Below are 59,291 nucleotides of genomic sequence, written 5' to 3'. Positions count from 1 at the left end.
TAAATAACATTTTGATTTCATATTCATCAGGAACTAATTCAGCAAAATGGAATGTCTCTTTGGACTGTCTATCTGTCTCAGTCTGATTCGTCTTGATGGTCCATAAAGATACAAAGCACTTAAGAGGAAATGCAACAAATCTTATGAAAGTATTCAGTCTTTCTAATCCTTTGCCAAGCTTAGCCAAGACAGTTTGCTAATATCAGAGCAGTGGGTGACCCTCCTCTAGTCTTATTACTTGTACTACTTTTTTTTTCTTGGATCATTGTGGTGTTGTGAGAATTTACAAAAGCTGGCTTTTGTTTACTTAAAAAAACAACAACAACCCACCATTTTTACTTGTTAATAAAAGGTAGACTCTGTAGAGTTAAGGGCCCAATCCAAGGTTACTGAGTCAATGCATTTCATCAAACAGCTATACTCATCCATGTAAGATGGGAGTACATGTCCGTTAGCTTCATTGTAAATCCAGTGTGCGGCATCTCAGCCCTTAAGTGGCACCACAGTCAACACAGCCACATTGGACACTTGCTCAGTATGTATATATTTGGATTTTAAAAAAAGAAATTCTATTATGGCTGGATCCCATTTTTCTTTTTAATTTATCCCCATTCCCAAAGCCAGAAATACAACTCTACCTGAAGACTTAAAATACCAACTTATTCTGTTTTGTGAAAATTAAAGTATATGTTTGCCTTGGAGTGATTTGTCACATTTATTTTGTATGTGCATGTGAGGTTCTTTGCTAAGGACATATGAATCTGAAATTCATCAAGTATTAGATTTAACTTGATGTACTAAATTTGAACAATATATGTATGAGATTTTGGGCCTGACGTGGCTATTAATCACTATTTTTCTAGAAGCTTGGCCTCATATTCAAGAATTTGCTAACAAAAGTTTAGACACTGCTAGATATACTGTTTTATTGCAATCAAAGAATCCATATATGTGCGGAGAATTCACTTGCTGCAAACCCAACTTTTGACTTGTTTCCAATTGTTTCCTATTAGTTGATTATTAATTGTTTTTCCCTCAACCATGAGATTATAATGGAACTGACCAATGTTATACAAAGGCTTTCTCTGCTCTGAATCCTCATCTTGCCATCTTCAGCCCTTACAAATCCCATTAGTCAAAAATATGCATTCAACTTTCTCTGCAGGTAATAAAATCGTATGAAAAGTTCCATAATTTCTTCTAGTTTTTGAGTTATGGTGGGTCTATTGTAGTTTTAAAGAGAGATGAGAAAAGGTATATATCTGGATCGACAGAAATGTTTTGCTTTCCAAAGGATACAGTATTATAGCATCCCGATATAGTCAGTTGATTCCATCACTGACTATTGGGGGTGAGTCTTTGGCCCCCACAGAAAGGGCTCGCAATCTGGGAGTCGTCCTGGATATGCAGCTGTCCTTGGAGGAACATCTGACAGCTGTAACCAGGGGGACCTTTTGTCAGGTTCGCCTAATTCGCCAGTTGTGGCCCTTTCTTGATCGGGATTCCCTGTGCACAGTCACTCATGCCCTCTTCACCTCTCGCCTTGACTACTGCAACGCTCTCTACATGGGGCTCTCCTTGAAGAGCACCCGGAGGCTCCAACTGGTCCAGAATGCAACAGCGCGGGTAGTGATGGGAGCAACATGGCGCTCCCATGTAACACCGCTCCTGTGCAAGCTGCACTGGCTCCCAGTGGTCTTCCGGGTGCGCTTCAAGGTGTTGGTTATCACCTTTAAAGCGCTCCATGGCATCGGGCCTAGTTATCTTCGAGACCGCCTGCTGCTACCGACGACCTCCCATCGTCCCGTGCGCTCCCACAGAGAGGGCCTCCTCAGGGTGCCATCAGCCAATCAATGTAGGCTGGTGACCCCCAGGGGGAGGGCCTTCTCTGTGGGGGCACCTACCCTCTGGAATCAGTTGCCCCCAGAGATAAGGAGAGTCCAAGACCTTAGTGCCTTCCGCCGTGCCCTTAAAACCCACTTTTTCCAGCAAGCCGGGCTGGCTTAAGAAGAAATTTTAAATGTTTTAATTGGTTTGTATTTTTAATTTTGGGCCAAATTTATATATATTTTAATTGTTTTTTTAATATTTGTATTCCATGTTTTTTAATTCTGTCTGTACACCGCCCTGAGTCCTCAGGGAGAAGGGCGGTATATAAATTTAAAAATAAATAAATAAATAAATAAATAAATAAATAAATAAATAAATAACATGCCTATTTTTTCTAGGTAAATAGATGTTGCAAATACAAAGCCCTAATTCTGTTTACCATAGAAAAAAGTTAGATATGTCTATGTAACACAAGTAATAATTCTTTATTGTAAACCCAATTGCATTTCTTAATTCCTTTTCCTTGGAACTACAAAATGTCAGGAAGAAGATTACTTTGTGCTTTGTATTATTCATAGAAAATATTAGGATTTTTAAACATGAGTTCATGCTGCAAAATACTACCAATTAGAGTGGCCACTTACTCTTATCCACAAAGAAAAAGAAATGTAATGTGTTAATTAAGAAGGCCCAGCTTTTTCTAAATTTTCATATACTAATGCAAGATTGTGGCACCAACAGCTCCAGAGTGGCTTGTTATTTCATAATCTTGCTTTCTGCACTCACAGTATCATGCTTAATCAGTTCTTGAAAAGAAGGTGACCAACTTTTTTACAATGAGAAGGAGGACACAAATAAATTGAAGAAAAAATATTCACTGAGAAAGAAGTGAGTCTAATGCATGCGTGTGTGCCGTGTAGTGTTTCGGTAAGAAGTAAACAAAGCCACTTGCGCATGGCGCACTCTCTCAAAACAATTCTGTGTGGAGTGCATGCGTCTCATAATTGCATCTCGCTGCACTGTACTGAGCCTTGATGAATCATCATGTCAAATACAAATACGTCACATCACACGCAACGGATTGGATCGGCATCGATCCAATACAGAGATTTACAGATTAGTCTTCAAATATCAAAAAGGAGGACATATAGGAGGACACTTTTTGAGAGACGACAGAACTTACAAAAGAAGGACTGTCCTCCCTAAAGGAGGATGATTGGTCACCTTATTTAAAATTGGGGGTGGGGAACTTGGTCTAAAATCTTAGGTTATTACAAAGGGAAATATATTATGTTTAAGGTCCTTCTCTTCCCTGGTGCTATGAAGCAAACTACCTGGTCATTCTATCAGCCATGCTTTGCCAGTCCTATTAGATCGCTCTTTCTTACCCACTGACTAACTGGAGCCATCTAAAAGTAATTCTCTGGCTACAGCTGGAAATCCAGTTTTATTTACATATCAACTTCTTAACCCACCTATCTCCCTCATAGAGGGAAAGTTCATGCTGCAAAAAACCAGCACTCATAACATTATGTGAAGTTTCTGCACATAGTTCCATAGGTTTTTTCAAAAATAGCTTTTTATTAAGTTCCTCTCATTTGTAAACAACTTTTAACTATGCACTCCCCTTATTAGGGGAATAGCTCTGCTTTTGCTGAGGCCTAGCAAAGAACTTGGCAGAAGCTGAGCAGTTGCAATCCAGTTTCTAACTGTAGATCAGTAGGGAAAACACCTGATAAATATCTATGCCAGCCACACTTGCCAAGAAACCTTAAGATCATGATAGCCATTTACATCCTGCTTGCATTTTCCAAACAATTGCATTATTGCACAATATAAATCCAGCTGTTATTCCATCAAGGACAGAAACTGGAGAGATAAAGTTTTAGACAGATTTTACAAAAGTAAGAGCTTCTGTTATGGGGAAATTACATCTTTTAATTATTTACTGTACATTGCAATAATTTGTGGGGATAGTTTGATATTTTCCAGCCCCAAAGTTTCCTCTTGAAATCTGGGGTGATTTGTAAAATAATGCTGCCAAAGCAGTATTTTTCAGGGACCTGTTTTATATCTAATGCGTAATTTAAAAGTTATAATTCCCTTTGGCACAGATTTGTATCTCCAACGGAGCATGCATCACATATTAAAATTACACCCAGTAGTAAGATTTCAATCATGTATTTCTTAGAAACTTAAATATGTGGGGACAAAGAAATCCAATTGCAAACAAATATTACAACTGAATAAAATAATTTGTCTCTATTTAGGTAGCTTTATCCAAATCAAAACATTATCTAAAATAACTAGACATCCGTGTCAGTCTTCCTTCTCCTCCACTAGGACTATACACTGTGAAACAACCTAAAGGTTGTTTCACAGAAACAATGTTGTTGAATCCAATGAAATTGGATACTTTAGATGTAAAATGCATAATTTAGTATTGCTATATTTGTTGTTATTGGGAGTTCAGTGGTGATATTCTTACACTGCCTCCTATATAAAACTAGGAATAGCACATATAGTACCACTCTGCTATGATTAGTAAAAAAATCTGTATTTTACAAATGAATTAAAAGAACTCCTCTAGGAATATGGTTTTTGTCCTCTTATATCTTGGGAGGGGAAAAATCAGATGGAGAACTTGTACCTTCCCCTATTTTTCTTGATTTTGTAAAAGTTCACTTGTCCCAAAAAAAATGTTCTATTTTTTTCCCCCTCAACCAGTATGAATACTATGATTTTTATAAGAAAAAATATTCATTTATTTCACATAGTCTAAAGCTGTAAAATCTCCAAAGGAATATATTTGGTTATTAGGAAATGCATTCATATATGGAAATGTGCTAATTATGCAACATATCAGTTCAGCCACACAGAATTTTGGTGAAGCTCTTTATGCACAAATTATAGTCTGGAAATTATGCCAGGAAACAGATGGGTGAAAAATGTTGCTTATTTGAATATTCACTTAATTTTCAATTGCTCAATAAAAATATGGTGGTTCTTACAACATTATTGTTCAGTATTACAGGTTAACTTTTTAAAATAAAAACATTTCAAAAGTTATTTACAAATTGCAATGATAGAATTTTAATATTTCATTCTCAAATGCTTCTTTGAGTGAGGGTGTCTTTCCCGCCGCCTTGAAAGAGGCGGTGGTGAGGCCCCTCCTTAAGAAGCCCTCCCTGGACCCGGCTGTGTTAGCAAATTATCGTCCTGTCTCCAACCTTCGCTTTGTTGCGAAGGTTGCTGAGAGTGTGGTTGCACGACAGCTGCCTCAGTACCTGGATGAATTGACTTATCTAGATCCGTTCCAGTTGGGCTTCAGGCCCGGGTACAGCACAGAGACGGCATTGGTCGGATTGGTTGATGATCTCTGGAGGGCTCGGGACAGGGGTTGTTCCTCTGTCCTGGTCCTATTAGACCTCTCAGCGGCTTTTGATACCATCGACCATGGTATCATGCTGCACCGGTTGGAAGGGTTGGGGGTGGGGCACTGTTTTGCAGTGGTTCTCCTCCTTTCTCTCCGACCGGTCGCAGTCTGTGTTGACAGGGGGGCAGAGGTCGACCCCGAGGCCCCTTGTATGTGGGGTGCCGCAAGGATCGGTCCTCTCGCCCCTTCTGTTCAACATTTATGTGAAGCCGCTGGGTGAGATCATCCGTGGTTTTGGGGTGAAGTACCATCAGTACGCTGATGACACCCAGCTGTACATCTCCACCCCAGACCACCCCAATGATGCCCTCGAGGTGATGTCCCGGTGCCTGGAGGCCATACGGATCTGGATGGGGAGGAACAGACTCAGGTCAACCCATCTAAGACCGAGTGGCTGTGGTTTCCGATGTCCCGATATAGTCAGTTGGCGCCATCTCTGACTATTGGGGGCGAGTCATTGGCCCCCACAGATGGGGTTCGCAACTTGGGCATACTCCTGGACTCGCGGCTGTCTTTAGAAGAGCATATGGCGGCCGTGGCCAGGAGGACTTTTTATCAGGTTCGCCTGATTCGCCAGTTGCGTCCCTTTCTGGATCGGGACTTGTTACGCACGGTCACTCACGCCCTTGTCACCTCACGCCTGGATTATTGCAATGCTCTCTACATGGGGCTCCCCTTGAGGAGCACCCGCAGGCTCCAATTGGTCCAGAATGCGGCCGCGCGGGTGGTAACGGGAGCGATGTGGCGCTCCCATGTGATCCCCCTCCTGCACGAACTGCACTGGCTCCCAGTGGTCTTCCGGGTGCACTTCAAGGTTTTGGTTACCACCTTTAGAGCGCTCCATGGCTCAGGACCAGGGTACTTACGAGACCGCCTTCTGCCACCAGTAGCCTCTCACCGACCAGTTCGCTCCCATAGAGAGGGGCTCCTCAGGGTGCCGTCGGCCAAACAATGTCAACTGGCGGCCCCCAGGGGGAGAGCCTTCTCTGTGGGGGCACCTGCCATCTGGAACGAGCTCCCCCCGGAGATACAGAGGATCCAAGACTTACGCATCTTCCGCCGCGCCCTAAAAACATTTTTATTCCAACAGGCTGGTCTGGCCTAACTTTCCCTTTTAAATTGGCTTTTAAATTGGGTTTTAAATGTTTTTTAGATAAATTGGATGTTTTAATTTGTTTTTGAGCCTAAATTATTTAATCTGTTTTTAATAGTTTTTTAACTTTTGTATGTCGTTGTATTTTATTTTGGCTGTTCACTGCCCTGAGTCCTTCGGGAGTAGGGCAGTATACAAATATGATAAAATAAATAAATAAATAAATAAATAAATAAATAAATAAATAAATAAATAAATAAATAAATTCTAGATTCAAAGAGGAAGCAGAATATATATCCTCTACATGAAATGAAAGATAATAGCCAGGTATACTTGGTAAGAAGCTGTGCTGATAAGATTAAATATTTTTCCAAGTTTGTGGCTAACAGAACTATACTTGGCCTTAATTACAAATTAATGCAATCCTTTTCTTGATTCCTACAATTCTTCATTATCAATTTTACAAAACTAACATACAGCAGTAATTTTTATTGACCTAGAACACCTAATGATAATCTTACTTTATTAGGCAAATGTTGTCCTGAGGCTTAATTCAAGCAGTTCATCACAGCATATATTAGTTTGCAATTCCACTGAATATTAAATTATGACAACAAAGACAGCTGATACAGTGCTAATTATAAACAAGTTTAAGAAACATGATGGTTATTATTTCCTGGATCAAGCTACTCACAGGAATGTTTTAATAAAATTGAAGGAGGGAGGGAGAACAGTGGAGGAAGGATGAAGATGGAGATGATGATTTTGTATTAATCTAGTCATAGTATTAGATGAGAAGTGGTGACTAAACATTTGGGGAACATCATTCCACCGCAATTTGAATAAGTCAAACTTCTCTTAGTCCAGTATTCTAATTCAACTTTTGCCAATCCTTTGTTCTTGAAATTTCAGAATGTGTGTTAAAAACATATGTCTTAGCCAAAAATCTGGTTAAAAAAAACCCTAGATCAACTGCTAGAGTAACGTTCAAATGGAAAGACGAATAAAAATATACTGTTCTCCTAGATGACTGAGAAATTGGAATAGAACATGTTTTCATCTCCAAGTCAATGTTCTCAATTTTAGGAATAAAACCTTTGTATCTATTTTCAAGGGACAAAGAGGAATGTAAGTAGTAGCATAGTGTGAACTCTCAAGTACTGAAGATGGGATTTAGGACATCAGTCAATGGTAATATCTCAAGTTGCTTAGACTTGGAACTTCCTCTACCTTTTTCCCCTCTATATTCCCTCCCCACAATTAATCTCAAAAAAATCCTTAAATCCTACAGAAAAAAACAACGGGGGTGGGGGGGTGGGAGGTCACTGATTGTTCTAGTGTTGGATTAACATAGATACAAATATATCTTTCCAATGCTCATTGCAATTCAATACACTATTTTTTCCAAGAAGTATTGCAAGAATGGAAGATAAGGTAACACCTGGCCCATAGAATTGCCAAGAGTCAGGCACAATTGAATGGATAACATCAATATTAATAACACACTATTTTTCATTGGGGGAGGACAATCAGATGTCAGGGGTTAAACCTGGTAGTCAAGCAACTTGACAAATGGGAGAACAAAGGAACGGTTGCTTAATACAATTCCAATCCCCACCTACATAATAATAATGCCTCATATGGGGAGCCGAAAAGAGCCTACAACTTTTGTGGCTGGTTGGTGCCCTGAAAGCACGTTTTAAATTATTTTTAACAGGGTTTAATTATTGTTGCCTCCCTCTAAAAAAATAATTTCAAATTTTTAACTTGAACATTTTAATTTTATATACTGTTTTTATATTTTGACATCTTGTTGTGCAGTGCCCAGAGATCTTCTTTGAGGGAGCTGGGCAGTTCAGAAATGTAACAAACAAATATATAACATCTGCTTTGCTCCATCCAAGGGAGAATGCATTCTTTGATGCTAATCAGCATTCAAGAATGCCCAAGAACTCCAGTGCTTCATTGTCCACACCCTAACTTTGCATGAGATTAGGAAGACAAAGGGCTGTGTGGAATTCAGGTGGAGGAATATTACTTTCAGCATGCAACTGGAGAATTTAATTCTACTGTTTGGTTTTGCAAAATCCAAGCTTGATGTTTCTAAGATTTTTCAGCCATTAAAATAAATGAATCTTCAGTCTGCATAGCCCTACCTTCAGAAAACTAATTTGATGTGTAATATTTGACTTCACATGATTGGCAATATGCAGAGGTATTCAATATTTGGCTATTTATTATTGTTGGAATGTAATGGTTCTGATTAGAAAGCATTTTCTCATATGTAATACCAACCTGCATATGGCACAAATGTAAAAAGTGGTCCTGTATTTGTCAGTTTACCAGACTTTATATCCAACAAAGCAGTTGAGAAATGCACTCAAAATTAAAATTTTGAAGAGGAAATGTCAAGAGCATTTAAAATTAAATTTGTGAATATGTTCACATTCAAATGCAGATTTGAATTCTGAATCCCCCAAATATCTATTAAAAGAATGTTATACTTTGTGAGGAGATAATCTTTTCAGAATATAATCTCTACAAACTATAATCCTCCCATATTTTGCCAAGAAAACTACATGGATGTGTTCATTAATTCACCAAGAGTTAGGTCGATTCGAAGGAGATTTTACCTTTTATGGTAAAATAGAAATTTGTTAAATTGGTGTGGTTCCTTTTTTTTTAAAAAAAAATGTTTAGTGTAATAGTACACAGACAATCTTTTTTTTTTCACAATGACTTATTTATTAAAAACATTTTTGCTGGAAGCAATTTTAATATACAAGGTTCATTTAGAATCACTAGAAGGTATTTTATTATGCAAAGGATACGAGAAAGAAAGAGAGAGTAAAAGAAAAAGAACAAGCAAATTCCCATTTAAAAATACAATTTTAGGGTTAGTTCATAAATATTTTTCCTCCCAAATGGTCCCATCTCTCTTCCTGAAAAATCGAGACAAATATAAAACTTCTTTTTCTCTCCAGTTAGGAATAAGGCAGGGATAAAATATTTGCAAGAATAATAAATAATCAGTGGAAATAAACATTCAAAACATAAAAGATAGAGCACTGAAGAAGAGAGAGTGAAAGAGGTCACACAAGGACTTGTAAGCTAAAACTTCACAAAAACCCTTCTTCCATGTCAGGCACTGAAAAAGATAATTGTTTCCAGCTGTAGAAGAAGCCAGATTTCCTTGAACAGAGCACAAAATGACAATTTCTTTACAAGTTTGCCTTATGGGAGATATATAGCCCAGAATCTCCACCACCCTGGTCATTGCCAACCTGGTGAAGGCCACTGCTGATGATTCTATAGAGCTATATTGCATCTAGAGTGTCCAAAGGCAAAAGAAAAAAAATCTGCTTTGGACACTGCTGCCAAAGGAAAGGCATGCTTAAAATACATATATAAGAAACAAGTTAAAAAATTGGCAGATATACGTTGTCCTAAGGGGGAATAAGCACGGCTGCCAAAATCTAAACTGATTGCATGCTATTTTTTTTCCCTTGCAAACAGCACTGGTGATAAACACCATATTCCTCTATTTTGTTATCCAAATATTTTTGGGTCATGAATGACAATATTTGGTTCACTTTCAGGAAATGAGCTTCGTAACTGAGTCTTCAACATTACTCTTTTTTTTTGTGAGAAATTCAAACTTCTAGCCCAAGTATTAAAGCTATAAAAGCACTAATTCCCTCTAGCCCCTTTCCATCTAATGGGCTGTAAGAATGGTGCAGCAATTCAAAAGTCACAGCTTTGCTTCTTGTCTCAGACTTGCTTTAAACTGCTCCAAATGGAAGCCATTGCCAAATTAAAAGCACAAGACTGTAGAGTTGAAGATTTGAATTGGCTCTGAAGAAAGTCATCCAAGATACCTTACATAGCATGTTTGTGTGTGTATATTAGTGGGGGCGGAGGAGGGACCAAGTTCAACCATTTGTATTTACAGACAGCAATCATAGGAACATTAATTAAATTGAATATATAATTACAATGAAATTGTGCCACAATTGCATATGCTAATTTCTAACTTATTTTTATGGGAACACTCAGACCACAAGGGATTTGGGCCCAAATTATCACACATAGAAGCTATATAAATTACAGAACATTGTATAGCCTTTTTTAGCACCAGTTATTTTGGTTAGGGGTTTTTATAATTAGACCAGGTTTTTTTCCCCAACTGTAGCAATTTTAAGATGTGTGGACTTCAAATCTCAGAATTTGCCAGCCAGTATCCCATACATCTTAAAGTTAAACCTGTACTTCAGTTGAAAAACACAAATTTAGTCACTGTGGATTTTATCAAGTTAGAGGTGGAAGAAAAGGAGATGCAAAAGAAAAGGAAGTACTTGGGAGGCTAATATGTTAGGGAAAGTTTAGAATGGGGGTTGATACTTTATTTTTAGGGATCTTAAAAATAAAACCCCCCTTCTCTATCACCTCATTAAACAAAACATAATATTTCTCGGTTCAAAAATATACTATAATACTGTATATACATTGTAAACCTTAGAAAATAATATGTAACAAACAGTATTAGTTGCAATTTATCTCTCCAAATAATACAAAATAAAAATGAAAGGGCTCTGAGAATCTTTAATATACAATGGAATTTCTATACATGATCATTATATTTTGCTACCATCATAGTCAAAAGGCCATCTACACTACTATTAGAAATTAACTATTTGGTGGATATAAAGATTACATTGGTCTATTCATTCATTCCTTAAATTTATATAGTGTCACATCAAGAAACTCTTGGATGATTCATAATAATTGTAAAATGCAACACTAAAACTTCCGCAGTAACTTAAAATTAAATTTAAGTTACATTAAAATTAGAATTATGTAAGAGCTCCAGTTCTATCATAATTCATCCCTAGTCCCCCAATTTTAACTAGCTTCTAGATTTTAACTAGCTTCTAGATGGCTTTTTTTGATGGAGCCAGTCTTGTCTTCAGGAAGGCCATTCTATATAACGGGGGCATCATAGAGAAACAACAGCTCTGGGCCTCAGTTCCCTTCCCCTTCCAAAGTGGTGTTGGGGATTAATAGTATTAACAGTTTCTCCTGGAACAGACAGGTCTCACCTGGCTGAAGGAGGCAGTCCAAAGATACTTAGGTGTCAAGCCATATAGGGTGTTATAAATTAAAACCATTACTTTGGACTACAACCAGAAAGCTACTACAGTATTCACTCAGAACATTGAAGAATGCAGAATGAAGCTGCAAACAAGGACAATTTGTTGAACAATTTTAACCAAGGTTACATGTAACACCAAACGGTAGTTTAATGACCTCTCAAGGCCACTGAATTCATGCACTGTTCTCTCCACTTTCATCTTTGAAACTGTAGGGAAAGCAGACCCATTTTCATTTTAAACTAACCACTGCTTATGATCACAGTGTATCCAAATCAGCAGATTAATAACAATACTTTATTTCTCACAACTCAGGGTCAGTAACCAGAACTTGGTCCCATCCACAATTTAGCTTTAATCCATTAGTTAGTTAGTAATACATTTTTAAACTAAGAATAGAACATTAATGAATTTCTGGTATATTCATTTTGATTAGAAAAAGGGAGATAGGGTGATTTAGTCGAAATCATTTCAATGGATCAGAACGTTTCTTCTTAGAAACATCACCATATCTGTTTTTCCAAAGTAAACAACATTTGTCCAGTGATTAATTCCTTTCTACTAACCCAACCAACCAATGGAACCCATCTTCCATGAAGCCTGCTGTCTTCACAGGTGTCCACAGCTATCTTATAACCTCAGTTCAGGAATAACAGTCATTTCATGCCTTGCCATTGAAGAAGCAGGCCATGTCCCAACTTCATTTACAGGATATTCTTTTGTTTTCAGATGCTTTTAGGATTAATTGTGCATTACACATTTGTTTCCAATTCATTGATTTCAATAGTACAGTGGTCTCTATTGTTGGATTTCTCTGTGTAACGTTCTGATTGATTCTCTTCTTGTTCCACTTGAATAGGTAAGTGATGCAGTGTTGTTTTGACTGCTTCAGGTCCACGCATTTTATTCATGGACTTCAAACAGCCATTCTTCTGATAAGCAATAATTTTGTGGATACTAACAGGTTTTGTTTCTCCAATCAAAGGCACCTATGAATAGAACAAGGGGTTCATAGCGTTACTACTCTTCATTATTCTAGAACACTTTTCTATACTTACATTTCATTTTAGCATACAAAATTATAGATCACACTCATGTTGGAAGCACCAAGGCACTTTTGGGTTGAAAGAATTAGCCGGTGACATCACTGTTGCTTGGGGGAAGGCTCAGTTAGGGGCTCCTTTCATGTCCTTGGCAGGAGCTGCAGCAAAGGACAGGAGGTCACTCCACCCTACGGCAGCACTTGGATCTCAAACGCAGGTTTGGTAACCTCCAACCCAGCATTCTAACCACGTGAGCCACAGTACTCCAACAAAATTATAGGTAGGACACACTGTTACACAGAATGTCTTTAAAAGAGATACCTAATTATCTCTGTTTGGTAAAGTGAGTCCTCAAAGTATCATATCAGTTTTCTCCTACCTCAGATCTTTCTGAAGTGAATTCTTTTCTGCAAATATGTGCCATTATTCCAGCAGCAAGAGCATCACCCAGGACATTGATCATTGTCCGAAATCTGTCTCTGTGAAACAAAATGAAGACATTAAAACAGTGTTTCCTTTTCCTTGTTGTGTAAATGGTCATCAATCTACATAGTTATTTGTACAGAAATTAACAGTACCTGCACACAAGGTAGGTTATTTTATGGTGTTATTTTACTCAACAGATAATATAGCACAGGGATTGGAATAAAAGTACCCAATTAATTTAAATGTGTAGGCCATCACACTATGTCAGATCAAATTGCTCCAATCCTGAAATACCATGAATTAATTTTATGCTATGAAAGCCTAATACCAACAAGAAATAAAAAACACTCCATGAACATTTTCTTAATCTGTTTCATAAATGTCTATTTTTTTTATGTTGACTCTGGTATTTTATTTTTCCAGTTTTACAAAATTAAGCAGACCAACAACTGGAGAAAGAAAAACTTTCATGGATTTTTTATTGCCTTCTGTTTGCTTTCCTAGGTATGATTCAAACCAAGAAACAATAGAGGAAAAAATATTTTTTGTGAGAAATAAATAACTGAATTTTCCTAAACCGAATCCTCAAATCCAACCAGCATTGTGCTTCTGGTCCCCAGAATTGTGATATAATTGGCACCAGGAACCTCCAAGAGAATTGATCTGGAATTAATTATAGAGAGTCTGGTGCAACAACTTTAAAGAGAAAGTAAGGAAAAAAAAAGGAGAGAGAGAGAGAGAGAGATTGGGGGAGGGAGGGAGGGAGGGAGGGAGGGAGGGAGGGAGGAAGGAAGGAAGGAAGGAAGGAAGGAAGGAAGGAAGGAAATTATAAACAAAGAAGCAAACAATCTTAAAAGCCAAATGTTAAATAAAACTGGAAAATGTTTTTAGAAGAAAACAGAAGAACAAGAAGATAGACTAGACAATATAGGATTTTTTTTTTTAAAAAGGGAAAGAAAATAAGCCAAAGACACAAGCAAGGGAGATGTGAAGCCAGTCCAAATGGAAACTAGAAAACATTTGGATTTCAACTGGAAAAACAATAAGATTTTGACATTTATAGCTGAGGGATATATAGAAGAATGTAGGAAAACTGAGGAATAAATTGTCAGAAGACAAATAGAGAACAGAATGTCTGATGTTGCATTTTAGATTAATCTCTCTCCAGTGTACGCATTTGCTGTTACGTCAGCTTTTGGTAACTTTTTTTTTTAAATAAATGCACAGTTGGTTTTAAAACTGTAAGAAAAAATTAATTATATTCTGACTTGTGATTTTCACAGATCAATGCTGAAAAAAATTTTTTTTTTGCCAAGTACAGCTTTAAATTGACTTAAGGAATTTAAACTTAGAAGAAAAGGCAGGTGTATTAGCCAGAGTTACTTTTAATGCATTGTTTGAAGCTGACTCGAGTTCATTTGGCAGAGGTACATTAAATCTGAAATGCATCGTATGATTTCTTCATTCTTTTTTCAGTACAATGAGCCCATCTGAGAAGTCAATCACAATGGTTATTATATTGATGAGGGTCATAAAACTAAAATTCAGGAACATCCAGATGTTTGGCTTAGAAAAGAGTAACAAGATCCAAAATCAGTAATGTTCAGAGTTTGATTTCTTTAGCATAAAACTGAGTTGAAACAGAATGATTTTTTTAATTTGCCACTTATGTAGGTGCAAATAAACATAGGGATCTGTTTATTTTCACATATTGTGCCTTTCATTCCCATTAATGCTTTGTTAAAATCTACTCTGCAATCTCTCACAAGTTTGCTTCCCCTATAAAGGATGCTTCTGTTTTTGTACTGTCCATGGTTGTTAATCCATTCTTCACGTTTTTTTGCTGAAAATTTGAAATAAATGCCAGTTTTCAGCAAAACCATAATAAATCGTGATCATGTGACTGCATGATCCTAAAAATGGCTGCAAATATGTTGCCAAGCATCTGTAATGCAGTCACATGACAATGGGTGGGGAGACTGTCCTTCAGAATTTCAGTTCTGGGTTGTAAATATTTTGGGGGGGAGGTCTTTGGAATTTTGAATGGTCCCTAAGCGACCAAGTTGCAAGTCAAGAACTACCTATACACTGAAAAGACAACTTTTGGTTTGAATCTGGAAGGATAATTCTTTTTTTTTTTTATTGCAAAAGTTTTACAATTACATTTTCACCCCTTTTTTCCCCCCCCTCAACCCACCCCAACCTTCCCAACCTCCCTAACCCTCCCTAACCCTCCCCTCCCCCCAGACTTCCACACAGTATACTCATATCAAGTAAAAAAAAAAAACCTTTATATAAAACTTATGTAAAACTTGAACCCCTCCCTCCCCCTTATAATTTTCTTTTTTATCTTCATTACATTAACATATTTCTATCTTGATATATCATTTTCAAATGAAAGCTATTTGATACTTCCTAGTTTGGTATTTGTTCTGAACATAATCTATCCACTTTTTCCATTCCCATTCATAAGTCTCTTGTGAACAGTCTTTTAAATATGCTGAAATCTTCGCCATCTCTGCAAAACTGGCCATCTTCAAAGTCCATTCCTCGATAGTGGGCAAGGCTTCATTTTTCCAGTATTTATCTATCAATAATCTCACTGCTGTTATCATGTACAATATCAACTTTGTTTCACCCAATGTAAAACCCTTAACTATACCCAATAAAAACAGTTGTGGAGAAAATTGAATTTTTTTCTTTAAGACATTCTGCATGACCCACCAAATTTTTATACAAAAAGCCTTAACTTTCCTACAAGTCCACCAAACATGATAATATGTAGCATCTAAACAGTCACATCTCCAACATTTTGGCTGAACATTAGGGTACATACACGACAATTTTTTGGGGTCTAAATGCCATCTATAAAACATTTTATAGAAATTTTCCCTCAAATTCTGCGACTGTGTAAATTTTACATTCTGAACCCAAATTTTTTCCCATGTTTCCAACATCACTGGTTCTTCAAAATTTTGTGCCCACTTAATCATACAATCTTTAACTAATTCAGTTTCTGAATCCCTTTCTAACAAAACATTATAAAGCCTTTTAATATGCATTGGACCTTTCTCTTTTATATGTCTAACCAATTCTTCCTCATGCAACATAATACCAGTTTTTTGGTCCTCTTTCCATCTCAATTGTAATTGATTATATTGTAGCCAAGTTAAATTAATCCCTTCAGCCAACAGTGTCTGTAATGTCTTCAGCTGCCATCTGCCCGCATCTATAAAAAGAACCTCTTTGTATAAACCCCCCCCCGAGTGACATTATATTTGTATTCCACAAAGTATGACCAAGATCCAGCCATAGCGGTATTTTATAATCCCATTTGAGTCGGTGCTTCTTCCAAACTCCCATCAAAGAGTCTCTAAGTATATGGCTTTTAAATACTTTATCCACTTTGTTATCATAAAATAAGTAAGCATGCCATCCAAATTCAAGATCAAAACTTTCTATATTCAATATTCCAGTCTTCTTCCTTCCAAACCAATCACTTGTTAGAGTCAAAGCTGCTGCATCATAATATAACTGTAGGTTTGGAAGTTTAAGACCTCCCCTTTCTGGAACATCTTGCATAATTTTCAATTTCACTCTCGGTTTTTTCTCGTTCCAGACAAACTTATTCACTCCAGTTTGCCACACTTTCAGTTGTTTGTCACTTTTAAGCACCGGAATCATTTGAAACAAAAAAAGAAATCTTGGCAAAATGTTCATCTTAACTGCTGCTATTCTTCCAAGTAGAGACAACTGCAGTTTTTTCCAAGTCTCCATATCTTTCTGCAACTCTCGCCACAACACCTCATAATTATTTTGAAACAATTTCGTGTTTGATTCTGCAACCTGAACTCCTAGATATTTTACCTTTGGTACAATCTCAAAACCTGCCCTCCTTTCAAGCTCATGTTTACGATCTTGTGTCATATTTTTAACTATCATCTTAGTTTTTTTCTGATTCAGTCTAAAACCTGAAACTTTACCATAGTCTTGTATAATGTCCTTCATCTGGATTATTGATTCCATTGGCTGTGTTAGGGTAACAACCAGATCATCTGCAAATGCCTTTATTCTGTAATCCTCTTGCCTTATCATTATACCTTTCAAGATATTAGAGTCCCGTATTGTATTTAACAAGACTTCTAGTGTTAAAATAAATAGAAGTGGGGACAGCGGACATCCCTGTCTAGTTCCTTTTTCAATTTTAAACTCTGTTGTCAAACTTCCATTAATAATAATCTGTGCCTTTTGCTCTTGATAAATTGCTGAAACCGCCTGTATAAATTGATCCCTAAAGTCCATCTTTTTTAAAGTCTTTAGTAGAAAATTCCAATCCACTCTATCAAAGGCCTTCTCTGCATCCAAGAAAACCAGCAATGCAGGGATCTGTTTATTCTTCTCAAGATATTCCAATAAATCTATTACTTGCCTTACATTGTCCTTCATGTATCTACCCTCGATAAATCCCACTTGATCATCATGAATCACCTTTTGGATTACTGGCATCAACCTGTTGGCTAATACTTTTGCATAAATTTTATAATCAGTATTCAGAAGAGATATTGGTCTATAATTCTCCGTTTTTTTAGGACCTACTTGCTCTTTTGGTATCAAAGAAATATACGCTGTTGTCCATGATGGGGGTATTTTTCCCCCTTGTTGAATATTACAAAATAGATCTCTGAGTTGTTCCACCATTTCTGCTTGCAAAGTTTTATAATACACTGCAGTCAAACCATCCGTTCCAGGAGCTTTGGCTGTTTTTAATTGTTTAATTGCTACTATTATCTCCTCCTCTGTTATAGGATGATTCATTCTTTCCTTTTGTTGGTCAGTAATTTTTGTAACTCTTTTATTATCTAAGTATTTTTCTATAAGTCCATTCTGCACATCCTCTTTAGCATATAATTTAGTGTAATAGTCCACAAAAGCTTCTTTAATTAATTTTTGTTGAAAAATTTCTTTCCCTCCCTTCATTTTGTAATGAACTGGTAGATGAAAAACTGAGACAAACAGAAAGTAAAATCATGAGTGAGCTGTGCTACCTCCTTGACATGACCATGTACTCAATATCAACATCAAAAGTGAGTGATAGCTCCCTATAAACTGAACCACTCAATCCTCATATATCCAATTAGAAAAATGCAAAGAAAAGAAAATATTTGCGCTACTTACAGAGCCCAATCAACTGCAATTATTAGAGTGATGTCATCTGTAGGCAGACCCACTGATGTCAAAACGATGACCATGGTCACAAGACCAGCCTGTGGGATTCCAGCAGCTCCTATGCTGGCAGCTGTTGCCGTAATGCTTTTACAAACAAGCAGAAAGATCATAATGATGTAACACAGAAGAACATCCAAATCTGGATAACTTGATCATTAATACGAACTAATGTACTTGACATAAGAATCAGATACATTTTACCCTGCATTCAGTTGCATAGAATATCCCTGAACAAGGTAAATAAAACAGGACTGCCCAATATAAGTAAGATCAACTTTGCATGAAGCCAGAGTTTTACTAGTAGAGTTAGGCCCGGGATATAATTTCATTGTTTTGGATCATGGGAAATAAAATCAAGGAAAAGCAACAAGATGGACATTTCAGAGGCAGAAATTTAAAGGCATCTGCCACCAGCTGTGAGGTTTGGTTAAAGTAAATGTGGCCTTAATTTTATCACAGTAGTTTACATGCATGTTTTGTAGAACAGCCTGAGGGATCATAAAACTGAAAAGAAGTTTTCTCTTTCTATTCTGCCACCATCTCTCTTTCTCAGACTATTACTTATCTTTTGAGAGGATTTTTCTCTGACAAGAGCAGGAACTTTTCCCAAATGCAGCATCACAGAGGAAAATCACCTCAAATAGAACCAATGGACTACAATTTTATAGTAACCATCATTTTATCTCTTGCTCTTCAAATGCAGATCATTATAAGAAGGGGGTGGTGTTATGAAGACATATACATTCCCATCCCAAGATTCTCCACACTGGCTGCTATTTATCCATTTTAAGAGAACCCGAACAATATTTTGACTGCCTAAATTCAACTTTTTGTCAGTTTGCTGAAAATTTATGGAAATGTTCAAATCATCAGGTTGCAATTGCCCCAGAGTGGTACTTGTATTCTAGAGGTGGCAATCAATTCAAAAAAATAGGTCTCTGCATATGGCAGGGGAAACAACTATATTCATGAGCCATAATTCAGCAGAATTAAGCAATTCTAAATCCATTAAAATAAATGGGCTTTATTTACTTAACATTGGGTTGGATTGCAGGCTTCGGTATGATTACAATTCTCTTAAATCTTTGAGATCCAACAGGCTTTAAAAATATTGTATATGAAATAATTCAATTATTGCAATGAATGAAATTATTGTGCTGTTGCAGAAATGTAAAATGAGTCTTGATCTTTCACTAAATTCTTGTCAACTTCTGTGTGATCAAGGTGATATAGCCATCAGCTATGGTATATATAAGGGACGTGGCAGCATAGTGGCTACGATGCTGAGCTTGTCAATCAAAAGGTTGGCAGTTCAGCAGTTCAAATCCCTAGTGCCGTGTAACGGGGTGAGCTCACGTTACTTGTCCCAGCTTCTGCCAACCTAGCAGTTCAAAAGCACATTAAAAATGCAAGTAGAAAAATAGGGACCACCTTTGGTGGGAAGGTAATAGCATTCCATGTGCCTTTGGCATTTAGTCATGCTGGCCACATGACCATGGAGACGTCTTTGGACAGCGCTGGCTCTTCGGCTTTGAAACACTGTCCCCTAGAGTCGGGAACGACTAGCACATATGTGCGAGGAGAACCTTTACCTTTTATGGTATATATTGTGATTTACCAAAGCTGCTAGATTGTACAGTATTCAGCTATTTGATCTGTGCATTATAAGTAATTCAAGTCTTCTTTAATATTCTGTTTAGTAAAGAACAAGGCAATCATAGCACTTCATCTAATAGGAGGAATTTCCCTATTAATACAAAGTTGAATAGGCTGAATTGGGATAAAGTAACAGTATGTCTGATCTAGCCACAATGTAGTCACATACTTAGACATTTTGCAAAAGAGTTTTGTTTTGTTTTGATCTGATAATACTGCTTTATGGGAACCTGTCAAGTTTGTACAGATCACAACTGCTTTATGTTTTATGCTAAGCAGTACAGTATTGCTAGTAAATATTCTCCAGATGGGTCTGCTCTTCCCCCTCATTTTTTTTTGTATTTACAAAAACAAAGAAAGCTAAAAGAATATTTACAAAAGAAAAAGGATTGTTTAAGTTATGCATTCCTTAGTTCTTCAGTTCAACCTCTGAAGCTTTTTAAATATACGTAGTCTAATACAGAAATCTCAAAAATGGCTCAAAAATCATGATATCAGGATTCAATGCTGGTAAATGCTAAGTAATAAGAAAAGAAAGAATATGTTGTGTAACATGTACAGAGTTTCTTTCTTTAATTCCTCTGGCGCCTCTTAAATCATACAATAAAAACTCAGAAAGAAATTTGATTTGTAAAGTTCATGTCCTCCCTTGTTTATATATTAATACTCAGAGAATGGAAAATAAACCAGATGAGTTTGAGGTCCCAATATAGGAAAACAAATATGAATCAAAATTTTAACTGAGATTTGGTGGGATGATTTTCAGAACTGGACTACAATAATTGAAAAATAAAAGTTATTCAGAAGGAACAGATGCAGCACAAAAAGAAAAGGAATTGAATTATATGTTACAATATCCTCAACTGTATAGAAACCCAAGGGTTAGGGTAAGTAAAGTGGCTTTCTTAAAATCCTTTGGTAAAATAAGTTTATTATTTTAAAACTTACTTTAAAACAATAAACTTATTTATTTTAGCTCAATAAACTACTACCATCTTTGGATACTAATCCACTCATATTTAAACAATTAAAGAGAAGCTGTGGATATGTTTTCCGCAAGAAAATGGCAGATCTTTAAAAAGCAGTGAAATCGCAGTCTTGGGAGGCTTTGATTTCTCTTCCATCTGTTGGGAGAGCAACTCTTCCAAAAATGTCTTTCCAGGAAATTCTTTATCAGTCTTGCTGACAATTTTTCCTTCAGCTGGAGAAGCATGCTTTATTTAGAGGAAGGAATGTCACTTAAAAGTAAAGAATCATTTAAAGTAAAGAATCTTGTAAAGCTACAGAATCAGTTGTGGAGTATTGGGTTCCCACACTGTGGTATGCAAATGATCAATAAAAGCAGCCTTTCCATTTGGGACAGGGAAACACAGCAGAGATTCAGGAGAAAATGTCTTCCACTAGGAGAAACTCTCACCTGAAGTAATATTCATCTGATGTAACTTTCTGTTTACAGGTTAAGGAAAAGGAGATTCACAGATCCTCTCTCCTAGCAACGAACCTCATTTGTTTTACATTGAAGCAGAAAAAAGTGCACCATTCTTCTGATTCCACTTTCAAATGCAACCAGAGAGCTCTGTCTAGCTTCCCAGAGTGCAGACAACACATCAAATAGGTATTTTGGATAAGTGCCTTGTGAATGGATGAGTGTTATATATTTTCTTTATTTCTTTCTGTGTGAGAGGTTGAATGGGAGGGAAAGGATTTATTTTCTTCAGGAATTGCACATCTTCTTCCTGATCATCATCATCATCGTAGCATTTTCCCCGCAGTGCAGGGTCTGCTTTTCAGGTCAACAAGCATGATCTTACATTATCAGACATAGCATCTGTGTCGGTCTGGGCAGTTTTCATGTCTGCATGTCTGCATGTTTTCATGTCTGCATGTCTGGCCATCTTTCTTTTGGCCTTCCATGTGGGTGCTTGCCATCTACATTAAAATGGAAGGGGATGTAGGCAACAATATGGGGAGCTGCTTGTAGGACACGGCTGTACCACTGTAGGCGTTGGTTTCTCCTGTGTTGTCTCTGATGTTGGTATGATGCCCATTTGCTTCCGAACCGTGTCATTACTGACATGGTCAGGGAGAGAAATATCTAACAACCAACAAAGCATGCAATCTCCATGGCTGTACAGTGTACTCAATGCATTTGGTGACTGGCCATTTCCTTTCTTCAGGAACTGCTGACATTTTTAATCAGCAGTTAATCAAATGCTTAAGATTTTCCATCTGCACTGTTAATATGGATTATATATTCTATTAGTTCTGAAAGTCATTTCATACAACTTTAGATTACTATCTGCTATGCTGGACACTGAAGACCAGAACATTGTTTTTCCTGCAGAAGCCTATGAATCAGAGATTCTGCCCCCTCCCATTTTACCTTATGGTGATGATCTGTCCAAAATCCAGTTCATAGTTGTTTACTTGGGCGATGAAAATAGCTGCTACTGCTTCATATAGGGCTGTTCCGTCCATGTTGATTGTAGCCCCTACTGGGAGCACAAACCTAGCAACCCTCTGGTCCACATGATTATTCTCTAATAAGCACTTGAAAGTTATAGGCAAAGTGGCTGAACTGCAAAACAACAACAAAAAATAAGCGTAGTTTAGACTGAAGTTAGCAAAATAATGTAATTTAGAAATTTGCTTATGAAGGCAAATTTTTTTTTTTTTAATTTGATTTATATGCCGCCCTTCTCCGAAGACTCAGGGCGGCTTACAATGTGCTCAGCAATAGTCTTCATCCTTTTGTATATTTATACAAAGTCAGCTTATTGCCCCCACAAACTGGGTCCTCATTTCACCTACCTTAGAAAGGATGGAAGGCTGAGTCAACCTTGAGCCTTGGCGAGATTCGAACCCTGCAGTAATTGCAGGCAGCTGATCTTAATAAGCTTAATAACAGGGTGCCTTAAACCCCTGTACTACCAAGGCCCTGTACTAATTTAAGGCAAAATTATTTGCGCCCATGCAAATAATGGGTAAAAACTATTACATAAATGTTCTGATTCATTCAGTATCATAGCTGATAATAATAAAGCTATGAAAAAATGAATTATATTATTTAAGGAAAAAAAGTGCAAAAGCTATGACCCAACAGAATATTGGAAATGTCTCTTTATATTTTCCAGAGTTTTTTGTCAGTAACGAATTATCCTCCCAACATTGATCCTGTCTCATTGTTTTGTTTTATTGCTTTGACCCAATGCCTGAAAATTATATTTGTATTAGTATATAACATAACATATTTAGGATCTTTTGCTTTTTCCTCATGCTTTTTATTTATTTTAAAATCTGGGAATGAAATAAAATATGAGGGAATGGGAATAATTATAAATATGCATATAGGAAAATATTTCATTTCCTGTTTGGAACCGGGCTACACAAGGGGCAGGTGAGTGTGTGTGTGTTGTGGCCCGCCAGCTGCCTGCGCAGATCGTGGCTGATCCCGACGAGGAGGAGGCTGGTGTGGTGTTGTGCCAGCAGCCGGCGCAGCCGGCACTTGTGTCAGACAGCGAGGAGGCTGAAGAGGATGTGGTACCAGAGGCAGAGACTCAGCCAGGGCCTTCAGAACCTCCAGAGGCTCCTTCAAGTGGAGAGAGTGAAGTGGAGGAGCCTCTTCTCAATGCTCGAGCATGCAGGACTGCCAAAAGGCAGGAGTGGCTACTCAGGAGGAGGAGGTCTCCTCAAGAGTAAGGCTTGAGGATAATTGGCCACTCCCTTAGCCTATTTAAGTCACACACCATTAGTGAGTTTCTTGCTAGAAACAACTTGTAATTATCATCAGAGCATTTTTGGAAAAGTCTTATCGTATCTTGCTTTCTGGGCTGGTTGCCAACCTTTGCCAGACTTTGTTTTATTCTTGCTACTTAATAAATTTGATAAGGACCATTGGTGTGTGTTAATATCCTCAGGAATCCGGAGCTGGGGCAGAACAGCGTGCAGCTCTACTTGCATGAGTAGCTCATGCACACAGAGGTCCATATGCACCTCCCCCTCCCTGCCCGTCTGCCAAGTTGGAAAGGTTGGGGACCGCTGGTCTAAGGGACAGAAATTGGAAGGATTAAATTCAGAAAATAAAACAGTATTCCAAGTTTGCTGTGATAATGTGTTTTTAAAAACTTTATCCAGCAACTAACTGATCTTTGCTAATCATGAATGAGTAGTATTTGGCCAGGATAATAGGCAGGATCAATAATCACCAGCAAATTGTAGGACTATTGACTGGACCAGGAATTGAAACAACCCATTGTAACAACAAAGTGGCAAATTACTGCCATATTAGCGCTAGAAAAATTTCATGAGTGTAACCATGATATCGCCAGACTTGAAAAATGACTTGAGAGAAACATCTTTTTTTCCTTAAAAATCAAGAAAGCATCATTCTTCAACTTTAATCATTGCAGCGTGTACCTGGATGATGTGGCCAGAGCAATAAGCAGTGCTTGAAGAATGCCTCTGATAAAGACAACGGGGTTCTTCTTGGTGATGAAGAAATACATCATTGGCAGAATAACAAGTCCGTGAAAGAATAGTCCACAAAGTACGGTAACAGCATAAAATCCTAGTTTCTTCCCAATGGCTGTGGGATCATCCATTTCCAAAATCTTACCAGCAATAAGAAACACTATTCCAAATGGAAAATACCTAATAAAGAATAAAGAGATATTCTATGCAAAAAATACATCCATATAAAAATAGGGGAGGAAACCAAATGAATGGAAAGTGCAATATTTTGGTGAAAGTATTGCAGCTGGATTACAGAGACCTAGGCCAGGGGTTGGCAACCTTAAACACTCAAAGAGCCACAAAGGTCCTAACCAGAAGCCCCCTGTTCAATTCTGGAGCTGACCGGAAGTCCAGAATTCTCCCACCATAGAGTTTCTTCCTAGCGCAGCGTCCTTTTTCCTCTGCCGACCAGAAGTCTGGTTCCCTCACCATAGATTATCCTCCTAGCACGGCATCCTTTTTCCTCTACCTGTCCTAACTGAAAACCCTATCAATTGTGGAGCTGACCAGTGACAGGGGGCCACAGAAGAGGGATGAAAGACCCACATGTGGCTCCAAAGCCATGGGTTGCTGATCCCTGATCTAGGCTCAAGTCCCCATCTGACCAAAGTACTTGCTGAATGACTTTATTCAGCTCTATTCTCTCAACCCAATCTTCCCTACAGAGTTGTTATTGTGGAGATAAAATATAGATAAATCTCTATATATTACCTTGTCTCTGAAATGGAACAAGAAATAGAAATGCAGTAAATAAATGCATCCTTGAAGTACCACATATATTATTGTAAAACAAAATGGATCTTATTCTGCAAGATACTTTTGCAAATCTCCCTTTTGACAGAAGTGCTAAAGGTGTATGTCCTTGTGGTAGGAACTCATCACTTGTAGATTGGTTAGGAAGAAATAGTTTTGAAACACTATGCTAAGGACCCCTAATTTCTATTTCTTTTTTGGGTGCAGAGAGTTTTCCTCTTAGTGTAGACAGAACCAATGCAATGTCAAGCAGTGAGGCACAAGAAATATCAAGACAATATTCATGTGGAATTTGATTTCTGCCTGAAAACATCCTGCAAGCCAATGTTTACAAATATATTTTTAAAAGGAAAATGCACGCAACTCTGTACATGTTATTTAGATCACTCAAAAACCCATTCAGTTTATGTAAGCTGATTTCATTGTTGATTACATACTTTTACTTTTAATATTTATTTCTCCTGACATTTACTTACCATACCGTCACAGCCACTATCTTCATGACCGATTCGTTTAAACACTGGCAAAAACTGACCAGGGGAACTCCACTGGTACCCATTCTGCCCAGCATTATACCTACAAATATATAAATGTCTTAAGTTTCTTCTTATTTATCTTAATTTAAACTTATATAATATACTTTGAATCTTTCATCACTTGCACCTAACCATGATAAAAACATGCCCTAGCAACTTTTCCCCCCCTTCTCTATTCCTATAACATTATTTTTATCTCAACCCCTGCCCATGAATGAGACAGGCTTAAAGTCAATCTTGGCTATATTTGTGTTGAAGTAGCATTACCCTTATTCTAATACCATTTAAGAGCAGCCTAAAGTATAAAATCAATTAAGATTTGTTATTAGGGAGACAAATTAGGTGATTGAGAACAGAGAACAGAGACATGGGGCAAATAAGGGATTGGCAGTGGGAATATTAAATTCCATGCTAGTTTATTTGCTACTTGTTCAAGGGTGAAAGGAAAGCACTTCAGCTTAGCCTTGAGGAAAGATCTTCACTGCGATCTGGAAATATATCTGAAATTTGAATTACCAGATAAGTTGTATGGCTGGTCAAAGAAGGTTTGGATAATTGGAGTACTGTATATGACACGGCAATTCTCTCTTGATCCCTAGGCCACTACAACTTACTATTTTAAACTCACAGTTCTGAGTAACATATGCTAAGAATTACGTATTTTGAACAACACAAACTCCACCATTATGTGTCATAACTGTGAGCATAAGGAAATAACTGACCCCTGCTAGGTCTGGTCCATCTAATCTAGTCCATCTCAGCCTGTTCTCCAAGTGACCAACCCCTTCACAAGGCAGCTTGCTAGACCCCTCATCAGAGGGAGTTGCTGCATCACTCTAATTCATGGGTGACAAATTTGGCAAAAGATATATTATGACAGGTGGATCCTAGCAAAAAAACCTAGTCTCATGGAGAACTATCAAAGTTATTGGCCTTGAAAAGCCACAGTGATTTCTGGGTTGAGGACAGTGCCAGTACAGGGGAATAAGATGGAAGAGGGCTATGTCTTGCCAGGACTCCCGAGTAACCTTGTTGGCCACTATAAGGAACAGAAGATTAAGATGGGTCTAGCAGATTCTTGCACACATTTTGCTGGGCTATAAAATAAGTGTATATGGTAATACATCAAAACTTCACAGGTTAAATTTCACTGATATGACATTTCATCTGTCATCCTATCAAGAATGTTTTCTTGGGGAATGGAGGTCTGGGAGGGGAAGGAAGGGGTGAGATATCTCATAGCTACCACATATAAAAGGAAGACAGGTTCTTCTAACAGTATGGAGTGGTGCTAGAATGACAGATGTAAAGGAACCCTGAACCATTTTGGTCATTAAATACAGGCAGTTATCATTTAGTGACTGCCTCACTTAGCGACCTTTCATAGTTACGACAGTGATAAAAAAGTAAGTTTACAAACAATCCTTGCATTTACAACTTTGCAAGTCTGTAAAACAAAAAGAAATCAAACTAAAATCATAAGCACACTTATGTGTTTCACTTAGGGACTGCTTTGTTTAACAGCTGAGTCACTGGTCCCAATTGTGGTTGCTAAATGAGGACAACCTCATTTAAGGTCAAGCCTATTTCTTCACTTTTTAAAAAAATGCCTTGAAAATCTTTGTCCAATATTCAGGCATCTTGCTAGAAGTGCTAAAGGATTGATTCTATCGCTTCACATCATAAAAACGGAGCAATTATCTGAACACATCTTCAGCTGAAAAGGTTGAAGTGACATCTCTGCAGAGATAACTGCTCCATGACTGCTCCAAATGTTCTAATGTACAGCTGGACACCTTGAGGGATGTCCCTATTTAGAAGATGTGGTTTACTTCCATTTGATCATTCTAGCTAAGTCTTGGTTTTGAATAAAATCCCTGTCTTTCAAACTAGAAACAATCGGAACTGCTTATAAATTGTGCTAAGCTAGTCAAACATTCCGCTGCTCTCTAGAGGACATTTTAAAAACTGCTAGACTGATTCTGCCAGAATCATTCAATATCATTTGGTTTAGACTGGAAAAGATGTTTCAGTTTCATGTCAATATTAAAAAACTGGCAATAGAGAACAAGTTAGACTCACAGTGGGTAAATTATGAAGTGCCTAATAAAAATCCACAGCTGCTCTCTTTGCCCCCAGTCCTGTCATACAAAAAGCCAGGAGATCTTTTCTCTCCTTTAATGTGAACTCTAATATTAAAAAAACTCTAAAATTTAGAATTAGTGGAGTGGGATTAAATGGAAGTACTCCCTGACAAAGAAGTTCTAGGGAAATAAAATCATGATTAATTTACTGACTACATGCTATCTTTCTTTTAATGGGTGTGCCTCCAAGCCAATTTGACTCCTGGAATATGCAGTTTTCTCAGCAGCCTTTTAAAAAGTAGCTTGCCCTTGCCTTCTTTCTAGGCACATACAGTACTAGCCTGTAATGACATGTCTTTAGCGAATTTCCAAATAGTTCTTTCCTTACCACTACACTAAACTGGTTCTCACTTTCTCCTTCACAATCCCCTATCAAAATGTACGACTGTATTCTTTTTTTTTTTGTCATAGTTGTTACCCTTCTGCAGGTCCTACCCATTGAATGGGGTAAACTCCAAGATAATATCCGCATTTTTTTCATGTCTCTTAGGAGTGTTATCTAACCTGCCACACTTTGTGATTTAAACATATATTTTACTTCTTCATAAGTATCTCCTATGAATAAGACTAAGAACCAAATAGCTTGTTGTTTGCAGAGAGGCCGTCATTACAGTTTTGCATCGTAACAGTCAAGCCATTGACCCAATTTTATGATATTTTATTCAACAGTTGTTAAGCAAACGAGGCAGTCATAAACCAAATGCCACAGATGTTAAATAAGCCAATGGTTCACTATAGGTGTGATTTTGTTGAAAATCGGAAATGCCAGTCATCAAAGACAGTCATAACTTGCAAGTGACCATAAATGCATTCATCTCGCTGAGCACCCTAAATTCAGTCACATGACCTCAGAAAGGCCAACCGTGGGAACTTCAAATCTGGGTTGTAAGTCATTTGAGTCAGTTATAACTTCAAATGGTCACTGAGCAATCAGTTGTAAGTCAAGGACTACCTGTATTCTTAGATAAAGATATATCAGCAAATGAAGGCAAGTAGCCATAACTCTTGTTTAATAGCGCACACTTTCCTCCATTGCTTTAACTATACATGACCTAGCCACAGAAAATAATACTCTAGCCACAGACTTGCTTTGCTCCTTTTCATTTAAATTTCTCAGGAGAACTCTAGGAATTACAGACAGAAGCAAAACAAACAAAAACACAGTTAAATAAAACAAAAATTCCAGTTTAGAAGAAAAAAATGGGGCCATGTAGCATTAACATTATTTTAATACAACTATAAATATAGCCACAGCCCTTAGATTGTATATTTAGAATTGTGAAACATATTTTCCAAGTTAAAACATTAGGCATTCTAGAAAAAGCAATTAATTGAGGCACCTTCTAAATTACTAGACTTCAATTCATGAAATCCAATTAGCATAAATAACTGAAATAGTATATAATGCAGTTGCTCAACTTGTCTGGAAAGCATTAGATACCACTATTTCATGCAATAATTTCATTTGATGTGCTATTTTTTAAAAAAACTTACCCATGGTAGCAGAGAATATTACAATTCCCAACACATTCATGCCTTCACTAGTTCCTGGCTCTGATTTATAAATCACTTCTGGTGGTGGTGTAATATCCAAAGCAAAATTCTGGATGTTGGATCCATTTTCATCTTGCACACCATAGATTATAATTCGGCGAGTAATACTTTCGGAGGATGTCTTGCTCACTTTGACAATTGGAATGCTTTTGGTTCGATACTGAAAGAACATAGATTATCTGGGTTATGTGCAGAAGGATACTCTATTGCAGTGTTTCTCATTCTTGGCAACTTTAAAATATGTGGACTTCAACTTCCAGAATTCTCCAGACAGCAGGGGAATTCTGGGAATTGGAGTCCACACATCTTAAAGTTCCTGAGGCTGTGAAACACTACTCTATCAGTTGAAATTTAAAATTATTATTTAAATGAAGAAAACAATACAATTGAAAAACAACATTCCAACCCATGCAATTGTAGAAAACACACAACATAGACATATATATCTAGAAAAATTCAAAACATTTCTATAAGGTTAGCATGTCAAAGATAATTTCAAATACCCAAATTTCAAAATTGGTAAATAAATGCAAAACAATAATACTGTAGCTCCTCACATATTATCCAATAACATTTTCTGGGTCTCCAACTCAAAAATAGTTTTTGGTGGGAGAATGAGATCTAAAGATCTCATTGTTCTCTGTTTATGGGAAAAAAGTTAGGATTCCATCTCCAATTTGTCCTTCTGGATAAACCATATCACCCAACAGGACAATATTTTATGTAGAAAACCGATGCCATTCTCCTCCATTAGTAGCACCTCTCTCTTTTCCTATCACTTTTCTGTCATGTCTCTTTTCACAGAAGCTGGAGGATATGGACTTTAGTGTATTACTGACTTTAACAGTTATTACTCGTTATCTATCTGGAAGCATACATATATTTTGGCCTGGAAATCATTGCCATTTATTATTGCGAAGATTATGAAAATACTGATTTTTTTTCCAAGAGGGCATTTGAAAGTTCTGGTTATCAATTTTCTCTCTACACCAGAACAAACAATTCAGGGGGTACTTTTATATAGGATGGAAGAATAGACAGATGGTTCATTGATTGGTGAATCAATTGATTAATAAATAGATACTGTGTTTTTGTGAAGTCTAATAGGCATGCCATGTGTAGCTTCTGAACTGCATTTAAAAGTTACACAAATCTATTTGCTACCAGATCTTAGACCTACGTAATGTTAATAATAGTGATAGGAACATATTCCTATCATTATAAGTCAACTCTCTTTTTGAATATTATCTACAGCAACATTCCTCAAGAGTTACCTTCCAGATGCATTGGGGTTTGCACTGATAATATATCTAGGGGAAAGAAAGTTGGAGCAACAATAATTATAACCACTTTTCTACAAATACATTCCTCCAGATATCTTAAATCGCATCTTCTCTTTGAGGAACACCAGGTTAGAGAAACTCTGCTTTATACACTACCCAGGAACAGCTTTTAAGGATTGTAGATGAGATCTTCCTGACAGAAACTGGATATACTACAACTGATATGCTATAACTATATTTCTGCATACAAAAATGCTAATACATAAGCAACTTGGCATTCTCCACATTTTTAGATTTCCATTGTCATCATGAGAAGTGACTGTGGAAGTTGTTGTTCATAATATTTGGAAAGCATCAAGCTACCTGACCTGCATATATTTTTTAAAAAATCAAGACCATATTTCACTTATGGAATTTTGAATAGTTTAGAATGTAGGTATTTCTGCCTTCTGCTAATTCTCATATTACTTAACATTTGCTGTTAAGGGTAATAATGAATTGATGATACTGATAGTGATACTGATGGTTGAAGATGATGGTGATGATGATGTTATCCATTCAGTCATGTCTGACTCTTAGCAATTCAATGGACCAGAATCTCTCTACTACCTCTCTGAGTTTTTCTATATTCTGGCTGGTGTCCGTTTTGATGGTGTCCAGTCACTGTGTTCTTTGTTGGCCTGGTTTGTTTTTTTTTACCATTAACTCTTCCCAACATAATTAACAGAATAACAGAGTTGTAAGAGACCTTGGAGGTATTCTAATCCAACCCCCCGCCTGAGCAGGAAATCTTATACCATTTCAGACAAATTGTTGTCCAAACTCATCTTTTAAATCTCCAGTTAAATCACCCACAACTTCTGGAGGGAACTCATTTCACTGATTACTTGTTCTAACTGTCAGAAAATTTCTCCTTAGTTCTAGGTTGGTTGAATCCTTGATTAGCTTCCCCTTGAATAGTTGCTTTCTCCAGTGATAATTTTTAATGTTTGTGGCTATCAGGAAGAGTTTCCCACCAAAACTTAGTCAACACCTTTATTAAACTAAATAATACAAGTGCTGGTGATTTTAGAGGTACTCGTGGTTTATCTGATGAACTAGTTTTTTCTTATGAATTGCAAAGAATTTTTTTTAGGATTCAAAGAGCCAGATTCCCACCTGTTTAAAAGTGGCTTCCACAAGGTTGGCAGGAAACATGTTCCTGAAAAGACAAAGAAAACTAGTCAAGGGAATAAATAGAATTTTAAACACAAAACTCTGCAAGCAACAAATAAGCTATCATTTATAATATAAAACATATTATGTGGCTAAAAAAATAACTTCAGATTCTTTATGGTAAGGGATTTTCCTATTTTTCCTCTTGTAGAACTTGGGGAAAAATTGGAACAATGTGATAGTCTGTTAATTTAAGGTTTTTAAAATTAATATTTCTAAACATTTATAGTAAACACCAGGCAAACATCCTGGCGTAAAAATTTGGGAATTTGAAAACCATCTGATACAATACTTCTAAGCCACAACAGTAATCTCTAAGGTTATCTTGCAACAATGCACCTGTAACCAGGGCCGGATTTTCCTATAGGCTAACTAGGCTTCAGCCTAGGGCCTCAAGATCAAGAGGGGCCTACATTCAAATTGTTAGCAAAATTAAAATTACACTTTCACTATAGGTGAAAGGGCCTCATAAGTGGAATAGCCTAGGGCCTCTTTTCATCTAAATCCGGCCCTGCCTGTAACTATTTGGAAATTCACTCAAGACTTGCCATTACAGGCTAGTACTGTATGTGCGAGCAGATTTGCTTAGTTTGGTTCAATCAAGCATGATCTGTACAAATTCATTGTTGAGTAAGAGACAGATTGCACCTAACATCAAATAAATCCAAACAATTCACATCATGTATAAATCTGGCCATGCATTTTTCTCACACTTTCAATTAAAAATTAAATACTGAATCAGCATGTAATGAGAAAGACATTTTACCAGAAAAAAGTTGTAATTTTGAGTGATGGAAATGTGATTATATTTCAGTAAATTTTTCATTTTTATGAAAGGATTTTAGTTTTCCCCATATTACTGTACTACCTAAAAAAACACCCCATGCTTAGGACACATATCTACAATTTCCCCAAGAGATCTAAAATTATTCTCTTTCAATTGCCTTTAATGTTCCAAGGGATCCTGACTCTTTCATACAATCAAATCATGCCATAGATTGTATCCATGTACATTAGGAATTTCATTAATTCTGTTTGTGATGTAATTTGGATGAAAGGGGCTACAGACATGGAAAGGATTACTTTGCTGATTAAATGATAGATTAGCAGTTTATGATGGATAATTAATCTGGAGCAACTGTTGGGGGGGAGTTGCCTTCAGATTGAAGAGGAACTAGGTATGTGTGTTTTAGCAACCTTTGAACTTGTGCCTCAATTCTAACTGCACTGACATGCAATTAGAATTATATGGAAGAAGAAACATCTGTCAGATGGTCATTAGTGATTTAATGTCAAAAAAAGTTTTAAAGATTCTAGCATGTTGTTGCTTTCATTATTCTTTCTCTTGCAGGAATTAGGACTGTTCCTTTTAATAGATACTAAAGGAAACCAACCCTGACTGTTCTTTGAAGGACAGATACTGAAGCTGAAGCTCAAATACTTTGGTTGCCAAATGAGAGGAGAGGATCCATTGGAAAAGACCTTGGTGTTGGAAAGATTGAAGGCTAAAGGGGAAGGGGATGGCAGAGGATGAGATAGTTAGATAGTGTCATCAACATAATGAACATGAATTTGGGCAAAATCTGGGAGACAGTAGAGGACAGGGGAGCATGGCATGCTGTGGTCTGTGGGATGGCAAAGATTTAATGACTGAACAACAACCTTTTAATAGAAGCAACTGAGACTCTTCCAATATATTTTAAATAGACTGGTTTTCCATGGTAAATCATTTTTCAAAATTAACTTTGTTGAAATGACCAAAAGATAAGATAAAGTGCTATTTCACTAGAACAGGAGTTTAGGGTCATATCAGTTCTAGTAGTGTACAGGCCCTGACAGACAATCTTGATATGTCACTAAACAAATTAGTCTGTGCATGGTGGCAATAGTTGTTCTTTCCATCGTGTTCTTGGAAAAACTTCAAACTACTGATTTTGAAATACTAGATTTCAAAAAACAATTTCTGACCATTTTGAAGCTACACTATTGAAAATTAGATTTGTGCTTCTGCAGTTCTCATTAGTGTTGTATGATGCTTTTATTGGTTAATTGGAGGTGGGACCTTGGTGCTGAAGTCTTTCAAACTCTCCCAGCAGATTTTAGATGATTATTTATAATTATTTTCAAATAACTAATCTCAAAGATTACAGTGATGATACTTTTTTTTTTTAAACGGGACTATTTGGGCAGCACAGAGATCCATGCCTGTATATTCAGATTCTTCTGGAAGATATGCTGTTATCCATCTCATAGTGATGCCCTTATATTTCTTCATCTCTTTCATATTCTCTCATAATCAAATGGAACAAATAAGCTGCTAAGACAATATCAGTATTTAATTCTGTAAAGCTATTAACTGAATACTGCTGATCTTAGTTCTGCCGTAGCTTGTCTATGGCAACTAGAAAGAATGTTTTATTGCCAGCAAGGTCCCATCATGTTTCAAAGAGATGGCATGATTTTCCTTCTTTTCCATTTGCTGAGCTGATGTATTTCCTCTTGCTTGCCTTCAAGCTTTTTTGTGCAGCGGCTTTAAACTGCTTGCCTCCTGAGCAGAAATGACTGGGAATAAAGCTGGTTTAAGACATGTCTGTTAAGATTTCATTTTCAGCGTTGATAACAATGCTAACCAAGTGTTCTATCTGAAGCAGTGGTGAAATGTAAAATTTGTTACTACCAGTTCTGTGGGCGTGGCTTGGTGCGTGAGGGTAATATGACTTTTTTTTAAAACTTTTAAAACCATTTTTTCTACAACCTCTTCGGCTGAAGAGGTTGGGAAAAAAAATGCTTTTAAAGCCTCTGACGATCCCAGCTGACTTGCCTGATCGCCAGAGGCTTTTTTTCCCTTTAAACACATTTTTTCTATAACCTCTTCTGCTGAAGAGGTTGTAGAAAAAATGCTTTTAAAAGCCTCTGATGATCCCAGCTGAGCCACGCAATCATCAGAGGCTGTTTTTTTTACTTCTAAAAGAATTTTTTTCAGCCAAAGAGGTTGTAGAAAAAATGCTCTTAAAAATAAAAAAAAAGCCTCTTATGATTGCATGGCTCACTTGGGCAATGGGGGGGAGGCAGGGATTTTTGCTACCTATTCTCCGAACCACCCGCCTCTATCGCTACCAGATCTGGTGATCCGGTCTGAACCGGAAGCATTTTACCCCTGATCTGAAGAGTAGTTACTGTACATGCTCTCACTATCTAGTCAGTTTCCATGATTCTTTACCATCCCACCATGCTGGGGAAAGCAACCTGGATCTCTTTTGTTTCTGTTTTTTAAAACAGAGTTACTTCGAAGTAAGATGGGCAGCCAATTTTACTAATAAATTTTACAAATAAAATAAATAAAAGGCCCAATGTTTCATCAGTCCACCAGTCCACTGTTTACAACACAGTCCTTTCAGCAGTTCCAAGAAGGTTCCACATTCATTTACACTATTCAGGTGACCCTGAGGGCACACATAAACCTCCAAGTGGCCTCAATGACTCTCACAAAGAGTGCTAACTACCAGATGATTGCAAGGAATATAATTCCTTCCATTCTCCACCATTCAGTCAGAACTGAAGAATCTTCTCGGATGAGAAGCAAAATATCTTCAAGCAAAAAACAAAAAAAGTCTAGTTGCCTTTTGAAAAAGCGCCTTTGGGACAACCCTGACCTGGATCATTAAGAATCTCCATAGACAGTCCACCATTCATTTGTTCTCTTTGAGCAGCTGTGGTCACACCCTAATAGCTGAATATGTGGATAGGAACAAAGAACTGATGGTTATTGGAGATACAGAGGAGTGTGGCTGGCTTACCAAGCATATAGAAATCAGGCCTCATGTAGGCATGTTCCTCTTCTTGGGTACAGATATTGCCCAAAGGGACTTGGAGGGCAGCAAACAGTAACAAAGAAGAGGATGGGAAAGGCTGGCAGCTCCATACAGCAACCAGTAGATTTACAGAAGTTGCTTAGAATGAATTAAAGAACAGCAAGTAATGGCAGAGTGAGTTGGAAAACATCACTTTGGATGAAGATAAGGAAAGCATGCCTGAGACATGTCCCTGTATTGAGATTAGGACAAATGGAACCCATTCATGATCTCTCAATAGGATTTGTGAAGCATCGCCCACCTTCAGAAGAGTCCTAGGTGTATGATAAGCCCATCCATTTCCTCTCAAATCCTCAGTTTGCCATTCTGATTACAGAATGCAATTCAAGATTAGCATGCTTTGTAATGAGGCTGCATGCCATCGTTCTTAGGCTTTCTGTTTCCAGTCTGAAAAAATTCTACAACTTCATTAAACCTCTCTGTAACATTAGCCAGGGAGATCATGGGCTACTTCTGCAATGTATAACTACGTTTGGCTGTCAGTGAAGATATGTAGACATGTCCATGCCTGGCATCTATGTTTAATTACCACTTTACCACTAATTAATATGGGAAAGAGGGTACATTCAAGGACATAAGAGTTAACAAACATGTCAACTGCATGCATACTATGCAAATTGCTCAGCACCATAAAAAAGACTAATTCACTGCTTAATTCTAATGGCTTCAGTTATATTTCCACTTAGCTCTGCTTCCTGCTATAAACAGCTTTAAGTTTGATTTCCCCAACAAGCATGACAAACATTCTGACTGTCAACACTGAGAATCCCAAGTTTCTTCTGAGGATAGAAATACATTTATGTTCAGTTTATAATTTACTCATAGTCTATAAGAGAGAGAAAGGAGCCAAAAATAAAAGAACACGAAGAACTAATTAAGGAGATTTCATCACGTAATTTTATATGAGGGAAGAATCAAATACTGGTGAAAAGATTGTAATCTTTTATGATCTTTTATCTTTCATAATCATAAGATCATAGCAGAAGTTTTATATGGACAAAGTCTCAGCTTCAGTTTCTAGCTTCTTCAACTTAAAAGATCAAATATCAGGTAATAGGAAATGCCTCCATCTGAGTCAGTATATGGAATTAGATATACAAATAATCCGAAGTACCAGGAAGAATTTGGAAGGAGATATTCACAAATGCAATCATCTTAATGTGCACTTGATTTAATGTGATTCCATTACTTAAAATAATATTGTTAGATTAGAGATGAAAATAAAATTGATTTCTTTATACTAAATAAAAGCCAATGAAGAGCTCAGCATACAAAAGGCAGCCTGCAGTGTGCCATGCCTCTCTTTTAAAATACTCTCTTCATGCTTCACATATACACATATATAAAGAATTATAACTTGCCATGAGAAAAAGAATTAGTTTTCTGTGAGTAGGTGTACAAAATGTATACCCTAGAACAGGGGTGTCAAACTTGTGTCGTCTTGTTGTCATCACATGACATATCATGACTTTTTTCCCCTTCGCTAAACTGGAGGTGACCGTGGCCAGCGTGTGACACATCCGGCCCATGGGCCCTAGAGTATCATAATAGAGAAATATGAAGCAAGAAAAGCCAACATTTGTTAATTATCTCTGTGTTTAATAAACCATTTTGTTTGCTTTTGATGCATACTTCAGGCAATGAGCTCAGGCAATTTTTTTTAATGTAAAAAATGAAGCCAGAAAGATTTTCAGGACAGGTTTTGATTGTCAAATTTAAAGCATGGCACACATATTTTTCATTCAGAATGAAGTATAGCCACAGATCCATGTAGGAATTACATATAGTTATGACTGCAGCAAACTACAACAATCATCAAGTGAAGGAGGGCATTAGTACAGAGTGAACTATGACCAGAATAATGCATTTTAATATGATGTTAGGTCATTTCTAATTTTTATTTAAATATATGTCATTTTTCTTGCTACTGTTCATAGTTTCTCCTTCCACTTGATTTGTAAATTTTCTTAATTTAATAAAAACGTTGGAGAATTTCAGATTCCCCCTCCCCCAATCTTTAAAAAAAATGGAAGGCTTCTCAAAGATCATCCAATCCTATTCCCTGTGCAATGCAGGATATGTAATGCAGGATGTCAAAGAAGAGGCCAATTCCTCATGACACAATATTTGCCACTGCTCAGCAGTTTTTGCTATTAGGAAGTTTCTGCTAATGTTTAGTAAAACTCAGTTTCTATCTACTGCTTCTAGGTTTGCCTTTGATACTAATAGGAAGACTCAGCATGCCAGACAGACAACTGCTGTCCTTCTTTCCTTTAAACATTTCTCTTCTACAGATTAACATGCACAACTTTTCAATTGCTTATCATATCATAAATCTGCTTTCAACCCCATATATTCGATTATTTAATAAATATTAACTCTTTCTAAGATGCAGTGGGCTCAGTGGCTAAGACGCTGAGCTTGTTGATCGAAAGGTTGGCAGCTCAGCGGTTCGAATCCCTAGTGCCGCATAATGGGGTGAGCTCCCGTTACTTGTCCCAGCTTCTGCCAACCTAGCAGTTTGAAAGCCTGTAAAAAATGCAAGTAGGAAAATAGGGACCACCTTTGGTGGGAAGGTAACAGTGTTCCGTGCACCTTTGGCATTTAGTCATGCTGGCCACATGACCATGGAGACGTCTTTGGACAGCGCTGGCTCTTTGGCATTGAAACGGAGATGAGCACTGCCCCCTAGATTTGGGAACGACTAGCACATATGTGTGAGGAGAACTTTACCTTTACCTTTTAAGTCTTTCTTCCTATCTTAATCAAGCACTGTACTATCTTATATCTTTCCTCAAGCCACCCATTTACATTACTTTGAGACTTAAAAGAATTTCCAAATCTAAAAGGAGTTTTACTGAGAAGAACAGAACAAAAGGATGCTAAAGGAAAAGACACCAACAATACAAATGGTAGGATATGCAGCAAGGAGGAAGAGCTTGCCTTTTTCAGAATTAGTTGAGGAAAGCAGACTAAAGGATTTCAAAGAAGATGTAGTTAGGCACCTTGATGTTTACAGTATGTTGGAATTTCAGCTCAGTTCTGTAATAAATTTCTCCATCATGAATGTACCCACAAGATGAAGCACAGTTATCTTTTATAGAAGTGCAGGTATAACTCTATCATTATCAGGTTTTTAATGGCTGCCATATTTTTCTCCTTCTACCAGCTATGACCATCTGGTTGCCCAGATTACAATTTAGGTAATACTTGTAATTTTCTTCTGAGTGTATGTATACATTTCATTAGAATTCATGCCAAACATTTATTCTTCTCTTTAGTCTCCTTTACTTACTTTTAGCTATTAGGAAAAATGGTGGTCCTGAAGCAAGAAAGGATAAATTCATATGTGCCAAAATGTTTTTCAGTTTAGGGAGTAGAAGGTAGCTCCACTTAAGTTCCAGGTTCTTTTAAATGAATTCATCATTGACTTTTAGCAATCATGGATTTTAAAACATAAATTTTAAAATGTGATCATTCAACATAATATCACTGAATATGTAAAATCTGAACCTTCATAAAAGCGGTGCGAAAGTTGTTACCGAATTAGATCCAGCAGTGCATCTGCAGAACTCATGATTGGCTTTGCACCTTCTTCAGTGTCTTCCTTCTGGGCTGCCCCACCAGGATGGATAACAGAGACCATAATGATTCCCACAATCACAGCCACAAATGTAGTCCACAGATAGTAAGTGACTGTAATGATGCCTAATCGACTAGATGTTTTAGCATCCAGAGCTGCTAGTCCTGACATCAGGCTGTTGAAAGAAAACACAAAGTATATATTATTTTTTTCCTCCTCCTTCCTTTTTTCCTTCTTATTCAATTTGGTCTATTACTATATTCATGGAAAGGACAACGAATTTCAATCTAACCTCTCTTTGAGCAAAGATGATTAAAGGAAGATTTGCTTTAGTCTTCTTTTGCAGAGTCTATAGGAAGGAGCTGACCAGGAAAGAGTTAGCAGAAAGCCTTATTTGAAACCTAAATGGAAGGTTCAACATTTACAATGTATGTGGTTAATTCATACTTTGTATTCCGCTTTCAAGGCTTAGGTTAAATTAAAATAAAATAGAGGAATCACATTGACTCATCTCTAAAGTTTGACACATTGAGCAAGAATGTACTCTAATTTGTTTTAAAATAGAGAACATCAGATATCTCTTTAGCCTCAATGAAAGTTGCATTCTTAATGAATCGAGCTATAACATGATATCAGAAAGAAGTCACTAAACTTTAATGATCTTTAGTTCCAACAGGCAGCACCATAATCCAGAAATTAATTGAAATCTAAAGTCATGCAAGCAATCAAAACATGCATATAAATAGAATAGAATAACAGAATTGGAAGGGACCTTGGAGGTCTTCTAGTCCAACCCCCTGCTTAGGCAGGAAACCCTACACCACTTCAGACAAATGGTTATGCAACATCTTCTTACAATTTTCCAGTGTTGGAGCATTCACAACTTCTGGAGGCAAGTTGTTCCACTGATTAATTGTTCTAACTGTCAGGAAATTTCTCCTTAGTTCTAAATTGCTTCTCTCCTTGATTAGTTTCCACCCATTACTTCTTGTTCTACCCTCAGGTGCTTTGGAGAATAGTTTGACTCCCTCTTCTTTGTGGCAACCCCTGAGACATTGGAACACTGCTATCATGTCTCCCCTAATCCTTCTTTTCATTAAACTAGACATACCCAGTTCCTGCATCTGTTCTTCATATGTTTTAGTCTCCAGTCCCCTAATCATTTTTGTTGCTCTTCTCTGCACTTTTTCTAGAGTCTCAACATCTTTTTTACATCTTGGTGACCAAAATTGGATGCAGTATTCTAAGTGTGGCTTACCAAGGCATTATAAAGTGGGTATTAACACTTCATGTGATCTTGATTCTATCCCTCTGTTTATGCAGCCTAGAACTGTGTTGACTTTTTTGGCTGCTGCACATTGCTGGCTCATATTTAAATAGCAAACCATAAATAATTTGAAGCATTTTAATTGTGTAAACCATTTATTTTGGTACATAATTATTATTTACAGTAAGTAAACAAGTATCTTAATCTCTCCCAATCCCACCCCAACATTTTCTTCATTTTTTTTTTCATTATTAGATCAACATACAGAATGGGCTGATATGTGTGAGGCCAAACAACATATATATTCTCCATGTATAATACAGATTACAGCACATCTAAGAAAAAATAGCTTTTGCAACTATTAAGCGCCTCTAAGACCTGATCCTGCCACCAAATGAAAAAGCACTTTATACCTATTTCATCTGCTTGACCTTTGCAAAAAATGGAGGTGTCACAGAACAGTCACATATGAAACAGAATGACACTGTAACATTAGATGAATGACCAATTGTTTATAAATTGCTAAAGCACTATTCACATTATATATGAATTGTGGGGGGGGGGGGTTTTGCATAGCTATAATTTTTTTCAGATTTGGAAAGTCACAAGAATCCACGTCAGTCCAATATGATGATGCAGTTTTACAATATATACAAACTCAAGATTAAAATGGTTGGGATGCTGAATTTTTATAAAATAATTATTGAATTTCAAATTTAAGGACTCTAAAATAGACTGATTTAGAGCCATGGTTGTACACAGTGGTGGGCTGTTGCAAGGGTTCGGGTGAACCCTTAGCTCTGATTGCTGGCTGGGCCCACCCACTCGCCCCTGTGCTATGCTTTCCATTTATAACGAACTTTCTGAATCATTGTCTGGCCCAGCTATGATACGTGCTGCCCCTGTTGTACTCACTGGAGCTGCCTGAGTTGATTAGGAGCATGTTTGAAGCTCCATTTCTTTCCCAAAGAGGCGCATGCACGCTCATAACCAGTGAACCCTTTGTTAAAGTAAGTGCAGCCCACCTCTGGTTGTACCAGGTGAAATCCTTAGACAGAATAAAACAGGGTCTTCTGTTAAGTAGAGAGAAGATCTAGGCCAGGGGTCCCCAACCCTCAATCCATGGACTGGCACCAGGCCTCAGCATGCCAGGAACCAGGCCACTCAGATAAGCGAAGCCCCAGCAATGGGAGGCAGGAAGCACACAAAACCATGCCCCCACTGGTCCGTAGAAAAACTTCTCTCCACAGAACTGGTCCCTGGAGCCCAAAAGGTTGGGGACCACTGAGCTAGGCTGTTTATCTTCCCATAGAAATGGCAAAACTCTTAGATGTCTCCAAGTATACTTTTCCAGTGAGGCATCTAGCTATCAATAGACAACCCAATTGTTTTTTATCAGTATAAATTGCAGCATAACTAAAATGAAATCAGGATTGGCAAAGCTTTCAACACACCTTATTAATAATAGCCAAACTAACAATTATTAATGGTTTCTTTTTTCTAATGTAGTGACTATCATTTAATGAAGTCATGTTGAAGTAGAGTTTATCCTCCAGCATAAAATAATAAAAACCTTGTGGCCTGAAAACTAATAATTTATATATATATATATATTTGTCAATTTCAATATTCCAGATTTTGTTTGTAGTTCAATGTAAAATATATATATATATTTGAGATATTATTGTATTTAGTTTCACTGTATATTAGCATATGCCCTCTTTTCTAGAATCTTTATTAATACCATATACTAGAAAATTATCCATGATTACAGTTACAATATAACTTCCCAGATGCTGAGAATACTAAAGTATTCTTTCAAGTAATGAGAAAATAATAGTTGATCCCTAAGAGAATACAATGCTCAAATGGTTATTAAAAAACAAACATGTTTTTTTGCTTATTGTAATGCATTAAAAGTAGCAGATTTACTGTTTCAACAAAACAGGCAAAAGAAAGAAACCAAAAAGCTTCTTTTAAAAGGAAGTTAAGTTAGAAAGACTGAGTGTTCCTAAAAGCAGATAAATTAATCATAATTCTTCCAAAAAGCAGTTTAGGCCATTTCAATTGCTGAGGACATAATCTAACCTTCCAGTTTACAGGGTTGGAGGGGATAAGGAGAGAGGGAGAGAGGGAGGGAGAAGGAGAGACACAGAGAGACACACAGATAGAGAGACAGAGAACAAAATAAGGTTCAATGTAAAATGTAATTCAAGTTAAGCAAAAAGATAAGCAAACTTTTTTTAAAATAATCTTTATTTACATTTATCAATAAAAAAGAAGACAACACACCATATAAATGACAAACAGAACAATAAGACAAATAACATATATGTCTATAAGTAGTACCTTAATAACTTATTCAGTACAGTATATCTATAATACATTCTGGGGGAGGCAGAACAACCTAATTTATATTTATAAATCAATTAGGTCTATCCGACCTCACTTTACTTGTAGAATATAAATTTTTCAATAAATACAACTCCTAATCTGGTTTGGGTTTTATTTTTCTCTTTGATAGCCAAATATATAGTTTTTCCCAAGATAAACATGTTTGTGTTTGGTCTCTATCTTTCAGTTTTTTCGTCAATTTATCTGCTTCTGCACAATCCAAAATCTTCTTTATAATTGCTTCCTCTGATGGGGTATTTTTATTTTTCCAGAATTGAGCATATGTTAATCTCGCTGCTGTGATAATGTGTAGCACAAGGTACCATGAATCTTTTTAAATATTTTCCGGTTTGGAGCCGAGCAAGCATGTCTCTGGTCGCCATTCAATCTCTTGATCTAAGATCTCGTTAAGCCACTTTTTTATTTTTCCCAAAAATTTTACTGCTTCTGGGCACGTCCACCATTGGTGATAGTAAGTGCCTCGCTCAAACCCACACTTCCAGCAATCAACAGACTGTCCAGTGAACATTTTGGCCATTCTGTCGTGGGAGAGATGCCATCTATATAGCATCTTGTAAATATTTTCTTTGTATGCTGTAGAAACTACTAGTTTCATATTCCCCCACCAAATCTCTTGTCATTTTTCCAGATGAATTGCGTATCCAAAATTTTTTCCCCAGACAATCATTGTGTCCTTTATTATCTCATCACCAATCTCTAACCTCATCAATAGTTTATAGCTTTTAGAAATCATGCCTTTTTCCTGGCCCATCAAGATCGTATCTAACTCCTGCAAGTCAACATTTACACCTTTCCTATCTCTGTCTTTTTTATATTTTGATTGGATCTGTAGATAGGTCCACCAATCCAATTGTAATCCCTGGGAATTCAACTCCTGTTTTGGTTTTAGCTCTCCTCGTGCATTCAACAAGTCTTTGTACGTTAATTTTTTCACAGGGTTGTATAATTTTGGAATTGTCAATGCTTCTAGAGGTGATATCCAGCACGGTGTTTTAATATAGTATTTTTTACTGATCTTCTCCCAATTTCGGATTAAGATATTCCTTATATAATTCCGGTAAACCATTTGCTTTGTGGAGTGTTATCCTGCCAGAGTGCCATATGCCAGCCCTGTTGTAAATCATGACCTTCTATCTTGAGAAGACGACTATTGCCTAAGGTGATCCATTTTTTTACCCAGACTAACAGAGCGGCTGAATAGTAGTTCTCCCAACATGGTAAACCCAGGCCTCCCCTTTCTTTTATCTCCTGCATCATTTTTTTTTAAATCCGGGGTTTTTTCCCCTGCCAAATAAATTTAGTTATTGCTTGATTTAGATCCATAAAATTTTTTTTTGATAGATTCGCTGGGGCAGTTTGAAACAAAAAATTAAACTTCGGTAAAACGTAAGATTTTATTGTTGTTACCCGTCCCAAAAGTGATAGTTGAATTTTATATATATTGTTGATTAGTAGACCTGCTACCACTCCAAATTCTTCAATTGTCTCTAACAGGGATAAACAAGATTCTATGGGGTCTTCCAAAATAAAAACCATATCATCTGCAAAGGCCTGAGTTTTATATACCTGGTGTCCAATTTTAAGATCTTTTATTTTTTCCTCGTTTCTTATTTTACACAGTAGTGTTTCTAACAATAATATAAAAAGTAAGGGGGATAGAGGGCAACCCTGTCTTGTGCAATGGAAAATTCTTCCGTCAAGTCCCCATTTATCAGTAGTCTGGCCGTTTGTTTGGAATAAATGGTTGTAACTGCATTTATGAATCTTTGTCCAAAGCCCATGTATTCTAATTGTAATAATATAAACTCCCAATTGACCCTGTCAAATGTCTTCTGGGCGTCTATAAAAATTAATGCAATCTGTTTGCCTGGATGATCTTCATAATATTCAAGTACATTTAGCATGACCCTCATGTTGTCTCGTATTTGTCGTGACGGCAAAAGCCCATTTTGATTGGTATGTATAAATTCATTTAGAAACCCTTTTAATCTATTTGCTAAAATTGCTGTGAAAATTTTATAATCTGAATTCAAAAGATAAGCAAACTTGAGTACTTTGGAAACTAGTTACAGACTATTATGGAAAACTAGTTATCAGCATTCCACCGCCCCAAACTACAGGTAGGCCTCAACTTACAACCATTCTTTTAGTGGTCGAAATTATAACAGCTCTGAAAAAAAATGTCTTAATGACTGTTTTTCACATTGATCAGTGTTGCAACATCCCCATGGTCACATAACAAAATTTGGATGTTTAGCAACTGGCCTGTATTTATGTCAGCTTCACTGCCCTAGGATCATGCAATCACTTTTTCTGAATGTCTGACAAGCAAAGTCAATAGGGAAGCCAGATTCAATCAACAAACGTGTTACTAACTTAACAACTACAGCAGTAGTGGGTTGCAAAACCGGTTGCTACTGGTTCACTCGTGCATGAGTGCACACTCGCACGCTCGCACGATGCTTCTGCGCATGCACAGAAGCATCTGGCGTGGGTGGGTGGAACCTCCCGCTACCGCTACCGTTTTGCTGATCCAGGTAGAACCAGTAGCAATCCACCACTGAACTACAGTGATTCACTTAACAAGTGTGACAAGAAAGGTTGTAAAATGGGGGAAAACTCACTTAACAACTGTCTTGCTTAGTAATGGAAATTTTGAGTTCAGTTATGGTCATAAATCAAGGACTACCCGGAGTAATCTTTGGATTTAAATTCCGCAAGAATTCCAAGACAAATTAACCTTTATTTGGTATTAAAAAGTAACAAATTCTGTTACTGTTTCTTCACAATTCCATACCCCTCACTTCCAACCCATTCTAGAGCATTCTCTACTAAACCTCTTGAGCTAAATCTGATACTCCCAGCTTCCTTCTGCTAAATCCTCTTCTTGTATTTATTTCATGTTTACTATTATAAACCACATTTTTCAACTTCCTTTGCAAACTAGATAGTCTTACACTTCCAAAGATATAGTGTACAGTTCAGATATGGCTATTAGCACTGCACAAGGCAAGTTGTTTCCTTTGTTAAGTTAAACTATGGAATTTACTGGCATCTGAAGTGGTGATCTGTCTCATTGTAAATAGATTTAAGAGAGGATTAGACAAATTCAGGGAAGGATTAGACAAATTCACCTGTCCTCTGGAACATCTCCCCCCCCCCCCCGATCCTCCTGACCTTTTGTAAGGGTCTAAAGACTTGACTCTGCCAGTTGGCTTGGGACCTCAATGGGGGAACATCATAGTAAAAGTGTTAGATTGACTAACAACAGATCCCACCTCACCCCCATCCTGCCCCTGCCCTCCCCATCTGTAATTGATTTTAGCAGTTGGCATTAATTAATTTATGTATATGTATAGATATAGTATTTATTATTGTAAGCCACCCAGAGTTAACCTGTAAGATGAGTGGCAAATGAATGAATGAATGAATCAATGAATGAATCAATGAATGAATGCAAAGGCATAAAATTTTATCAGGTTTCAAATGCTGTGGTCAGCTGCTTCTGGGATTTTTTTTTTTTAAATTACTGAGCCTTGTCTACAATCCTGAAATTTCCTGATGAACTTGTATTTACTCTTTTCCAAGATCAGTTAAGGCCTGTCACTTCTTATGACAGGTATTTTATACTGAACAACAAAGATAAATAATTAAAACTATTATCTGCCACATACAGTACAAAATTTACTTCTTATAGTGTCTAGAATTATACACCGACAACACTAGCATAAAGAAGAAATGATCCACATTAAATGCTGGAAGTCAAGTAGAAGCTATTATAGCCTCATAGCTTCCCTTTTGTTTCAAGTATTTATTGAAAAGATGGAAGTGGAGCTGAACCCACAGGAGACTTCATAAAGATAAGCTCAATACTTTCAACATATCAGCTAGCAAGAAGTTATTAAGTATGCCTGTCTATTCCATAAGGCTAAATAAGGTATCTGGAACTTGGCAGGTGAAAGTATCTACCAAATGTCAGTTTAAACCATTTTCCAGAGCAGCCATCCTTAAGCAACTTAATTCAGTTGTTTTCAACTGTTCCATTCTTTATGAATAGTGGCAAGGAAACTAGCTAAAAGATTCACAAATCTGATATATACATGGAATTTAGGTTTATCTGAATTCATCTGTGCTGATAGCTTTCTGCTTAATTCATTGTCTCAATTTCTGAATGGTGGAAGCCTCAAATGTAATAACTCTGGAAAAGGGAAACATAAGGAGCTGACCATAAACCGATTCAGCTCATGCCTCTCCAGCTTGTTCTGTTCCATCCCCCATCCGGAGCCATCTGGATATTGCTTTGAAATGGATGGATTATAGATGGACCTATCAGAGGGGATTAGAGTGATTAGAAAGACACTAATCCTGTCAAGAAGTAATGGTCAAGCATTACCAACCAACAGTTGCTACAGCATACAGGCTTGTTTTCATTCATTCACCTCTTGATTATATTTTCATTGAATTTCTCTTCATAATTGCTTGCTATGTAAAAGCCTTCCCCAAATAAATTGGTGCCTTCTTTGTTAAAACAATGTTAGCAGTATTAGATGTAGCCTGATTATGGGTTGGCAGAACCAGAAAGTACCAGCTCCTGTGTTACAACATAATTATCAGTTTAGCAATTGTCTCATAAATAAAATTGGATGTTGCAACATTGTGTACTGATATTAAAGAAATTAATCCCTTTCTTATCCCAGCCTTTGTTTCAACAAACAAAAGATGCTTGAAACCTTGACTCTAAAAAGTAAAAAATAGAAACAAAATTAGGAAACGAATCAAACACTTTACGGCTGACTAGACAATTCTACTCATTTTGGCTCTTGCTGCCATCAACCTCTAGATTCTATATTTTCCAAAATGAGAATTAGAGCATTTTTGCTTTGTTTTCAAAGCAAACTCATAGGAGGTAAAACTAACATAGGAGGCTGTGTTGAAATGAACGGTGACCAACAATGCAAGGAGTCATAGATACAGGCCACTTTAATACCTATACAAAGATAAATATATGGGAAACAGTGCATTAATAAATTGGAACGATAGTCTATAATTGGAATGTGGAGCCTGGAATAATGGTTTCTAGGCTTCTGATCCTGATCAGAGAGACGTCTCAATAGGCAGATGAAACTGGTTTTTGTTTTTTGTTTAATTTATATGCCGCCCTTCTCCGGAGACTCAGGCCGGCTTACAATGTGTTAAGCAATAGCCTTCATACTTTTGTATATTTATACAAAGTCAGCTTATTGCCCCCACAATCTGGGTCCTCATTTCACCTACCTTTGAAAGGATGGAAGGCTGAGTCAACCTTGAGCCTGGTGAGATTTGAACTTGCAATAATTGCAAGCAGCAGTTGTTAATAACAGCGCTTTAGTCCACTGTACTACAGGCTCTTCTAGGTGCCAGGTTGGACTGAGCCATGATAGAGCTATGCTTAACCATATTTTAAGCAGACCATAAAACAAACAAAAAGCAAAACAAAACAACAACTTGTAGTGCAATAGGGAAAAACAGCTAAAGGATTCCAACCATGAAAAAGGGCAGTTCCACGATTTCATTCAGCTCTGGCTCTGGACCTGTCTTACAAGATGATTATTTCAAGACCCAAGTCATTTTTTTCTGGCTCTGATCTTTTCTTGGCAAACCTGGAGTTTCTGGGTGGTCCCTTTTCTTACTTCTGGTTCCAAAATTCTAGGCTCAAGGAAGCCACCCCACTTCAAAGTAGTCACTTGAAAAAAACAAAGCAAAAACTACTGCTATATATCTTAAGCCTCTGCCAGCTAGTCTTCTGCTGAAGAGAAGGGAAAACAGGTGAACTTTTGTTCCACAGTGACTCTGATAGTCTTCTGAAAATTGGTCAAAATGGAACTTTTCCAGAGGGCTTTTAATTATAGTAAATAGATGGGGAAGAAATGGAGGTAGTAACAGATTTTTTTTTCCTGCGCTCCAAGATCACCACAGATGGGGACTGGAGCCAAGAAATTAAAGACGCTTGCTCCTGGGGAGGAAAGCTATGGCAAATCTAGACAGCATACTAAAAAGCAGAGACATCACCCTGCCAACAAAAGTGCATATAGTCAAGGCTATAGTTTTCCCAGTTGCAATGTATGGCTGTGAAATTTGGACCATAAGAAAGATTGAGCGCCAAAGAATTGAGACCTTTGAATTATGGTGCTGGAGATGACTCCTGTGAGTCCCTTGGAGTGCAAGGCAATCAAACTGGTCAGTCCTAGAGGAGATCAACCCTGATTGCTCTTTAGAAGGCCAGATCCTGAAATGAAACTGAAATACTTTGGCCACTTAATGAGAAGGAAGGACTCACTGGAGAAGAGCCTAATGCTGGGAAGGATTGAGGGCAAAAGAAGAAGGGGACGACAGAGAACGAGGTGGCTGGATGGAGTCACTGAAGCAGTAGGTGTGAGCTTAAATGGACTCCAGAAGATGGTAGAGGACAGGAAGGCCTGGAGGAATGTTGTCCATGGGGTCGCAATGGGTCAGACACGACTTCGCAAGTAACAACAAAAGTTAAGAGAGCCATAAATGGTTAACTCTTAATTGGGATACTGCTGGTTTAAATTAATTTTATGATCATATTTTTACTACTTTGTATTGTTGCATTGTGAATGTTTTTATTTCTGTAAACCACTAAGATTAGTAAGATTCTTCTTGTTTAAAAAATCCAATGGATAAATAAACCAAATTCTTCATTTCACTCCAACTTCACTACCTACTTTGGAAAGAATTTAAATTTTAAAATAATAATAAAAAAAGCAAATCACCTGTAGCTGCCCTTAATGTGGTATCTGCTTGCACTGCTCAGGACTAATTTTCTTTATTCTACTTTCACAGTCACTATCTCAACATACAATTATGGTTAAAGAGATTGGGAAAAGCATCTCCTAACAGTTTACACAACAATTGCTATGGTATCGTTATACCTTCAGAACATTTACCATATATTCAGATAGTTGCAGGGGTTAACACTGACTTGAAGGCACAAAATAAATAGTTATGGTGAAAAGATGGCTTAAATATTTCCTTTTTCCCCATAGGTAGCCTCTTATCAAATATCTGGAATATTTTCTGCAATACACAAATAAACAAGTACTATATGTTTTTACTCATTTTGGGTGTGGGGGGTTAGGACTTGTTAGAGAATATTTATTTATTTATTTATTTATTTATTTATTTATTTATTTATTTATTTATTTATTTATTTATTTATTTGTTCGATTTATATGCCGCCCTTCTCCGGAGACTCACGGCGGCTTACAATGCATTAAGCAATAGCTTTCATACTTTTGTATATACCTGCTTAGTAGGGCTTTCGCCCCCCCCCCTCCCAAGCAGTGTTCTTTTTTACACAAAGTCAGCTTATTGCCCCCACAATCCGGGTCTTCATTTTACCTATCTCAAAAGGATGGAAGGCTGAGTCAACCTTGAGCCTGGTGAGATTTGAACTTGCAGTAATTGCAAGCAGCTGGTGCTACTTAACATCACTTTAGTCTGCTGTGCCACCAAGGCGCATCACATTTTATTTCATATTTATGCAGAAATATTGAAAATTCAAAAGGTTCATAAATTTTTAAGCATTACTGTATATAGTGGAAAACAAGGAACAAGCAAAAATTAAAATGCTATAACTGTAGTAAAAGAGAATTCATGTAGCTATTTTAAGATTGTTGTTAATTTTAAGTCTGGTAATGCATGAACATTTTTGCGATTGTGCAATAATGAATAGCAGGATAAGCTGTTTCTCACAAAAACAAAACTCCCACAGAATAAACCCTGGCTGATGATCTACCATCAATGCCAATCTCAATGAAGAAAGGAAATTGTGAAATGAACTAAAGCCATTCCCAGAAATAAGAATTATAACAAAATTACACCGGGAAAACAAATTACACAATTATGCACCAAAATCACAATTGAAAAAAAAAATCATAGTATTCCATTTAAAAAAATCCAAACCAAGATAAGTGAGCCAAACTTAAAAAGCCCTTCTTAAAGGACCAAAAGATAACACTGATTCTGCATTAAGCTTTGAAGAAATGTATCCTGCCCATGGCAGTTTCTGAATACCATATTTTCCGGCGTATAAGATGACTTTTTAACACATGAAAATCTTCTCAAAAGTCGGGGGTCGTCTTATACGCCGGGTGTCGTTCTCCTGTAACCAGACTCTTTAAGGCTCTGATGAGCCTTAAATAGCTCTGGCGAGCCAAGCTCTGACGATCTACTAATCAGGCAACTCAGCTGGGATCGCCAGAGCCATGGGGAAGGGAAAAACTTTTCTCCTTTCACATGGCTCTGGCGATCCAAGCTCTGACGATCTGCCACTCAGGCAACTCAGCTGGGATCGCCAGAGCCATGGGGAAGGAAAAAACTTTTCTTCTTTCACATGGCTCTGGCGATCCAAGCTCTGACGATCTGCTAATCAGGCAACTCAGCTGGGATCGCCAGAGCCATGGAGAAAGAAAAAACTTTTCCCCCTCCAGCTTGCTTACCTTAGCTGCTAGTCGCAACGCTTGCCTTGCTTCGCTTGCCTGAATCCATTCCATCAGTAAGCAACTCCCTGCCTGCAATTAAGCAGGCAGGGAGTTGAAGTCTACAAGTCTTAAAGTTGCCAAGGTTGGAGACCCCTGTTCTATTGGGTAAGTTTTTTTCCCCTTTGGGATCTTTAAAAAAAATAGTTAATTGGGGTTTTTTTTAGTTGTTCTTTTTTAGACCTAGCCATTTAAAGTTTAGGAAGTTTTAAATTTAGCTTTCATATAAAAATAAAATAAAATAAAATAATATTTGTGCAGCTTTCTGAGATTTAGTGTGTTTTTGTAATGTTTCACTCTAACTACACAAACACACAAAATCTCATAAAGCTGTATGTGGAATTTTGTGTGTGTAAAGTGTGAAAGTTGGTTTTTTGGACTTTTTGTGGCTGTGTGAGGTTCCTGCTTGTTGCAGGGGCCATTTTGGGTCTAGCACAGCTGCTTTTACATTGTGGGTGAGCCAGTTGTGTTGTGTTGTGTTGTGTTGTGTTGTGTTGTGTTGTGTGTGTATAAAGTGTGAAAATTGTTTTTTTGGGCTTTTTGTGGCTGTGTGAGGTTCCTGCTTGTTGCAGGGGCCATTTTGGGTCTAGCACAGCTGCTTTTACATTGTGGGTGAGCCAGTTGATGTTTTTTAATTTTTATTTGGTGTGCGTTGGAAGAGGGATAGTCTTATACGGCTAGTATAGCCCAAACCCTATATTTTAACAGGAAAATTCAGGGGTCGTCTTATACGCCAGAAAATACGGTATATGGCACGATGTTGGATTTTATTTTATTCTATTTCAACATAATGTTAGTCTAGCTCAGATGATTATACAAGAGTTTTAGGATTGGCTAGCCTACTGTAACTCCTAAAACTCTGTAAGTAACAGGTGGCATTGCAAGGTGCTGTTAAATACAGACTTAAAATGCTCTCTAAAGAATCTCATGTGTTTTTTCTGATGAGCCACAGATTGTGCTTGGAATATCTTCTGTTTTTCTTTTAAATTTACATATTTAAAAGCAGCATAAATAATAACAAAAAGAAGAAAATAAAATAAATAAAATGTAATATGTCAGTAAATAAACAAGGAGTTTTCAATGGCCACAAAAATGGAAGTTCAGTATTTAACTAATTTGATTGTATAGAATGGAGTGTGTTTTATCAGAATACTAAAAACATCTGTATGATTCTGAACAAAATGTTAATATCATCATTATTTAGCACTATTCCAAAGATAAATGCACATATTATAATCATATAATAAAAAGAAAGTAAAAACAAGAAAAAAACAATAAAAACATAATTAGAAAATATCTGATTTCAATTTTCCCTACTGATCATTGAAATCAGCATGCTTATAAGCATTTAAAGTGGTTTTTTATTACAATGCTTACAACAGTTGTTTTCCTGTAAAAAGCCTATTCTACATTTCTAAATTTGCCTTATTGTATGATGTATGATACACTGGAGAACCATTTTTGCTTAATTCCAATCCTCTCATAATTACATTGTAATTGTGTCTTTATAATTTTGCACCTACCGGTACTTTATAATGCATTTTTGACTGTTCTGTCTCTGTGTCATATTTTAATAGCAGTTTGTATATATATCCTAATACTGTGGTGTCAAACTTGTGTTGCCACAGCGGCATCACGTGACATATTGCGACTTTTCCCCCCTTTGCTAAACTGGGCGTGGGCGTGGCCAGCTTGTAACGCATCTAGCCCATGGACTTTGAGTTTGACAGCCCTGTCTTAATAGAAGGCAAGTATTTTTAATTATACCATATTTTTTCCACATTTCTATTTTAAGAGGAAAGAAACACTTTCAATAAGCAATAACCTCTGAGTGGAATCCAAGGTAATAATAATAATAACTTTATTGTCATTGTACGTGTATACACAGTATACCCATACAACGAAATTCACTTAACACCCAAAGACCAGGTCCAACACACATAACAATCCCCAACACACTCCCACCCAGCACAATTCCCCACCCTAAACCACCCAAACATCCACACAACAGACCAAGTAATACTGTCCTAAACCACCCAAACATCCACACAACAGATCAAGTAATACTGTCCAACAGCTCACTGATGGTGGCCCTTTAGTTCATTGTTGAGTGCAATTATAGCTCTGGGATAAAAACTATTCAGAAAACGTGTGGTCTGAGTTTTAATTGTTCTGTATCTTCTGCCAGAAGGCAACAGTCCAAAAAGATTGTAAGCAGGATGGGAAGATAGATCATAACAAACAGAAAACCTTATGCTCCTAATTTCAAACATCACTTATTAGCACTAAAACAATAAAATAGGTAGTTGCAATAACAGTTTTATTCAGTAATAAAAATAAGAAAAGCAGAGAGTGCTAAACCCAGTGCAATAGAACAATCTTCATCCCAATGTCTTTTTAAAAATTATGGCTTTTGCCATCTCCTCCATGTCCATCACAGAAAAATCAAATGTGATATCTCTTCAACATTAATTCCAAAGCGAGATAAAGCCATTGAAACCCCTAGATGTGATAATAATAATAGCCTTTGTTGTCATTGTACATTATGTATACAATGAAATTGGTTTAGCCTCTACTGGTGCAATCCATAAAAGAGATCCTAAAAGCCACCACAGGAAGAGTTCAGAAAAATGACTGTTTTTCACATAAGAAGCAAAAAATCACTGAAATGCAGTTGGCAGGTAGAGAGCTTAGAACAATTTTCAAACTTGGCCATTTTAAATTATAGGGACTTCTAGAATTCCTTAGCCCAGTGGTGGGCTGCTGTCGGTTCAGACCAGTTAGAGCGAACCGGTAGTTCTGACCAGCCCACCCGCTCTGGTGCTATCACATCCTATATAATCACCTGTTTTTCGATGCCGCGTGCTCACATTTTTGGTTCCAGGTGTTACAGTATGTGACGCCCACCTCTGCCCTACCCAGTATCCTGAAGTTGAAGTTGACATGTCCTAAAGTTGCCAAATTTGAAAAACACTGGCTTAGCATATTCTAGAACTAGGGTACAGTTTTGGAAGCAAAATTAATTAATTATCTCTAATAATGTGCTAGCTACTTTAAGACTGTCTGCTTCAGTCTTGTTTCAATATATTCTCTTTGTATACCCTGTTTCCCCCCAAAAAAGACATAAGATAATAAGCCCAATCGGGCTTTTGAGCGCATGGCAATAAGGCCAAGTACTTATTTCAGTGTTCAAAAAAATATAAGACAGGGTCTTATTTTCGAGGCAACACGGTATTTGTAGGTAAAACCAATTACAAAAGTCAGTTAGTCAAGAAAGAAGAAGAAGAGGAGGAGGAGGAGGAGGAGAAGGAGGAGAAGGAGGAGAAAAAAAGGGGAGAAAAAGGGAGAGAAAAAGGAGAAGTGGGTAAGGAAAAGGAGAAAGGGAAGGGGAACGGGAAGAAGAAGAAGAAGAAGAAGAAGAAGAAGAAGAAGAAGAAGAAGAAGAGGAAGAGGAAGAGGAAGAGGAAGAGGAAGAGGAAGAGGAAGAGGAAGAGGAAGAGGAAGAGGAAGAAGAAGAAGAAGAAGAAGAAAGTAGTAGTAGTAATAGTATTCAGGAACTTGTCACCACTGGAACTGGGGAATGCAAATTCATATATGCTGAAATTCAGAACATGTTAGTACAGGAGCCAGGATAATATCTTCCCACACATTTGTATGCAAGAGAAACAGTAACATATCTCACTTAAACATGGCTTGTGCTACTATCACATATCCCTAAAAGGCCTATTCAAAAGCAAGTCCCACCAAATTGAGTCAGACCTACTCCGAGAAAAGTGGCTATAAAACTAAAACCACAGAGAAATGACAAGAGGAATGTGCCAGTCCTTATAAACTTAGATTCGAGCAATAAAACAGCCTAAATGTATAAACCTATAAACCTATTTTTAAACATACTGGTAAAAAAATGAATGTTTTTTTTTAAAGTCACCTGTAAACATAGTAATCTCTCTTTTGTACACATCCTTTAAAAAAAGAGATTAATTTTTATTTCATTAAAAATAGCTACAATTTTAGGAGCCTGTTACTACAGGCAGAGTGAATGTGAAATATGAATTGGGAGACAGAGAATGATACCAGTGGTGAGATAGAATTTTTTTACTACCGGTTCTGTGGGCATGGCTTGGTGTGCATGACAATGCTTGGTGGGTGTGGCTTGGTGAGGGTGGCAGGGAAGGATACTGCAAAATCACCATTTCCTCCCAATCAGCTGGGACATGGGAGGCAGAGAATAGATGGGGGCAGGGCCATTCAGAGATGGTATTTACCAGTTCTCCGAACTACTCAAAATTTCCACTACCGGTTCTCCAGAACCGGTCAGAACCTGCTGAATACCACCTCTGAAATGATACTGTTTAGCATAGAAAGCCACCCAAAGTCTAATAGAGTTGGGCAGCTTCTAAATCAGGGGTCTCCAAACTTGGCAACTTTAAGCCGGGCGGACTTCAACTCCCAGAATTGGGGAATTCTGGGAGTTGAAGTCCTCCAGGCTTAAAGTTGCCAAGGTTGGAGAACCCTGTTCTAAATCACATGAATGAAGCAAGAAAGCAAGAAAGCAGGCAGGCAGGCAGTGTCTCTAAATAAAAAAAACACACACAAAGCAAGTTTACAGCAAGTTAACTAAACCATAATTCAAATTAAACCTTTACTGTTGTAATGTGTTGTAGCAAGTGATGAACTAGGATGATTTAGTTATCAGATTTGCACACTGTTTAAATATGTGAAGAGCACTCAGTTCCAAAATTGTTTTACATTTAAATCAATTCACCTTGATTCTAATATTTTATTTCATCATGCTAGGTTCTGGAAACTTTTACAGGAAAGGCACCTTAAAGATAATCTGCAATATTAGCCATTACCATATCTATCATTATAATACTGTATTTGATACATATGCCATCATAAATATGAACTTTGCAATTATAGAAATAGAATGTACCAGTATTATTGATTCTGTGCAGCCCTAAGTGTATCAGGTATTTTTCTATAAATTCTTATATGTACATCATGCATGGAAAAACAGAGAAACTTTCCCAGATTATTTTGCAGTATAAAAACAGGGTCATGAACAGTTGTTATATCTCTTATAAAAGGAAACAGAAGATTTTTGCCTGTGTAACTTTTGGGGCAGCAATTACATAATATATATTTTAGCATGATTCCAGTATAAGGGCTTATTTAAATTTTGAAGCCCCATTTTTATATAACTTTTACATATATTCCCAGAGACATAATGTATATATGTGTCTTGGAAGTTGCATGCAGCCAGTGGGTTGTCCACTACTGGAGTAATCATATATGTTAATTGGTATATTTCAGCTCAATGAATTGTAACTAAAATATATCTCTACTTAATGCATCTATTAGCCATTGTGATATTAAGAGCTTACACATTTAAGAGCAAATGCACATTTTTTTTAAAAAAAGAAGTCACTTTAATCATGAATGGTTGAGACCAAAGAATTAGTGCAGAGGAAAAGTTATCACCTTTCTCTATACCACCTTCTTTGCTTTGTTAGGTTCATCCAAGTATACTATTTGGATTAAACAAGAAAGCTAGTCGCCAAAATTATATTCACACAATGTTATTTGGAATGAATCATCTAAAAAGAAAATTATACAAAAAGCGGTTGAACTGATATAGACTAACTTACCTTGAAACAACCAGAGGCAGAATCAACATCTTCAACATTCTCATCAATAATTCTCCAGGAAATTGGAAATAACTAATTTCCTAAGGAAATAAGGAAATGGATGAATTGATTTTTTTTAGAAAAAAGCATTTATCTCAAAATAGTGTTAAGATGCTTTGATATCTACAGTATTAATTTCTTCTTCATTACAACAGCATAAGAAACAAAGAATAGAATGATGAGAAAATGAACATATATAGAGGTATTAATAATTGGCTTTCTTTGAAATGATGATTTTAATACTCATTGGATTCTCAGATGAATGATATATTTAGTATAAAAATGATGAATCTAGGAAAGAGTTTAGTTTAGCTATTGTTAGGGGTGGGGAGTACTAAATTCACTGACCACCAGACTTATCTGTCTATATCTCTGTTAAAACGAACTGAAGCAATATAATTCATGAGATGACACCAGAAGCTTGAAGTACTCATATTTCTGCTTATCAAAAACTCATCAGGGATGAATGAAACAGGTGTGAAATTCATAGTTCGGATGTTATAGAAGAGTCTCTCCTATGCTTCTAGTTTTTCTTGCTGAAAAACTAGAAGCCTCAGAAGTTGGCAAAGAACATACGAGAGGCCCTGCTCATTCAGATACCTTGACCATATAACTTTTAAGGTTTTCTAGGTCAAAACTGCAATATTCAAGAAACCTCCTCTTGTGTCTAGCTTTTCACAGTGTTAACCTCCCAAGTTATCTCTCCATTTCACATATCAACTTGAATGCAACTAGATCAGAGCTATACCAGCTTAATAGATGGTAAACCAGAAGAATCTCTATGCTGTCATGTTGCCTGCTTTCCTGATGTGTACTTATAGATTTTGCCATGCTAAACAATTCCCTTAAAAAAGTGAATGGATCTATGATGGATAATTGATGGATAATTGTGACTCTATTTTATTCACAACAGGGGAGACAAATTCATATTTCTCATCTTCAGCCAGCATCTTTGGGGCAAACATTGTACAACTTTTTGTCTTTGTTGTTTTAAAAACAGACAATTCCTATTATTTCTAAAAATAAGAAGAACTACCACCAAGAAATAAACCATTTCTAGCTAGCTTACCCAGCATGAAGGGAAAACTATGAAAGTGGGTAAGGTGGGAGGAAGAACAAACAGATGAATCCCTCAGGTTGTTCTAAAACATACTTTCTAAAATAAATTCATTGCTAATAAGTAAATAATAATAATGGAGAACTTTCCCTATAAATCTGTTAAGATCGACAAAACTATTTTAAAATAAATGGCTTGTGGAATGTAAGTATGTTAAATAATAGAAAAGAACATGCATTAGCTTCACTGGGAATAGTATATTCAGACATACCAGGAATTCACAACCATGCAAATTTTTTTAAAAAAAGGTTCCTGCCATTTGAACATCTTCAGTATTTAACATTGTATACATTTCATTTTGCAGTGGCTCAACTTTTCAACCATTTAAAAAAAACAAATAAACCTAGAGACAGCTTTTGTTTTCAGAACAAGATGTCTTGCAATATATCAATTTAGCAAAATGTCCTTCATGACAATTCCCGTTTTATTTTATGAATCCTTTGTTTCTCAATGATGCTACACCTGCTCAGATCACTAACCTGGGGAGAAAGACGCCTTGTCCTCAGAAAGAATCCAAGAAGACATCCCACTATGACAGATAACACTGAGAGAATGAGTAAACCATTCCTTTTGCAAACATCCTTGACCCGACCTAGCATTGTTTTGAAAGTCACTGCCATGATGTCCTCAGTGATCTCCGGAGGGGAATCAGCATCCCATAGACACAGAGATCTTTTCAGCCTGTTGTGTTAGAATAGCAGGCATAGATTAGATGAAAGCATTTCTGGGACTGCTTAGCTGACATGCAAGGTCGCTCTTCTACCAGTAGCCACCAAACATGTATTTCCAAATTAATACTCACAATCCTATTAGTGACTACATCAATACGAACCTCAAGGAAGATTAAGAACTCTGGAAAATGAGAACAGAGTGGAGTGGTATTTTAGAAACCAGAGTAATATTAGTGAAAATAAAATAATTGTGCATTGTTCAACTGTTATAGGATCCTC

The 59,291-nt window shown here is 37.0% G+C and overlaps 1 protein-coding gene across 1 annotated transcript; it reads right to left on the bottom strand.

Annotated features, from left to right (window-relative positions):
* Window positions 1–12,166: 12,166 nt before the first annotated feature.
* SLC1A7 (solute carrier family 1 member 7) lies at window positions 12,167–58,961 on the bottom strand. The gene is made up of 11 exons (XM_070939540.1): window positions 58,821–58,961; window positions 57,186–57,265; window positions 39,272–39,487; window positions 31,801–31,843; window positions 29,300–29,519; window positions 25,602–25,701; window positions 24,277–24,510; window positions 22,244–22,438; window positions 18,154–18,288; window positions 12,932–13,031; window positions 12,167–12,498 (listed from the first exon to the last, which is right to left on the bottom strand). The coding sequence occupies exons 1-11, from the start codon at window positions 58,959–58,961 to the stop codon at window positions 12,262–12,264; spliced, it is 1,701 nt and encodes a 566-aa protein (XP_070795641.1). The 3' UTR covers window positions 12,167–12,261.
* Window positions 58,962–59,291: the final 330 nt, after the last annotated feature.

This window comes from Pituophis catenifer, unplaced genomic scaffold, assembly GCF_029215685.1.
Source record: "Pituophis catenifer annectens isolate HBS135680 unplaced genomic scaffold, rPitCat1.0.hap2 SCAF_3, whole genome shotgun sequence".
Classification (NCBI taxonomy): Eukaryota; Metazoa; Chordata; class Lepidosauria; order Squamata; family Colubridae; genus Pituophis; species Pituophis catenifer.
Note: the sequence above shows the minus strand (reverse complement) of the source record. Positions and strands in the feature narration are given on the sequence as shown.

Coding starts and splice junctions, on each gene's coding strand:
- SLC1A7 (XM_070939540.1), bottom strand. CDS start 58,961: ATGGCAGTGACTTTCAAAACAATGCTAGGTCGGGTCAAGGATGTTTGC. Junction 24,511..25,601: donor ATAGTGGCTGTGACGGTATG/GTAAGTAAATGT, acceptor ATTCTTTATTAG/GTATTTTCCATTTGGAATAG. Junction 12,499..12,931: donor TCACTTCAGAAAGATCTGAG/GTAGGAGAAAAC, acceptor TTCTATTCATAG/GTGCCTTTGATTGGAGAAAC.